This window comes from Urocitellus parryii, chromosome 12 (genome assembly GCF_045843805.1).
Source record: "Urocitellus parryii isolate mUroPar1 chromosome 12, mUroPar1.hap1, whole genome shotgun sequence".
NCBI lineage: Eukaryota > Metazoa > Chordata > Mammalia > Rodentia > Sciuridae > Urocitellus > Urocitellus parryii.
In genome coordinates, this window is record NC_135542.1 from 29,092,148 (window position 1) to 29,164,236 (window position 72,089).

Genomic DNA, 72,089 nt, shown 5'->3' on the forward strand with positions numbered 1-72,089 from the left:
GAACACCAAAAAAAGTAATGCTACCTTGTTGAGGAGAGTCCCAGGACCAAGATAGCAACTGTCATGGCAACGGTCACACTGATTCAGTCAAGGAGAGGACCCTTTGGGGAACCGAAAACAGAACCCAGAGCACATCTGTTGCTTTCGCTCACTCCCATCCTCCCCAGCATGCTGGGCGGTGCACCCCACACCCTTTCAGAAGCTCCCGAGGCCCTGTGCACCTGGGGCCCCTGCACCTGGCCACAGCCATGTCCAGCCTCAGGATGGAAAAACACCAAGCCAACCTTGTTTGACACCACTCCACCTACACCCACCGCCTCACCTCCAGGGCCAGGGCTTTCCCTCTGGACCAGCCCAGGACAGTCAGTGTTCTTAGAGAGGTCCGACCTGGGAACTAGACCCAGAGGCTGACGTGTGAAGAGGTGCTTTCTGGGGCCACAGAGGTCCTGGAGGTACCTGAATAGCAAGGAATAGTTTGCTGAATAGTTTCTCCATTTCAGGGATGAGAGGCAGGGAAGGACAGGGATGAACTCCATCAACATTTCAGAATAGATTTCAGTGAACTTCTAGAGGGCATGACAGAAGTTCCCTCTTCTACCATGCCCCTTCGCATCTATGCATATATCCACCCACACGTCCTGGCACCCATCTGTCAGTCCTTACACAAGCTACAGGGCCATTTGTCTGCCTTTCTACACCAGACAACCCTACAACTATAGGAAAAGCTTATCTGTGTGCTTGTATGTGTGGACGCCCGCCTTCATTCTTTCCATGGACATCCATGAGCATCTCCTATGTGTGGGGAGATGCTCTGAAGATACCCCAGTGGACAAGACAGGAGTCTCAGCCTCACGGTGCTCCTGGCCTAGTGTGGAAACAAGGAGCCAGAAATTGCAACATGGAGCATTCTGGTGGGGGGAGAGGAGGTCTAGACGGCTCAGCACAGGAAGGGCACCTAACACACATACTAGAAGTCAGAAAAGGTGCATCCCATCATCCACCCGTGTGAATGGCCAGCCTGGGGAATCCTTGATACCCTGGGTGACCTCACAGGTAATCACAGCACTCCAGCCCTCTGATTAAGAAGATGGAATACTGAACTCTCATGTGGGAATCCATCATTGTAAATTTATTTACACCCTCTTCATCTTCAGCTCTCTGTCTGCTATAAGACAAGAGCAATGAAACCTCTACCTCGGCATCACTCTGATCAGTAATTGAAATATTGTGCAAAATCCACTCAGTACAGGGCATGGTTCAAACTCAGTCAGTGATCCAGGCCCGTGGCTGAGCCCCGTGGATGTTCCCCCCTGCACTAATTCCATGTGGGTCCTTCCTAAGCTCATCCCAAAACATTTGTTTCTCCCACTATCCAATAATACCTTGCATTCCTTCTGTTCATCCCCTACTATCTAACATGCAAAAGTGAGAAAAAAATATCTTGTAAAGATGAAGAAACTGAGGCACCAGGTGGAGGCACTATTTGCTGATTCTGTACCTCCCCCCAGGCCTAAGGAACAGTTCAATCTGGGGCATTTCCTCCCACTCACTCCAGCTGAGGCCATGATGGACCTTATAAACTGTTGCAGGATTAGTATAAAAGATGCATTTTCCAAAAAAAATCAATATTTTATACAAACACACACACACACATTCTTCAGTCCTCAGCACATAATCTCAAGTGGTCCAACAACCTAGCTGGTCAGGGAGCAAAGGGCCTACAAAGAAGGGGGCTCTGGACTCAAGACATCTTAGACTCTCTCTGGGCCACATGCCACTTAGACCTGCCCTCTGCCCACCTGGTTCATAGGCAGGTAAGTGGTTGTGTTTTACTGAAGTTCTGTGATGGCTGCAATTTTTTTTTTCTTTGCCCTTCACTCTGCAAAGACAAATAGCAAGGGAAAAACTAACATCATGAGAAAATAAAAAACAAAAAACACCTTGGGGAATCAGAACATATTCAACCCAGTCTCCAACAGCTTCTAAGGCCACATGGATACCTGAGTTCTTTCACCCTATGGATATTTATGAGCATATGGCCTGTGAGCCAGAGACAGGGAGGCGGGTGGGAAGGGTACACATGGAACAGGAGGACACGAAAATCCCTGGCCTCATGGAACTACAGCGGACACTCAAATGCTCACTTGCGACTTCCAGAGCCTAAGTCACCTAACAAAAGCTTAGACCTGCTCCCAGGACCTGAGTAAAGTGGGAAAGATGCCCACCTAATGCCACTCGGCTTCCCTGTGCTCCACAGACTCAGAGTCCACATGAGTTCCCCAGAGAGATTTTCTGTTACCCACCAAAGACAATAATCCAGACATAAGAAAACCTTGGATTCAGGATCACCCATCCAAACACATAGTCAATCCCTATTTACATTCTTCTAGATATTCTAATTTTTTTTTTTAACTGGGGATTGAACCCAGGGGCACTTTACCACTGAGCAACATTAACGGTCCCTAGCTCTTCTTATTGTCATTTTGAGTCAAGGTTTTTAATTCTTTTTTTTTTTTAAATAGAAAATATTCTGTGGGTGTGGATATATATATTATACAGCCTTTTATTTAGCAAGTTGTTCATCTTTTAATTCCATAATGTTTACAATTAAATATTTGAAATGATTACAGGGGAATGATAATGATTAGAGCTAGGAAACCGGGTGTGTGGTGCACACCTGTAAGGCTAACTCTCCAAGAGGCTGAGGCAGGAGGATTAAAGTCCAAGACCAGGCAGGGCCACTTAGCAAGACTCTGCTTCTAAATAAAAATGGCTGGGTATGTAGCTCAGTGGCAGAGTAGCCCTGGGTGAATCCCCAGCACCACAACCAAAGGGGGCTGGGGAGAGAGAGAGACAGACAGACATGATGAAGAGAAAGAAGAAAACAGAGATGGAAACACTGGGGAAGCAGGAGGAAAAGCAGAGAAACGGAGACAGTAAGCTCTGAAGACATTTCCAACCACAGGACCCTGTCCAGTGTGGGCTTCTGGAAGTTTCTGTGCATTTAGCCAATCAGCTGCCTGCCCCTCCCGGTGCCAGGGTTCCATTATTAGAGAGGGCAATGGAGATTTGGAGCCTCCACTGACTACTACCAGAGCAGCCCACCTGGACAGGGGAAAATTTCCTGGGACTGCAACATCAAGACAAGAGCCACTCCAGCCAAAGGGCCAGAAGGCTTCCTGTGCCCTCAGGTTAGCTTGTCTATGCTGCCCTCCCCCACCTCCGCCATCCTTGGAAGGCTGTAAATGCTTACAGAAGCAGACAGAATCTCCTGTAGTGATAATAAGATAAAAAAGAAATCAAAGTCCTTGAAACAGGAGAGGTGAAACAGGAGTGTGTGAGAAATGACACAATCCACCCCCATCTCCCCACCCCCAACACAGAGGTTGTCTCTCTTCCCCGCAATCAGCTCTCTCTACCCTCACCCTAAGCTTGGGTTTCAAAAATGAATTGCCCAGAAATACAGTAACGCCTAATTATTATGCAAGAACGAACAGTGAGCGCCCTTCCTAAGGAAGAGCTAATAAGCAGAAAGAGCTGATCAGTGCCATCAACAAGTTTCTAAAATGTGTTTCCAATAAGTCTGTTTGATAGGATAGTTGCACACAACACTGTCACCATGTGGCAGGATTCATGGCACCCTCTGAAATAATGATGTGGAAATGGCTTAACTGTGGTGCCATCAAGGCCACCAACCTCTTAACTCATGAGCAACTCATCTGCAGGTGTGTCTGAACAACAAACTTGGTCTATTTCCACCCGACTTTAAAAAATTCTCTCTCCCCAAAGAGATTGTAGGTGCATAGTGAAAACCCCTCTGACTACGCCAGGAGGTGGCCCCCTGACTCCTCACGTCACTCTAGTCAAGTATTCGAGGCACGTTACCCCCCACATGTGTATTTTGGTTTGTGTAAGATCAGAGTATCTTTGTGTTTATTTCCTATCAAAATATAAGCTCCTAAAATTGTCCATCACATAGAGACTGGCAGGGCTGCCCTTGGGAGCTGCAGGCCACGACAGCACCGAGGGTCAGGGCAGCAGCTTGAGACCTACAGGAAGTCTCTCCCTATTTCCACACTTCCTTTTATGATTCTCCTAGCACTGAGACCTGAACTAGAATTTTTGCACTTTGATTTATATAATTTTACAGATTCGACAGAACTTAGCACAGAGCACAGTACCCTAGTCAAATGAGCATTTGCTGGATTAATGAATGAGTGCATGTATAAAGGAATTGCTGATGGCTGATATGTGTTTGTAGAAGTTACATGAGCTGTTTTTCTCCAAGTGTGGTTATATTTGTTTGTTTGTTGGGTACAATGACTCACAGAGTGTGACACTACTTCCTCAGTTTACATGAAGAAGCAGGACCAGGGAGACGGAGGCTTACCCAAGTGGAGAAGTCACCTCTCAGATACCTGCCCTCTGAGTTCAAAGCTCTCTCTTCTGCAGTCACCCTCCTGGAACAAGGCCAGGGGACCTGATGGCCCAGGCCTCCAGGAAGAGTGCCTCCTGTCACCCACTCTTCACCTGAGCCTCCAGGGACTGCCTGCCTTTGTAGAACAAGAGTTTCTTGTGTTCCTTCTCAGCTAGAAATGTTTTCACTTCTGATGACCCCAGATGATCTAGATTAACTGCATGAACAACCTGTACCCAGGGTTGTAGCTATGCTCTCTGTATACACAATGGGCACTGACAGTGGTCGGCAGGGCCTGTCCACAGGTTGAACAGAGGTGAGAGGTCTTTGAGCTGACCAGGAAAGAACTGCGTCCTGCCCTGAGCAATTCTGAATTGTTTCACAACTGAAAGACTGTGTGTGTGTATGTGTGTGTGTGTGTGTGTGTGTGTGTGTGTGTGTCCAAATTTCTCAAACAACCTCATTTAGTTACAAAGAAAAACAACTGCTTTTGTGAATTTATTGCCTTCATTTATGATAAGAAAAAATACTAGATCTATAAACATTCCAGGATTTATGTAAAACGTTGGTAACTTTTTACTCTTGGGTCATGACTATTTTGTACACATGAGAAAGACTCTAAAGAAAAGATGGAATCACTGGTAAGGGTGGTAGTTTGGACAAGAGCCCCAAGAGAGCAGGGCACAGTGAGGAAACACAGCACCTGGCCGTCACAACACCTGCTCTCCAAGTTCCTAAGAAAGAAACATCCACGCCAAAAAGAAAAGCTTTCTCGGGGGTACCAACAAGCAAAAATTATTACAGAATGAACTGGGCACCAATGCCTCTCAGGGAGCCAACTAAAAGTAACAGAGGAATGGGGATTAGATTAGAATTGATTAAAAAAAATGGGTAAGGTCAATTTATAAACTAGGAGGACAATGGTCAGAAGGACAAGACAACCCCCTCTAATAAGTAGAGAGATGAGCCTTCGAGCAGCTGACAGACTTAACACAGTCCACAGCTGAGGTGGACACAAGACTGGAGGCCAGGCCTTAGGGCTCTGTCCTGTCCTCTCTCCTTTCCATTCTCACACCTTGAGAAGTCAGCTCAGGGCCCAGACTCCCCCGTGGTGGCAGGAAGGACCAGAGTATCCCTGTCTTGTTAATTTCTGATTCAGGGGAAGTGATCTGATCATTAGACGGGCACAGACACCCAGATATTTTTTTCAGCTGTCTTCACAGGACCAGCCTGTGTGGGCCGAGGCAACGTGACTTGATTGAACTGACACTGGGACACACCGAGGGCCACACTTGCTGGTCTTCACACTCTTCCCCTTCGCAGGAACGCAGCTATCCAAGCTGTGGGGGCCCAGCCCTGGGTCTTCATTATACCTCCAGGGCAGTTACCCCATGAAATCAATGTGTTCCCCAAAGCCAAAAAAAAAAAAAAAAGTTCATAAGGAGTTGTTTTGAAATTGAAGGCTCCACCTTCCAAAGGAAAAGGTAAATCCCTCCTGAATTATCCATTTGCTTAAGCTGGCAGTTGTATCCTGCTGTTCTTGAAGGGAGCTGCCCGGGTATTAGGGGGAATGGGGTGTTTTCTAAAGAAGTAGCAGGCCAGTCCCTAATACCAAGGCCTCTCCCTTCCTTTGGATTCAATATTAGTTGTGGGGAATTTGAGAAGGAAAATCCCCAGAAATTCACTTGAAGGAGACAAGATTTCATCCTGTGCAATGGATCTGTTATACTTTTTAAAAAACAAACAAACAAACAAAAATCCAACAATTCAAGATAGAGATCACCATGAATGCCAGAGAGGAAGCCCTGCACCAAAGAAGGATGGGGCCCTTGCCCAGGACAGGGACAGTGTTCAATCCGAGTCATGATTCAATGTGAAGTCATTCAAAATGTCCAGCCTATGTCAGCTATTAAAGGCAAAGGGATAATAAAAGGGATGTTTTTGGAATTCATCCTTAAATCCACAACCCTAATACATCGGTTGTTTTCTCACAGTGTGTGTGTGTGTGTGTGTGTGTGTGTGTGTGAGAGAGAGAGAGAGAGAGAGAGAGAGAGAGAGAGAGAGAGAGACAGAGCTCTGGGCCCAGTACATGCTTGGCACACTCCACCTCTAGGCTATATCCCAGCCCTCACCCATTCTTTTCTAACATTTATCTGTGTGTCTTTATACATGGCCATTGGGTCAGTGGCACCATTGCTGTGGTCAATTTCTGTCACTTACAGGTATTTCATGGCACACCTTCTTCCTACTTAGCGATCACATTTTGAACAACCCATGTCAGTGCCTTACCAGCAGTTCACAATTTCCTTATATTTTCCCCCTAGTGCTGAAAGCCACAGCCTGTGGTCTTGATTTCTTCAGATGAGCAGCCATACTGGCCCTCCACTACCCCTGAAAACAGGACCAGAGTCCAACCCTGGGAGACGTTACCTGCTCTGCTTGGGCACCTTGTGCCCAATATATCAGTTGGTCATTTCCTGAGTTACCTTGATCTCTAATTGAGCAATTGGTATTCATTTTGCTTCATCTAAAAAATTGCTAGTTTATTTGAGATCAGAGGCCCATCGCAAACTTATTTTCCAGCTTTGAGGCCAATCACTAAGCGTGTGTAAATAGACAAGAACTCATGGTTGGACCCTAAGTGTCCTCAGTGCCTAGGACAGCTCCAAAAAGAAGAGCCCCCCTCACAATCTCCACCTAGCCAATGGGGGACTGAGGAGGACTTTTTATTTTTTAATGTTAAGTTTAATTTTTTAATCATTATTTAATTTTTTATGTAGTGCTGAGGATTAAACCCAGTGCCTCACATGCTAGGCAAGTGCTCTACCACTGAGTTCAGCCCCAGCCCATGAGGAGGGTTTACATTGTACTTTGGAAGATGGAGGCTTTGTTTTCAGAACAGCACCACATCTTTTCTCTCATTTAATTCCCCAAGAACCCACAGAGAAGGAACAAGGGCTGCATCTTGAGACTCGCTCTCCCTCCTCATAAAGTAGGAATGATAACACCTTCTCCATGGGTTTCTAGAATTACTACATTTTAATAAATAACAATCCTGTAAAGTCCAATCACTAAGGATTTACAACTTTTGAGAGAAATCTTTTATTCTTAAGCATAAAGGAAGAGCAGTTATCATGGAAACAACCCTCCCAGAGTTTAATACAACCATCTGCCATTTTCCATGATCCTTAGCATGCACATCAGGTCTTGCTGAAGATGTGGAGAGTGTCGACCAGCTTGGGGAGGGTTGCTGATGCGGAGCACCTGGGGTGTCAGGGTGGTGGGCTCCAGCCGTCAAGAATAACGATTTCTCCCTGACCCTGCTGGGATTCACATTGCTGGGTGGATTCCACAACCTGAGCCCTAATTGGAAACATAGACATGGATCTCAAATCCAGAAGGGACCTTCAAATCACCAAGGACATGCTCTGTAGCTTACAAATGGGGAAACTAGAGGGGTCAACTGAAAAAAGAAATGTCCCGGAGAAGTCATAAAATGCCCTGAGGTGGCAGATTTTCATCATCTCTCCAATCTGAATGCAAGGTAGAGGGGCAAGGGGGTTTCCACAGTGCCACATCACTCGGAAAAAGGGTGCTATTTTGAGGCCCCAGCCCTGCACCTGTTCTGTCCAGATGGGCTTGGCAAAAGAAGAAATGAAAACAGGCTTTTCTCGCTACCGAGACATCCAGAGGGTCCAGGCTGCATGCTGCTTACGTGGCAGTAACCCCAGATGTCCGGCCTTTCTGCCTAGGATTCCCGATCCAGGTACCCCAGAACTTGTCCCACACACCAAGGGCTGCCGTGCCCAGGCTCATCTGCAGTCCTGCTGTGTGCTGACCAAGCAGGAGAAGCAGGAGGCCAGAGAAGGAGCAGCTAGCCCCAGGGCACAGGCAGGGGAATTAGAAGTCTGGGCTACCAGCTCAGCTTGTCCAGAGGCAGGAAATGCAGATCTCTTGGGCACATTCTGAAGGAAAGCAGAAAGTCGTTTCACCAAAGTTTCTTTGGTGTTATAACAAGCATTCAATGGGAGATCGTGGGCTACGGAGCCAGGTGCCCTGCCTTACACCCAGCATGGCCACAACTGGGCTGACTGGCCTGGGGCAAGCAGCAGACACCCGCTTCACCTCAGGTTCCCCATTGTGATTTCTAAGATGAGGACAGAGCATACCCTTGAAGGGGAGCCTGGGGACTGTAACATAGGACTGCAGTGAGGGCAGCCTTGGGGCAAGGCAGCTGTTCTTGTTAATCAACCCCCACGTGAATGCTGCTGGACAATTTCCAAAGCTGACTAGATGTTTCCCCACCCTTCTTCACACTGGCACGTGGGCAGTAAGTCCTGTCATCAGGCTGCACTGCTGCCACCAAGGCCATTATGCAGCTCCCTGCTCCTTCCAAGAACCTGCCACTCAAATCTGAAGGATTTGGGAAACTTGAGTCTAAATCATGACGCCAGATTTCCTTGCTCTATCCAAACCTTAAAATCTCTTGTGCAATTATCAAAATCCACAAACCCTTGCCAGGCACAGTGGCACACACCTATAATAATCCCAGTGACTTGGGAGGATGAGGCAGAAAGATTGTGAGTTCAAGATCAACCTCACCAACTTAGCAAGGCCCAAAGCCACTCCCTGAGACCCTATCTCTTAAGTAAAATATTAAAAGGGACTGAGGATGATGTGGTTCAGTGGTTAAGTACCCCTGGGTTCAATTCCTGGTTCAAAAAAAAAAATACAAACATTACTACTACATCTTCAGCAGATGAAATTTAAAAATTCACTTCAGGGTTAGAGAAATTGCCAAATTTTGGTAACTAACCTCAGAAAATTCCATGTTAGCTTCTTTACCTAAGGAATGTTATTGTGGTTAAAAGAAATTAAATAGAGATCATAACCAAAGTGAAATAATCCAGTAATCTGGCTTCCTTTCTTAAATGGTTTTCTTCTTTGAGAATTCAGAAATTGCTTCAGAAGTTAGCCAATCTCAAAAAAACAAATGCCAAATGTCTTCTCTGATGTAAGGGAGGTGACTCAAAATGGGGTAGGAAGGAAGAGCATGAGAAGAAAATTACCTCTAGATAGGGAAGAGAGGTGGGAGGGAAAGGGAGGGAGAATGGGAATTGCATGGAAGAAGGAAGGAGACACTCTTCGTTATACAGAATTCAGGTATGAAGATGTGAGGGGAAAAAAAAAGAAGTGTGTCACATTAGATTGGGTAGAGAGAAGAAATGGGAAGGGAGGGTGGGGAAGGGGGGAATAGAAGGACAGCAGAATAAAATAGACATTATTATTGCTGTGGGTATATACGTGACTGCATGACCAATGTGATTCTGCAACCTGTACACTCAGAAAAATGAGAAATTATATCCCATCTGATTCAAATGTATGATATGTCAAGATCATTGTACTGTCATGTGTAAATAATCAAAACAAATTTTAAAAAAGAAATTGCTTCAGAATCTCACAACAAAATCCCACAGGGGTAAAAAGTTGATGAATTAATACTATTTCACAAGATGCCTAAAAAACCTCATTTTACATATCCAGACTTCTGTGTGTTTAAGATTTTATAAACCATTAAGGGCTCCACTGTCAGGTCCTGTGATCACGATTATTACTTGCCTGTCTCTGAATGAGGATGTATTTTAGTTGCTCTGCCCATTTTTAGAATAAGAGCAGACATCAGATGCCCACAGTGCAGTCATAAAGAGGACACTGGGTCCCTCCTCGGCTACCACTTGCTCACAGTCTTGGGATTTACTGGACCTCAGCGTCCCTGTCTGCATCATGAGGCACTGAACTGGGTGATTGGGATGTTCCCTCCACATCTAAAATGCTATGATCTCTATGTGACTCCTGAAGATTTTTTAAAGCTTTTTCTTTGAGCATGATATGCTTTCTATAATGTGGAAATAATCACCTTCACATAAAAAGAGGATTTGCAGTATTCCTTTATAGCAGATTTCTAAAGTCTCACCAGATTGAAAAAAAAATCAGTAAAAGCAGCACTTCCCTAAGGAAGATAACTGGCCAAAGAAAACTAAACTAAGAGAGCCAGGCAAGGGCCATCACAATGCTTGATCTATGAGTCCTCCCTGTGCCTGGCCGCCTCCAGGGACCTGCGGGAACTTGCTGCCTGAAGCATATGCTCACCTAAATTATGCCAGTTCTGAACATAGTCAGTCGAGGAAAGAGAGCAGGGTTGTTTAATAATTGGTTGGCTCTAGCAATTAGAGAAATGCATATTAAAACTAAACTGAGATTTCATCTCATTGCAGTCAGAATGGCAATTATCAAAGAATGCAAGTAACAATAAATGTTGGCAAGGATGTGGGGGAAAAGGCACACTCATACATTGCTGGTGGGACTGCAAATTAGTGCAACCACCCTGGAAAGCAGTATGGAGATTCCTCAGGAAACTTGAATCGGAACCACCCAGTTATTCAATTCCTTGTCTATACCCAAAGGATTTAAAATCAGCATACCACAGTGATGCAGCCACATGCCACATCAATATTTATAGCAGCTCAATTAACAGTAGCTAAACTATAGAACCAATCTAGGTGCCCTTTAAAACAGATGAATGGATTTTTTAAAATGTGGTATATATGCACAATGGAATATCACTCAGCCATAAAGAGAATGGAGTCGTGGCATTTGCCAGTAAATGGATGAAACGGAGAACATCATGCTAAGTGAAATAAGCCAGTCCCTAAAAACCAAAGGCTGAATGTTCTCTCTGAAATGGGGATGCTAACACACAATAAGAGGTGGGGGAAGAACAAAAGTTCAGTGGATAAGACAGAAGGGAATGAAGGGAAAAGGGTGGGTGAGAACAGGAACGACAGTAGAATGAGTGGAACACCACTTTCCTCTGTTTGTATATGAACACATGAGCAGTGTAACACCACGTCATGTACAACCACAAGAATGAGGAGTTCTACTCCATGTATGTGTGATATGTCAAAATACCCTACCATTATGTACATCTAAAAAGAACAAAAAAATAAACATTATTATCTAAAAAATAATAACAATGATCAATTGGAAGAAAACACACTAATTGTAGAGATCTCTGAGTGTCCTGGCTTGAGTGTCGACACTGCCAGAAATTGCCAAAGCAACTGATCCAGTTTTGCCTTCTTTGTGACCTTAGATAGATATTTTAAAATAATTAAGAGCCTAAAATGGAAATCAAACTTCAAAGAACTACCCTGGAGTGAAAACAGACGTGGGCCCAGGTCTGGTCCTGTCCCTGTGTGAACACTGACCGAGTCACTTACCCAGTCTGTAATGTGTCTTGGCCTAAGCCTGGGGTGAAAACCTCTGCCCAATTCTGACACACTGAGCAGCAGCCCCCCAGATGGTTCTCAGGAAAACTCTCTAAAATCTAAATGTGTGGCCTTCTAATCAGAGGCTCCCAGGGATGGTAGAATTCCTTCATAAAGGGCGCTGGAAGCAGGGTGGAAGGAAACCGTTTCCTCCATGTGTGTGTGGGTCCCACATCTGCTCCCTGCACCAGCCCCTCTCTGGCTGCGTGTCATCAGAGGAGCAGGAACCCTTCCCTGAAGCTCCCCATTTCTGGATAGACACCTGCAGTCACAGAAACAGAGAGTCATAGTTCCCACTTTACTATTCAAGATTGTTTGTGACAAAAAATCTACAGAACTGGGCTTTCAAATAGGAACTCACTCCACGCTTGAGGCCTGGACCTGAACTGGTTATTTTTGTGTTTCTCAGTGAGAGGTTATCTATAGAATTCAGTACCTGAGGCTCAGGCGTTCACAGTAAACACAAACACAGGTGCATGTGTGTTTACTCCTACTTTAACCTCAGGTGGTGTTGTTTTTGCCCGGAGAAGAGAGGTACAGATATGTGAAAATAAACCGCAAAATAATCCTCACATGGTCGGAAAACAACTCTTGCGAGACATTGAACTGGTATTGTAAATCGGTATAATCCTTTTGAAAAGGAATTTGGTTACACATATCAAGAGCTACTAAAATTTTATTCCCTTTAACTCAAGAATTTCAAGAAATCTAAAACTCAAGCATTAGAGGGCTGGAGGTGTGGCTCAGTGGTAAAGCCCTTACCTACCCTGTTCCAGGTCCTGGGCTCAATTATCAGAAATGGGGGAAAAATCCTAAGTAACCAATAAGAGGAGAAATGGCCGAGGAAATACCAAATGTCAACTCCAAGGACAAACTTGCAGCCATGTGAGAAGAAACTTCCAGAGTCTTTGCAACATGGAAAGCTATAAATTCATGAGGCATTTGTCAAGTATGGCACTCTATGCTATTCGATCAAAGCATGCTGATAGTAAAGGTTGTAAAGAGAACAAAGACAAAAATGTGAAGAATACTGCTGTATTCAAGTGGTGCATTTTTGGAAGATCATTGTTACAGAAATATCATATCCAGGAACCAGTAAGGAGTTGGAACAACTCGCCAACATTCACAGCAGCACCAAAACATCAACTTCTATCTCATTTTCAGATTGAAATACAGGCCAGTCCCTCCCGTGCCAGGCCCTGGGTGGGTCTACCACAGCCTGGAGACCCTGCTCCAGTGCCCAAAGCAGAGCACGGTACTCAGCCAGACCAAATGAACAAATGGCACCCACCACTTCTGTTGGATGATCCAAAAGGTAAAATTCACTACTCAACAGAAAGGACATATCAGAATCACAATTGTCAAGTGAGAGTAGACCATAAATTTAGCCATTCTGGATTGAGAGCAGAAAATGTGCTACATTTAGACAACTGTCTAAAATAAATTACAAGGGTCCACCGGGGGACAGGTGCATGTTTGGTTAACTAAGTCACTTGTAATTCCTCACATCTGTCTAGCTCCATGCGCAAAAGTATTCAAAAAGGCAAAATGTGTTAAAAACATTAGAATCAAATATTTTACTGACTTGCTTATGAAAATTTCTCCATTTCATTTTTGGGAAGAAAATAAATACCTGCATTCCAAAAGTACAGAAGAGCAGTTACAATACGGAATTCTCTCTTCCATTCCATATCCCTCAGGCTCAAAACTTTTTAATACAGTATTTTAGCTCTGAAGTAGGACAGGGGTTTTAAAGTATAAACCAAAAACTTGACATGCTAGAAAGACATAACCAAAATTGAATCTTAAGGGTGCAAGTTGTTTAGTTCTCCCTGCAGATCAAAATAATTCTTGAACTACTTCTTTTTGTTTGTTTAATAGCTTTATTATTTATTTATATGTGGTGCTGAACATTGAACCCAGTGCCTCACACATGCAAGGCAAGCACTTTACCACTGAGCCACAACCCTAGCCCGTCTTGAACTACTTCTAAAACCAAGACTTTTAGAATTTAGAATTAGGTTCTAGAATTATTCTTACTTATGAAATTATATTATAAATGTGATGATTATTTGAACTACAGAAAATTATTCAGAAAAATATGTCTAGGAACATAATCTTGTCTGGATTATTACTACCTGCCACTATTCATATTTGGATATTAAGTCAAGGTTAGAAATGATCAGTGGGGCTCCTATGAAAAAGGGGACAGAAAATATTTTGCCCATGAATGGAATGTTTCATGCATGCAATTAAAAACGATCTACAAGATTACTTAGGAAAAGAAGAGTTTCTCTTTTCTCTTCAAAACTTTTAAACACCAGAGGCTCAGGAGGCTGAGACAGGAAGATTTCAAGTTCAATGAAATATAAGAAGGGCTTAGTGGCTTAGTGGTTTAGTGCCCCTGGGTTCAATCCCCAGGACCAAAAAACAAAACAAACATTTTAAACATAAATTTAAACTTGAAATTCACATAAATAATACAGCATTCTATTTTAGGAATAAGAATGCAGTATGATGAATTTTATTGTATACTAAATCATATCTCAATAAATATAAGACTGCATTATGGGCTGGGGATGTGGCTCAAGCGGTAGCGCGCTCGCCTGGCATGCGTGCGGCCTGGGTTCGATCCTCAGCACCACATACAAAGATGTTGTGTCAGCCGAAAACTAAAAATAAATAAATATTAAAAAAAAAAAGACTGCATTAATGGAAACCCAAGAAAATTGTTGTTGAGAGAAAAGGAGCTGAACTTTGGTATCAGCCTGGAGAACACAACTCTCAGCTCTGCCAGGTACCTTAAGCATTTCCAAGATCATCATTAAGCCTCTTCAGTCTGGGATAACACTTATTTAAAACCAATCACCTAAAATACTTGACTTTGATGAGACCATGCTGGTTTTTCACAATTAAAATTGCATTCTGGCCCTTGTTACCCTTCAAAATTATATTTTTAGATACCAACTGAGAGTTGTAAAAATTATATTTCTGCTTTCACAATCCATTTACATTTCACCAAAGCAAGCTTTTCCTTTAGGTGTTTTTCATTCATCTTGCAAAACAGAAAAGCATAAAGTAGTATAGCATTCTATGCTTACGAAGGGGGGAGTCACATGAATAAAAGGAGTGTCTAAGTTGGGGAGTGAGGGGAAGGAAGAGTGCCAAGCATAAAGAATCACATGAAATGGTTCTTCATGTTCTGGACCTCTTAAGAGTCTTCAGCAATTTGCCACCACATGCACACAGAACACACAAGAGGCACACAGCTTGGGTGGAACCGCAGGACACAGGTCCTCCCCGGTTTCTGCACGGGTGGCATGTTGGTGGTGCTCACTGTGGGTGAGTGGCAGCCCAGGGCAGCTCCCCATGGGACAGCAGCTGCCTTCAAGATCTGAGCTTGGTGCATTCTTCCATGTCCACTATTTGTAGTTCTACCCATTCTCCCCCAGGAAAGTTCCCTTGCTCCCTAGAATAACTTCCTCTGACCTCTGAGGACAGGTATGTAAAACCACCTGCCTGAGAAGGCCACAGAGGAGCTTCAGACAGGTGAACTGCAGCCCAGCACACTCCGTCACAGGTGCCTGTGCACCAGAGAGCAAAGATAAGGGCCAGGCAGCCCGCCGAGATGCCAAGCTCTCAAGATAACACATCTTCACAGCACAGAAATGTCCTCTGGCTGCTTCACAACGCAGCTCTCACCAAGCCTGGAGCTCAGCAAGCCCCAAGTCTGGCCTCAAGGCAGTCACTTGGGTAAAACAGCAGACACTTAAAACCACATAGCCTGGCACACAGCAATCTGAGGCTCTTCTGGGGAAAGCCATGGTGGGGGCATTTGCTGCCCTATGTCACCTATGGCTGAGGGCCCCAAGCAGTGCCACTGGCAACTCCATGCAAGTTCCTTGAGGCCGAGTACAATCAGCTCAGTGAGATTCAGGGAACAGTAGACACGTGAACACATGTGTGCCACACACCCCAAAAGGGCATCGACGGCCCCTGGAATTCCAGTGTTAAGACTGGCTTTCTGGGCTGGAGATGTGGCTCAGCGGTAGCGCGCTCGCCTGGCATGCGTGCGGCCCGGGTTCGATCCTCAGCACCACATACCAACAAAGATGTTGTGTCCACCGAAAACTAAAAAATAAATATTGAAAATTCTCTCTCTCTCTCTCTCTCTCTCTCTCTCTCTCTCTCTCTCTCTCTCCTCTCTCACTCTCTCTTTAAAAAAAAAAAAAAAAAAAAAGACTGGCTTTCTCATGGACCATGGCAATAGCTTCCAAAAATGGAATGAAGCATCAGCTGAGATGGAGATGGACAGATCTCTTGGGGGAGGGGCTGGCCAGCAGGGTGACATCTCCCTGAAGCTCCTGTTCTGCCTTGGCCACAGCCTCCTGCAACCCATGGGGGAGGCCTGACTGTGTGGAGCTGGAGCGCCCCCTGCTGAGCATGAGGGAGGACACCCCAGCACTGAGGTTTTCCTTTCCCAGGAGAGCACTTCACAACTGGTGTATAGGCCGCCTGACGGGGACCCTGCCCCGGGCAGGCTGGAGGAGAGGCCAGACTCCCATCCATCACTTTTAAAATATGTCACCTTTAAAATGCTATCTGTTGTCTCCACCACCGGCACATGCCGTTTTCCATTTTAATAATATTATTGAATCTTAGGGATTATAGGAAAATAAGAGCCTCCTCAAAACAAAACCAAGAAGACAGAGGCGGTGAAGGCAGAATCAGACACGAAGTTAACATAGACCAGTAAACAGGTCAGGTGGGATCCAGGAGGCCAATTCCCTGAGGGACTGAAATGCTACTGCCTTCAGAGCCCTTCCTCCACCCTTAACAGATGACCTGCTCCTGCTCCAACCTGTTGCTAAGGTAACCTGTCCCAGCAATGGTCCTTCCCTAAAGGGAGCTATAAAGTTGCTAATTAAAGTGTTGGGGCAGCTCCATTTGGCCCTCCTTCTTCTCACCATCTGGCCACCCCTCCTGAGCATCTCCTGGGCCTAATCACCTAGCAGGAAGGAGAGAGGTAAGGGAAGAGGGCAGGAGAACAAAGGAAGCCTAAAACATATAAAAACGGCAGAACACCTCGCTTCTGGGGATACCAGGATCCAGCTGTGGCCCCTCCTCTCTCCCAGAAGACTGTGACCCCTTTTTAAATAAACCCCTCTTTCTATGCTTGCCTGGTCGCGCTTCTCTGTGTCACCCTTGACGATGTGAGGAAGCAGGACTCATCAGTAACGGGGTATCAAGAGGACAACTTTCACAGCACTTAACATGCATTGTTTCACATATCCAGGTCCCGCTGTGCAGCAGTCACCGTCCACCCACTTTGTTTCATTTCCTGTCCCAGGATCCACTGGCTTGCACCTAGATGTGGCCAAGTGGAGGCACTGGCAAGACTGGAGAGTGGAATGAAGGCAGGAGCCGGGATATTAGACCCCCTCTGCCTTGGGAAGGAATTCCCCAATGCAGCCACTGGGCGCCCAGTTTCTCCAGCACTCGGGGAGGGCCAGGGCCTCCCGTGGCCACTCAAACTAACAAGTGTTCTCTGCTGTCATCACCTGTGAAGAGGTTCTCAAGGTAAATTGCCTTGTAGAAATGCCTAGAGTGGGGCTGGGGATGTGGCTCAAGCGGTAGCGCACTCACCTGGCATGCGTGCGGCCCGGGTTCGATCCTCAGCACCACATACCAACAAAGATGTTGTGTCCGCCGAGAACTACAAAATAAATATTAAAAATTCTCTCTCTCTCTCCCCTCTCTCACTCTCTCTTTTAAAAAAAAAAAAAAAAAAAAAAGAAATGCCTAGAGTGGTTCATTTTTCTGATGGGGTCATGACTGATCCCTGCCATGTATATAGTTTTTGGTTAATTTATAACTAATAATCTATCATTATTATAGCTAATAATCTATCATTTAGTCCATACAGGTTGTCCTGTCTCCTTAGTTCTTTACAAACCTTTATTAGTGGCTGCATAAATCACACCTTGATTGACTCATACCATTCCAGTTTCCAGTTGTTGCTGAACTGTAACTGTAGCACGAATGCCTTTGTGTAAATATTTCTATCCACACTTCTAAGTATACGCACCAGCTGGCTTCCCAGAAGTGGCAGTAAAGGAATGACCCACTTTAAGATTCTTGGTACATACTGCCAAAAAATCTCCAGAAGGCAGGCCAGACCAGTTTACGATCCCACCAGCAGTCTCAGACAGCTTGTCTCTGTAGCTCTGATTAGTCTGTTTATGTAATAGTTAAAAAAAAGAAGTGTGTGTGGGTGGGGGTCCCAGTTGTTGCTGTTCAACGTAGGGGTGTTTTGCTTTTATTGTTGGTGGGGTGGGACATTTCTCAGGTGTTCATTATCCTCTTTGGCAAACTATCTTGTCCTATGCTGTACAGTCCTTAGTGATTCTCTTACTGGCTGGGGTGTCAGGAAGGGTCCTGAGAGACAAACGTCAGAAGCTGGTACTCATGAAGTCAAGCAGAAGGGCTTATTGAAAGGATATCACGCACCTCCAAAGTGAGTGAGAAGGCTGGAAAACTGGGTTCAGGAAATAGGCAGTCACAGAACCGGCAAGCTAGAAATGCAGCCCACACCCAGATCCCACATTTCTGAGCCAGATGCCACCACCGCCATTGCCAGCCTGATGCTGTCCTAGCATCGCTACACCTGCTGCTGCATTCTGGATGCCACCAGCAAATGAGCAAGAAGAGACCCCTGCCTCCTACTCCCTGTGACAACCTGCAGGCTGCAGTAATCCCTTCCCCCGCTGGGAAGTGGAGTCTTTCCCCACGGTGCCAGCGTGGGAGAGGCACTGCAGCCTTGAGGAGCTTGCTGCTTCTGCAGGACACTCCCACCGTGGCCTGGAGGCGTGTCCCCCGAAGGCCCATGCTGAAGGCTCTGTCCAGCCTGGAGCCTCTCTGGAACTGGGGGAGCCTTTAGGAGGTGGGCCTGAGGGAGGAAGCCAGGTAACCAGGGCCAGCCCTGGATGGGGAGATTGGCCCCAGCCCCTCCCTGTGAGGTGAGCTGCTTCCCCAGCAGGTGCTTCTGCCAAGACATCCTGCCCTGCCACAGGCTCAAAGGCGACCATGGACTAAAACCTCTGAAGCCTTGAGCCCAGATAAACCTCTCCTTCCTCCCTGTTGATGATCTCGGGTATGTTGTCACTGTGAGGGAAAACTGACCAGCACAGGTCCTCAGAGTCCTGCGAGGCTACATTATTGACCTTCAGGTCCTCAGCGGTTCCACTCCCACTGCTAGCAGTGGGTAAGTGTCAGGGCTACTGAGTCATCTTTGTGACTCTCTTGGATGACCCATGGAGCATGGGAGGCCCAGAAAGCCCCAGACATTGCAGCCTCGGTCACACCAAGGCAGATGAGCCATGCCCAATCCCTATTCGACCTGCAGGACTGGGAGCAAATGAAAGGAGCTGGCGTTCAAAGCCACAGAGTTTTGAGGTGGCTTGTTATCCACGAGGTGATGCCCTGGGCAGCAACAGCCAACTGAACAGGCTAGGTCTGTGCCCTGACTGCCAGCAAGGAGTGAGGACAGATAGGTCACCTTCAACAGAGAGGCAGCGATGGTTCACAGGAAGTTCCCACAGCAAGGAATCCCCTGGATGGAATAAGGGGATAGGATGCAGGGGAAGACCAGAAGAAGAAAAAAAAAAAAAAAAGAATCCATTGAACTCAGAACCAGTCCTTGTCTTGTCTGTATTAAATTACATGCCTTTTATATATCGATAGTTCTCCGCAAATATTGGCAATGTGTCTCCTGCCCAAGGATTACACTGTGACTTCCACTCCCTGCCTGTGTCTGGGGGACTTCCTACAAAGCGCTCATTTTGATGGAAACACTCCTATTCTCTCAGTGTCTCCCAGGCCCCGTCAGACACCACGCTCCTCGGGGCTACCTGCACCCTCCACATCCTCACTAACCTGTCACTCTGCTATTCCCCTTCCCACTCCACCACTGCCTGCGTGCCTTGTTTGCCTACAGGGAAAAAAATACATTTCAGTGGTATAGAAAAACAATGTACTATTTAAACCAAAAGAAAGCAAAGGAGGAACACAGAAATAACAAGACAAAACAATGAAAATGTGGTCATGCCAAGACTTGTAGCAGATGTCCACAGCAGCACAGCTCCTAAGAGCCTCAGGAAAGAGGCAGAAGGGGCCATCTAGACAGAAGACGGGAACTCATGGTTGCTTCTGGCTGGGGCTGGGGACACTGACTGTTGATGGCCCAGGGACTCTGGAGTGACGAAGGTTCTAGAATCAACTGTGGTGATGCTGTGAATAGACTGAAACCACGGAATTATACTCCAAATAGATGAAAGGTCTAGCATTCGGACTCTATCTCAACAAAGCTGAAAACATTTTAACTAAACATTTTTAGAGATTCAGCTAAACTCTAAGAGGCTTTCTCTGACATCTCTGGGTACTGCACGCACACGTGCACACACACAGCCCCGCATAACTCCAGATGACACTTCACAGGGTTGTGTAAAATGACTAACAATTTCTCTCTCAGCAGCTTCCAGAACAAAGTTGGCAAGACATTTTAATCAACTGTTCTGCATATACCAAAGCAGACAGCAGTGGACTCCACAGCCTGTGGCTCAGCTCATGGTGCACCTGCCAGGCCCACCCCCAGGACATTCAGCAGTCAGTCACTCTGCACATCCCCATGCCCGTCATCCAAGGTCCATAGAGTTCAGGATGGGCAGTCTAAGGTGATATTTAACATTCATGAAAGGCTTCACAAGCAGTAACATTCTAAGCTCTTGGCACAACGTAGCTCATTTAATCTGCCAAACCACCCTAAAATCATGCCCATTTTTACAGTGAGAAAAACCAAGATGTCAAGGTAAATATAATTGGTACAAAAGCTAGGAAGTATACGATGGGATTTCCATCTCAGGTTGCAATCTCCGTCATACTCACTACCCACCTTAGGAAAACAGTATCTCACACCTACCTAAAAATAACCTAACAGAAGCTAAAGCAATGGCATCCTCCTTCTGCAGCTGGGTTGCTGATAAGGTCAAGGAGATCATCTACTTCAGGCTCAATCTCAGTCCCAACCAGGCAGCTCTCCGTGTGATCAGCATGTGATCAGCTCTGGTGCTCGGAAATGGAAGACCAGAGGACTGCGGCTTGTCTGAGACCAGAGGAGCTTTAGAAGAGCTAGCCAGGCGATGCTAGCATCCCCTGCAGTTGACACTTGTATTCTCCAGCACTATGGCCACTCACGTGAGGACACCGAGCACTTGGAATGTGGCTGATCCAAAATGAGATGTGACGTGAAATAGACTGTTGTGAGACCTAGTGAGAATTCTCACCTAGTGAAAATTCACCAAGACAAAGAGAAGCAGCGAAGAGAAATGGAGGAAGATATGCCTTGAAGGTGCAGTGGGGACAAAGATGTCTGCCATGGACTTGGGACCTGGGCTGACATTTGCTTCCAAGTTCACTATTCACCTTTGGGGGCTTTCTGTTAGGAAAGATGATTGAGTGAGAGATGATTGACAGGTTTCTGCGTCTTGCTCGTGATGTCCAGGGCGCACGCACCGAATGTTCATTCCCAGGTTTTCATCAGATGCATGAGATGCAGGCAATACTATGAGGTCTTACGTAGGGGGTTTTCCCTTAGCGGTAACTACAGGGAAAACTTGGGAGCCTCTGCACATGCTCCTCAGGATGGTTAGGCAATCTTCTTAGGAAACAGGATCTTGTGATTTAAGGAAACTAGCCCATTGTTTTAAATGCCAGCAAGCATTGTGTAAGATGCACAAGGAAATGGGGTGAGAGTCAGAGCAAGGGCCCTGATCTAACCTGCCTTACACTTGATACAAAAAAATATAAAACACTGATTGTTAAAATAGTCATATTTTAGATATTTTGGATTAAATAAAACTTTCAGAGGTTAATTTCACCAGTTTCTTTTCAGTGTGGTGACTAGAAAATTTAAAATCACGTTCCTATTGAACAGTGCTACATGAGTGCTCCTCAAGGACTCACAGAGAACAGGAGGCAGTCTGCGGCACAATGGGACAGGGGCCACACCAGCTAAGCTCAGGGGTCAGTGCTCCAGGACCTTCAGGACTCATCAGTGACCAAGGACTGTCTCACCCTACAGTAAGACCAGCTTCTAAAGTAAAATGTAAATGGATTTCCTGTCCTATGTGAACTCTAGTGTGGGTTCCTTGAATGTGGACATCCGGTTAAGATGTAGACCTCTCTGAACCAGATATAGTGGTGCATACCTATAATCCCAGTGACTCAGGAGGCGACTCAGGCAGGAGGATCACAAGTTCAGGATCTTGCAACATAGCAAGACCCTCTCTTAAAAAAAAAAAAAAAAAAAAAAGCTGGGGATGCACCTCAGTGATAAAGTGTCCCTGGCTCCAATCCCCAGCTCCACGGAAGAAAAGTGAGGGTAGAGGAGGGGTAGAAAGAAAACAGGAGATGTAGCTCCTTCTGTCATCAGGGGACACGCGCAGATCTCATTGCCCTGTGTTGAACCTGGCAAGAGATGCCACCATGCAGACCAGAGACAGTGGCTGCCTCCCCCATAGCTGGGGGCTCAACACTGAACTGACTTCATTCATCGGCCTGCTTAACAAGGCCACTGAACCCTGAAGTGCCTCTGGCTTCTGACTCCACTTTACGCTTCCACCTATGGTGCACATTAACCATCATGCTCCACTTCCTCTCGCTGCACCACAGCACCACTGGGTATTTACCTGCAGAGGCCCTGGGACACACCTGGGTGCTGGGCTAGAGGAAGTGTTCTGCAGTGCAACCCAGCTACTAAAACAGCACAGGACTGGACCCTGTCAAACACCATCTATCTGATCACAGCTGAGCACGAAGCGAAGGCTGACACAACTCAACCCTACATCAGTTGTGAGGAACGAGAGGCAGCGACCATTCAGGCATTTAAGGTTGCAAGGAAGTGTCCCCGTACCAATGCAATCTGAGGGCAAGAGCCACACTGGAGGACTCAGAGACCAGGGACCCAACTCACCCAACCCAAGTGCACACGTTAATCAAAAGGGGTGCAGGTCATGCTTATACAATGCTCAGGATCTTCCCTCTGGATCCTGGGAAGACAAGAGCCCCAATAGCTGGGAACTGGTATGGCCCCAGTCAGGACTTGGCCTGGCACCCACAGCCAACCATGGCGTTCTCCTGCTGGACATAAGCAATGCCACAGAACACAGACAAGGCCACTGTGGGATATGGTGAAACCAACCAAGATACCCCCATAATCATGTCAGACAAACAGGAACACCGTTGAGGCCACCAAAAGGACAGACAACTGCTCCTGGGAATCACTGCCAGTTAGGCAGCAGGAAGAAAAGGCCCACTGGCTTTCTTAGAGAAAAGGAAAAAAAAAAAAAGGCTCTAGTGGAAACCAAGATTAAAGAGACTTAATTCAGACCCAAGTGATTTTCTTCCTTTCATATCTCCCAGAAGCTGGGCAGATTCTTGGTTACAAATCTTCCCGAAATTCCAGACTTGCCACTAGTCCTCTGGGCCCTCACATTAAAGGCAGGTTCTGATAAATGGTTCCTTTCACCCAATTTACTTTGAGTACAGTGAATTATTTCATGGCAGAAACTTCAATCAAAATTTACCTCCAGAGCCGACCGCTGTGCATATGCCTAAGGTGTGGTGGGTGATTTGTTTTCAAAAGAAACATCTCACAAACATTGAGACCTGCAGTGTGTCCACAGGGATTGAGCATGAGAAGCCCACAGGAAGTTCACATGTGGGGTGGAGGGTGCAGGTAGTTTGGAAACCCAGTTTAGCTCCATTTATTTTTATTCCCGAATTAAATCCATGCCATGAAACCTTTGGATTACTTGGAAACATTGCTCTATCAAGTTTTCTCAGCTAAGCTCTAGAGCTCATTTTGTGCAAAAAGTGTCACCAATCCAAAATAGTCTTAATGAGGAATAATGTGCTCCCACCCAACTTCTAACAATGGGTGGGACAGCTGTTTCAAAAACTCTCAGAATGAAGAAGCCGTGGTCAGTCCTGGCCCTCATTTATTCTTTAGCCTGACTTCGGAGGAATCTAGATGCACACAAAAATGACAGTTACAGAGCTCAAGCCTCAAAACAGAAAGTAAGCTGAGAAGCAGGCTGCTCAAGCACTGTACAAAGAGTCGGCACCAGGGAAAGCAGGTCGATGGGCAGGAAGACAGCAGGACAGATACCCTCCAGGCCCATGGAGAATCGTCACCAAACTGGCTGCAGCCTTTTCCCACCTGTGAGTTGGCCTCTTCACTGCTGATTAGGCAGCAGGGGAAATAAAGGGAAAATCCAGACTCCCCGTCCTGATGCTTTTCGCCTCTGGGACTGAGGAAGGTTTCACCAGCAGAACACCTGGGTACGAGCACAACTCTGCTCAGCTGTGTCGCCCTCCTGGCATGACACAGAAGGGCTTTAAGTGGACAAGGACCATGGGATAAACATTTCCTTGGTTGTCAAGCTCTATCAGAATTAAGAGGAAGCATTTACCAAGTCTTTGGCTCAAGATTTCTTGAGTGAATCCCACCCCTTATCTGATACAAATTGAGTGAGAAAATTCCCATTTGTTACAAATTTAATAGTCAAGACCAAGAGTCAAAATGGCACCACACTGGTTTATTTCAACCTTCAAATAACAGAAGAGGTGACAACTTCTGACACAAAACCATGCAAGTAATAAGAGACATTAAAAATATCAACAAAAAGAAAATTTAAAAAAAAACCAAGTGCTTCACATTTCACAGCAGTGCGTGGGCAACACTGGCACGTGTTTCTGGCCCAGTGCTTCAACAGCAGGGGCTCAGGCAAGCCTCCTTTCACAGCTCTCACTCCTGGTGGCCACACGTCACACTGCTCCACTAATACACTGCGGTAGCCCTGATTACAATGTCACTGGGTATTGTGCGTGATCACCATGAAAACTACCTACAAACCAGACAGTAGCAGGGAGTAAACAGAGTTTCCCATAAGGCATCAGGTCGCTGCTGGCTGGCCCTTCATCTCACAGCGGAAAGGAAAGTTCGGATTTTATTGCTCAGCAAACCCAATACTCAGAAGCTTAACCAGCAGGCTCAAGTCAAAGGTTTCAAAGACAACCCCACGTCTCTCTTTTTTTTTCTTTTTTCGTAAATATGTGATATAAAACATGAAATTAAGTTCTACTTTATTTTTAAAAATGAACATTTTTAATAGTAAAAATATATATGTTTAAATTTCTCTTTTTAAAAAGACATATAATAACAATACTTAAGAAGACTGGATTTAACTGCCCCCACCTCCGCACGGCCAGCCGTCCACCCTGGCAGGTACATTAAGGCAAAGGCTCCAGGAGAGACATGTCCACCCTGGCATGGGCTGGACACGGGTGAGCACACTGCTCCTGCAGTGTCAGCAGAAAGGCTTCTCCCTCACGCTCACTGAGCCGTCCTGCATCCCGAAGTAGACTCTCTCAGCCATGTTAATGAACAGCCCTGTGTCCACCACGCCTGCAGGACAATGGACAGAAAAAAACACTAAGGACTGTGTGTGCTCACAATATCCCAGGCAAGAAGGCAAGAACAGCCCCGGGGACAGAAGGGCACAGAAAGCAAACACCACAAGCAGAGTGGAGAAGGATATTAGACTGCCCTCCTCTCCAGGGAGACAGTGAGAAAACTCTGACCCTTCTCCCCTCCACTGTGGCTTCTTTCTGTGCCCAAATGTGCCCTGGGCCTTTGCTCACGCTGCTCCTCTGCCTGGCTGGTCATTCCTGGTGCTTCCAGGGGCTGCTGCTCTGTGTTCTTCAGATACTGCAGATGCAGGTCCTCCTCTAGAGAAACCCTCCAGACCACCTAAGCAGCCACACCGACTACCAGCACCGTAAGATCTCCTCAGAGTGGGAAGTGACAGCTGCCTGACAAAAGAACCATGTCAAGTTAAGCTGGAAGAAAAGGAAAAGAGGCAACCAAGTGCTGATGGTCTAGGGACACACACTGTTCCAATGGCTAGTCTCTTTATGCCACCTCCTAAGTTAAAACAAAGCTCTGACCTTCTCCAGGAAGCAGCTTCTACATATTTAGGAAGGCAAAGACGGAGAAAATGTCCTCACAATGGACACCTGCAAGTCTCACTAAGCCAAGTAAAGGCCGGAGCAAAACAAGAGCGCACCCTAGTGGGCACGGCAAGAAGTCCACCTGCAGAGGAACAGCAGGCGCTAGGAGCTCTTTCCTGCTGTGTCCCCTGGTTTGTCTGCATCCTTAGGGACGAGTTCTCCTGGTTAGCACCAGTGGCCTAACATCATTCTTTCCTCCTGCCTTCTTGGCTCTTAAGTTCTTTTGCTAAAGAGAGAACACAAGGCAGGAGGATGAGTATAATTCAACTCAACTTTCTGACTTAAAAAACCCAGCCAACAGAAGATGCTGACCGACCACGTGTAATTGGAAGAATCAGCTTCTTCATTACACAGCGGACGTTCACACCACTTCTGCTTCCAAGGGGCAGGTCTAGTGCATTACTAATGGTGGAGCTAGCACACTTTCTCCCTAGGAACTTGTTCTCCCAACAAATACTTCCTTGGGTGCTCTTCCAATCCATTTAAACCTCCCTCCTAACAACCCCACAAGCTAGGTACCAGAGGAAGGAACTGAGGCACAGGTGTAGTAAGCAGTGCCAGGTTCACACTGCTGGAGCATGGCTGGTGCAGACCCTCGCCCAGACACTCTGCTCTAGAACCCACTCTCTGCTAAACTGACCCTTCCTGCCTTGAATGCCACGACATGGCATATCCCAGTTACTCTTGGTCTCTCAACATCATAAGAGACTGCCTTTTCTCCAATCTGCCTCCTCTTAATCTCTCACACAACCTCAGTACTTCACCAAGCCTGGACAAGAACTCTAGTCTGATAACTCATCTCTACATGGCTCACTGGCCTTCACCTAGGGCCCCACTTGACTCCTACACCATCAATTCCTGGTACAAGCTACATGTTCCTGTCACACAGCCTCTCAGCCTGGCCCTAAATAAGTGAGGATCAAAGTTCAGGGTCTAGAGCAGATGACCCAGGGTTCCTAGCTTGATGCTGTAGCTTCTGGTGAACTGCTTATCTCTTCTGTCCCACATCCTCTCTGTAACTATCTCATCCAATGGGGACTGATGAGACTTTTCAACACTTGGCACAGTATTTAGATTACACCTGGATGATAAGGCTCAGGCACAGCCTGAAGCAGCAGCACCCTTTGCACCCACTGGACCTGCTCTTCCTCTAGCTGAACCAGGACATGCCATCCCAGCATGCTTCCACACAGCTCTGCCAGGTTTACCACAGTTCCCCTGGAGGACTCCACATCCCACAGCATGCTGCCTGTGGGATGAGGCAGATGAATATGGGTAAACTGAGTCATTACCCCAACCGCTTAGAGACCACAAAAGCTGAGGAGGATGCAGGCATGATCCTGGAGGGAAAGGCTCCAGAGATGAGGTCTTGTTTCCAAGCAGCCCGGACCTCATCAGCTGCAAGCCTTCCCCAGCTCCAGCAGACAGTGGAATGCACACAGGAGCTGCTGGGTAAGCAACCACTACTCCTGCGGGAGGCAGAAGAGCTCACACTAAAATCCCCACAGGCCGTACCCTAAGGTTTTCCTCCCTAGATGTCTCGCAAAGCTCACACCAGCATGCCTCAGGTGGCCAGGAGTAGAGGACAGGTAGGGCGGCACAGGAGGCCATGGAGGGGACAGATCAGAAGGGGACAGGTGGCCATGAAGAGGGCAGGTAGGAAGGGCTAAGGTACAGGGCACAGATTACATGATGGGAATGGGTTGGAAGAGCATAGGTAACCACAGAGGAGACAGGTTGGAAGGGAACGTGGCCAGGGAGGGGACAGGTAGGAAGGGGAGAGGGAGGAAGGGCACAGGTGGCTAGGGTGGGGACAGGTGGGAAGGGCACAGGAGGCATGGAGGAGACAGGGAGGATACAGGTGGCCATGGAAGGACAGGTAGGGAGGGCACAAGAGACCGGAGGGCGGAGGTAGGACAGAAGGGCTTATGTTCAGTGAATGCCTCGAAGGGTACCTGGGATCATTTTGATAGCTGTGTTCACTTCACTCCATTTGTGCACCTGGTCAAACTTCCAGTCCAGGATAAAATTACCATTATCCGTCACCACGGGACCCTAAAAGATAAGTGCCACACAGACCAAGAATGAGGACACAAGTAGGAAAGAAGGAGAGCAAGTAAAGGTGACGGCCACAGACGTCTGCCAGGGGGCGCCATCGCCCGCTCCATGCCCTCGGAGGCAGTGCTAAGGCACAGTAGTGAGCAGGAGCTCTGCAGGTAACACCAGGCTGTCGTAATGCCAGGAGGGCGCAGAACCCAGGGAGCAGCCAAGGCTCGAGTGTCTGGAGTGTGCAGAAGGCAGCTTCCGTGTGCATGCAATGCGTGGGCACCTACCACATACCAGCTCAGCAAGCCCCAGCTGCCCTGACAGTGAAAACCCAGAGAGCAGGGCCAGCTGAGCCCTAAGCACCAGCAGTAATGAAATAAGACGCTACTTCAGCCTCACGACCGGACCCCACCCCATCAAGAAGCCCCAGGGAAAGACCAGGAGCAGAGACAAGGTCGGAGGTGAGATAGCAGGGAGTACTTTTAGTTAATTAGCCCAGAATTCCTTCATAGCCTCAACACTAGGACAGCAAGAGTATGTCTAGGACACAGATGTTGATAGCAGGTCATAGGAAGGAGTCCAGGATTGACTCCCCTATAGACTGTAGGAGGGCCGGAGCTCAGCTGGGAGCAACGAAGGAGGCTGGGCTTCGAGAGCACCTATGCGCTCTTCCCAGCGTCTCAGCTTCTGAGTGCCCATGGCCAAAGAGCCTGGACAACCATGGTGATAAGAATGGTTTTTACAAAGCCAAAACTATCAAAATAAAAATGCATCAGGGTAGGGTTGCAGATCGTTTCTCTACCTTCCAGACTTCCTACATGGTTGTACACATACCTATTGCTAATTCTTTAAAAAAAAAAAAAAAAAAAAAAGTTCTTGGCAATCTATTTCAGAAGATGGAGAAAAACCTCTGGACTGAAGTGCCTAGAGTGCACTCCTGAGGGGTGGGGTGTTGCCGTCACCCAAGAAAGTCCACCTTTTGTCCCACTTGTAATGCAGACAAGAGAAGAGAGGAAATGTATACCATGGAGCCTGGAAAACAGGCTGCACCCTGGGGAGGAGGGCTTCCCGAAGGCCATGTGTGGCATCTGTTCACCAGGGTGATCCAGGCCTCAGGTACCCAGATCAGAGCACTGAGGGATGTCAGACCCAGGGGCACCGAGAGAACCACTGCCCTCTGTACAGGGACATACACAGCAGTAAGTTCCGTGTTCACCTACATGAGACTATGTAGAAACTAACAAGGCCAAATCCTGAAAACCGGCTGATTATTAAAGATAAAGCTCCAAGGGGCTGGGCTGGGGCTCAGGGGCAGAGCACCTGCCCAGCATGTATGAGGCACTGGGTTCAACTCTCAGCACCAACATAGAAATAAACAAAGGTTTTTAAATAGATAAATAAATAAAGCACGAAGCCAGGCACAGTGTTGCATGCCTATCATCCCAGTGGCTCAGGAGGCTGAGACAAGAAGATTGCAAGTTCAAATCCAGCCTCACCAAAAGCAAGGTGTAAGCAACTCAGTGAGCCCCTGTCTCTAAATAAAATACAAAATAGGGCTGGAATGTGGCTCAGTGGTAGAGTGCCCCTGAGTTCAATCCCGATACCAAAAAATAAAAAATGAAGCTCCAGGCCCAAGTGGAGGGAAAAGAATAGTGCCCAGAGGCTGGAGTCCTCCAGGAGCCTCCCTGGCCACCTACCGCCTTGTTGACAGCCATCCGAAGTTCAATGGCACCGCCAAACTTCCGGGTCACAGCTCGGCTGACAGGAACATAGGCCATGGGGATGACTTCAATAGGAATTCCCTTGTGCCACTGTTCCCCAAGGTTCTTTGAATCTTTCCTGGGAAGGAAGAGCCAAAAAAAGCACAATAAAAATAAGTAAGCTCAACAGTACAAACCCAAAATTCAGGAATCCATGATGGAAGGACAAAAAAGTAACCAGGGACAGTACGGTACACACAAGGCTTCAAAGGCACTAGCAGTCCTACTGTTTAATAAGAGATGTCTGAATTCAGTGTGACAGAAGGAAGGTTAATGTGATATAACTGGCTTGTTGACTACAAGTATCTACTCTTAGGTGTTCATTACAAGAGCAGGTGTCCATCACTGACGTCCTCCTACGACTACAGTACCTCTACAGTACCTCGTAAGTAAAAGCATAGTTCTTATTAACATGCTACACAAGTGTCTCCTCCCAGACTCCCAGATGGAGCGTCTGAGAGCCTGGCCAAAGAAGGCACAGCATGAGTCACATATGTCAGCCCTGACCCCAGAGGGAATGCTGACTCAAGGCAATGGGCAGGGCTCGCCTCGTCCCTGAAGCTCCCTGTGAGGACGAGCTATGACAGCAACTGGGAACACATGCTCCCTTTGCCCACCCAAGCACTGGAAATGGCACTGGAGATCCTAGCTCAGTTAAGAACGTGTGGCAGGTCAGCTACATCCACCTCTGCACACAGGCAGGACACACACCCTCTGGGATGGTGCCTCAAGTCCTGGCGTAGCTCAGAATTCTGCATGCTGTACCTGAAGTCAGCGACCACGATGAAGCGCCTGGCATAGCCAGCCACAATCTTCTCCTGCGTCAGGCAGCCCCTGCAGGTGGGAAGGGAGGAGGGGAGCAAGTGAGCGGGGCAAGGCAGCGCTCAACCTGGGGAACTAAGGTCAGGCATAGGAACCCCGGATCCCCCAGTCCTGGCACATCAAAAGAAATCCCACTTTTAACCTTTAAAGAGCTGTCCTCAATCCCATCAGGCTGCTGCTAGCAATGGGATCACAAAAATGTTAGCCTGTGTCTGGGAGAAACCCAGAGTGGATACCCTTCCAAGTTCGGGCCAGGCAGAATTCCACCAAGAGGCACCTGAGAGGAAGCACTGCTTTTAGGGAGTTGTTGTCTGCACCTTGCCTAAGAAAGGTGAGCTCTGAGCAACCTGCCCTGTGGACCATCTGACAGGGAGACGGACTCTGAAGATCTGGGCCCAGCCCATCTCTACAGCTCACCAGCCTAGTCCTGCAATCGCTTGAGTAACTATTAAGTAAGAACAAGCAGAACAGATGTCACCTGTGCCACTCACATTCCCACTCCTCAAATCAGCACTTCAGAAAAACCCTATAAATGTTTTCCAAATAAGGAACAGCATTCCTAGCTGTTCTCATACATGTAAGGGCAGCTCTAAAGCAAAGTCCACACACTGATGTCCGCAGACCTAACAGTATAAATCAATAATATGCTAGTTTGGCCTGACAGTTATCAAAGTCTGAATCAGAGAACACAGATACACAGAGAACCCACGATGATGGGGTCATCTCACTGAAGAGGCTCAGGTTCCAGCCACCAAGTGGACGCTAATGACCAGAAACGCCAGGCTGGCTTGAAGGTCCTATGGCATCCAGGCCAGGTCTTGGTAGAGAGACAGGCTCGCACACATCACAGTAACAACTGATCTCTGTACTCCATCTGGCATTGCTGAGAACCAACTGGCAAGTAGTCTTTAGCAAGGAAGTCCCCATAACACTCACCCACCACCCTTGATGAGGTTGAGATCAGCATCCACTTCATCAGCTCCATCAATGGCAAGGTCAATCTGTGGTGGGCAGAGGGAGACACAACGACCACTAAGAGCCCCAGGGGCTGGCACAGAGGTGCTGCGCCAAGGCTGACCCTGTAACAACAGCCCAGTAGCCAGGCCCAGCGTTCCCAAGTAGTCTACCAAGAAACTGAGGCTCCAAGGTCAATGAGCCACTTCACTGGGGTCACAGGCCTGGGACACAAACCATGGTCCATCATCTCTCACCCATGACATTACACTTGCTTTTCTGGTGGACGGGCCTCTATGGACAACAAGGAATTATGCATAATGTGCACTCTGGTGAAGGTAATGTCACTCCCACCAAAGGAATGATGGCTGGGATGAGGGGGCACAGGCAAAGAAATCTGATATTAAAATTTTGGGCCTTCCAAAGCGCACAAGCACATGAACAGATACACAGAATATCTGTAGTACTACATTCCATGGGGGGAGTCAATTATGAAAACCAGAGTTGAGAAAAGCTGGGTCAGAAGTTGGTACCAAGTCTGGGGATGTGGCTCAAGCGGTAACATGCTCTCCTGGCATGCACGGGGCGCTGGGTTCGATCCTCAGCACCACATAAAAATAAAAAAAATATGTTGTATCCACCGAAAACTGAAAAATAAATATTAAAAAATTCTCTCTTCTCTCTTTAAAAAAAAAATGGTACCAATGTGGGCAAAACAAAAAAGTCCAGTGGACAAGATGAAATGAAGGGAGCTGTGGAAGTCGCCAAAATTCACCACGCTCAAGAAACGACCTGAGGCATTCCCACTAGGCCCCAAGCCAAGGCCAAGCCAGCCCCGACCAACTCAGGCTGTCTGAGTCAAACAGATTCACTCAAACACCAAACACCAAAACCACACAGCAGCACACAAGGACACATTTTATTTGTGCTGCAGTTGCTTGCTGTGGTTTTGAGGCCAGGCTTAACACACCAAGTGTCCTGCAGGGCACCATGTTCCCATCCTTCCACATCTGTCTGCAGCTGCAACTTACGCTGCTGCCCCACCATGCACCAGTGCTGAGGCTGCGCGGTGGCAACTCTTCTCTGCCTGGATTTGGACCCACCTTTGGCCCAAAGCCTTCCCCTCACAGCTGTTTAACAGCTGGCTCTGCCTGGGCCCCACTCTGCCTGCAGAAACTCCCAACGAGCCATTCCCACATTATTAGTAACCCGAGGCCCTTGCGTACCATGGTGAGATGGACGGCCAGATCACATTAAGTCCCCATCCACTTGCCCTGCGATGTACCCATGTGTTTCATTTTTTCTGTCCAAACCACCCCAGAAAGTCTGGGCTTTGTCCACCTGTGCCTACATGCCCATGGTTCCTGCCTACCCTTCAGGGAGGGCCTACTCTGTCCCTACCACAGAATCTTTCCAGCTCAGCTCAAACTCTCCCCCCCAGAACTCTTGTAACACTGTTGATCCAGTGGCAAACACCTGTAATCCCAGCGACTTGGGAGGTTGAGGTAGGAGGACCATCAAGTTCAAAGTCAGCCTCAGCAACTTAGTGAAGCCCTAAGAAACTTAGTAAGATCCAGTCTCAAAATAATAAATAAAAAGGGCTGGGGATGTGGCTCAGTCATTAAGCACCCCTGAGTTCAATCCCTGGCACCAACCACCCACACTCCCCCCCCACCCCAAAAGAAGCTCTTCTAATTCTAACAGTTTTAGAGCCTAATGTGCCTGAGCTCTGGCTTTGCCACCTTCTGTATACCTTAAGCATACTTGAGCTTTCCTCTCTACTTTTTCACATCCATAAAGTGTACTCTAGAGTTCTAACACAGAAACAGCACCTGGCACACAGCTGGTACATGTTCAGACAGTGCCAGCCAGGAAGACAAGTGAGCTGCCTACTCCCAACTTCAGTCTCCTCTCTGGCGCTGTGTTGGTCAGTCTTCACCACAACACTTCACTTGGTGAGTTTTCAAATGTCTGTGGCTGCCACAGATAGGACATCCCTCACTTAAGGGGTAAGGTGCACTCTTGGAAGAGCCTCTGTACGAGAAAGGACTCTCAGAAAGCCCTGATGAAGCCCTGGGCTCGTCCCACTCCCCTCCACTGCACTCATGGGGAGCCCTCAGGGTAACTGCAGGGGAAGTAGCCTGCACTATACCAGTACTGGACACTAACCACCTCTCCACTTATCACCCTACCCAGGATTAACATTCAAATCCCAGGAGAAAAGTCAGCATGACTAACTAACCCAAGTCACCTGGAGCCCATGAATAAGCAATCACAAAGGAGACCCACTCTCTTACCTCTGGATGCCGGTCCAAATCACTGAGGGTTAGGCCATACTGCAAGATGAGCTGCCGGGCCTGGGAAGATAGAAGATAGCACCCTAATCATTTTCTTAGAGTCTCAGGAGTCTTGGATATAGTGTTAAAGAGTGAGGCCTGACCCAGTATCTCTCTCAAATCCCAACCTCCCACCAAGAGGCAGGAGAGCAGCCCACGAATGGCAAAGTAAGTGCCGATGCATCCTGGGAGCTGGAAAAGGGCGATGAGGAAGGCGTGGCTCCAGCAGAGCTAGGGGCTCCTCCTCACCAACTGGCTCCAAGAAATGAAACCACAGCCTCCTAAAACTTCTGGCAGGGCAGCTCATAAACAAATCCCGATGATAGGATCCAAATCCACAAAATACTAAAAAAGGTTTTAGAACAATCCAATGTATGAAAAATGAAGATTACCATGACTTGACAAGAGTGACCACCAGGCCAAAGTGTCGAGTAAAACCAGGCAAGATGCACCCACTCAGAAGAGCTCAGAGAGGTGAGGCTTCACGAATGGCCAAGGGAGGGGCTTGGCAACAGAGCACCAGAGGAGAGATTTGAGATGTCTGTGAAAAAGTACCTGCTTTAAAGGCTTCCCTCACAGGTAACCTTTTAAAAGGCCAGCACAAGAGGAGAGCAGTGGTCACTGAGCTGAGCAGGATGCCTAGCTAAAATAAGGTGTTGTGAAGCTTCCCAATCAGCCACCCAGGACCAGGATGAGGTTTTGTTCACCTAACTTCTTACAAAACAGAGAAACCAAGGACGGAAACTTCCCCAAAGGTGTCCCTTTAAAATATTCTCTACTTAAAGTGGAAAGCACCTAGCGTTCAGCTGCAAAGAAGGGGTCTTCTAAGCCAGTTAGTACAGCGGCTGTGAACACCGCATGCAGGTTCCTCCAGACAAAACTGTTGCAATGAACCCAGTCAGGGTCACTCCAGGTAAACTGGGCTGCACGAAATAATCCCACAGAGACAGAGAAATACCTTTTCCTTTGGGTTCTGTGATGGCACCTCTGACCCAGCTCCCACAAAGCAGGCAAGGTAGGCAAGTGGAAGAGCATGCCTCAAACCCGGATTTAATGGGGAGGCCATTCAAATGAGGCAAGGGGTCAGGTTTCGCGGGGTTGTTTATCTTCCTGATGTCTCACAGGTCAGCAGGTTGACTGACATCTAGGAAGGCCACGCATATCTCATGTGCTGTGTGATGATCAAAGGCAAAGCCAGCAAAAGGGATACCTACGTGCACAGCCCAGACAGAGCTGCGTCCTCAGGCCAGTCCACTCTGTGCGCTCAAATTACTCACAGCTCACACACTCAGCCCACGGCTGGCTGGCTCGCCACATCTTCACATTCCCATTTTTCAAAGCTACAGGGCACTCAGCTCCTACCTGGCAGCTCCTGACACTTAACACAGAACGACTACATGACCAGCGATCCCCATCCAGGTCTGTCCCCACCAGTGGAGTCACACAAGACACCCCTACATTCCCATGCTCACACGACACAGAATCACCTGCAAGTCTGACCACAAACAAAGCCGTGAAGAGAATGTGGTTAGGAATATCATTTGGCAAAAAAAAAGGGGAAGGAAATTCTGTCTATTATGGCAACATAGATGGAACTGGAGGACAAGATGTTAAGTGAAATAGCCAGGCAATTTCAGGACAAACGTCACAAGTTCTCACTCACGTGAAGCTAAAACAGCTGGTTTCAGATGGATTCTCGGCTGAATCTCAGCTAAACCTTTAAAGAACTAATGCCAATACTTCTCAAATTATTCCATGAAATAGAAAGGGATGGAACACTTCTGAATTTGTTTTATAAAACAAATCACATCACACTCACACCAAAACAGATAAAATACATCAAGGAAATGATAGACGAATATCCTGATGAACTTAGATGCAAAAAACACCTAACATTAGCAAATTGCATTCAACAACATATTAATATTACTACACAACAACCAAGCTGGTTTTATTCCAGAGATGCAAGGATGGTTTAACATGAAAAACAATAAATATAATTAATCACATAAACAGAATTAAGGACAAAAACCACTTGGATCATCTTAATACATGCAGAGAAGACCTCTGACAAAATACACTACCCACTCATGAGAAAAAAAATAATAAATAAAAACCACTGAGGAAACTAGGGATAAACAGAACCTATTTCAACAGCATAGAGGCTACATATGAAAGACTCAAAGTCAACCTCAGAGGAAAGGGGGAGAAACTTAAAATTCTTGGTCTTAGTGGCTATTGGTGAATTCTAGGTGTTCTTCCAACATGACTTGTAGAGCCTCATCAGGGAATTCTGACATCTGTCACATCAGTACCCCGTTTGTTAACTGCCTCATTAAAGTTGACGTTTTCCTAGTTCTTGGTGTGATGAGAGATTCTCAGTTGAAATCTGGACACTTGGAGTCTCTTGAGACTCTGGGCTTATTTAAACCTATGTCAGTGTGCTTCCTCTTACCAGGCTCTGGAAGAAGTCAGGGTACCATCCAGTCACCACCAGGTAGGGACAGGAGACCAGGTGCATAGCACGCCTCCTGGAGATGGGAGGCTCCTCGTTAGGGTGGGGCAGAGGTGGCCATCAGGTTTCTATGAGACCTCTACTGGCCTCCACATGGAAAAGGCAGGAGTGCATTGCTACTTCCTGTGGGGCTGCCAAGGTAAAATGGTCCCCTGGCCAGTGGACAGGGCACTGAACCTCCCTCCAGGCTTCCTGTGTCATCAGCCCTGCAGAGAGGGGCACCCTGTGTCAGGTTGTGGAGGTCCAGGCCACTGACATGGTCCCCGAGTCTGCAGGGCACAGGGACAGGACAGAGGCCTCCTCACAGCCCAGGGACGACAAAGCCCTGGCTACCACTCACCATCCCTCTGCCAGCCCACAGAAGGATCAGCTCTTGATCACAGCCTGGGCTCCCCATCATGGGCATCCATGGGGTTTGACTGACACAGTCCCCGTCTAAAAGCTTTCCAGCTTCCCAGGCTGCCTGTCTGTGTCCTCTAGGCAGAGCGAGCCACTGACATTGGGCTTTTTGCCTGTGCCCGAGGTGTTTCTGGGACACCAGCTTCTCCAGCATCAAGTCTGGGATACACAGAGTAAAAAGAAACCTTCACCCCTGCATGGTTCCCTGTGTCCCCACTTCTCAGAGCCTCTTGCTTTCTGCATAATGTTCACTGTGGGAGGAGTGGGCAGCTACTGAAGACCAGGAACTAGCCTGGCCTTTAGGGGGAAGGTCACACTTTTAAGTGAGGTTAACCAGTGAGGTCATCAAAGTAGTCAGGGGTTTTCACAAGCTGGTATTTCTCTTTAATCACAGCAAAAGCTAATAGTGTCTTATATGTATTAAGCAACCATTTTGTGCCAGAAAGCAGAACTCCCTTCCCAGGAACCCAGCCCCTGGCCACTAGGGGGCAGAGTCTAGAAACAGCAGCCCTGCCTGGGCCACCTGGTGGACAGGATCCTCCTGGGGAGCAACAGGCGGCATTGGGTGACCCCGAGCTGCTATTTCTCCATGCAGCATCATTTTTTCTTTTTTTTAACCTTTATTTATTTATGTATATATGGTGCTGAGGATTGAACCCAGGGCCTTGCACATGCTAGGTGTGTGCTCTACCACCAAGCCACAACCCCAGTCCCAGCATCAGTTTCTTAATAATTAAATATTCTGCTGCAAGCATTGCTGTGATCCCCAAAGCTTGGCCTTGTGCCCAATGCCACTCCCATAGCTAGGACAGGTTTGGAGAAGAAGCAAGAGGTCTTAATAATTTGCTAGCAAAGGAGAAACGTAGGTTGAGCAATGGCAGGTTTGAGGACGGGTGCGCTCTGCACCAGTTCCTCAACTCATGACTTAAAAAGCCGGCAAACTGCTCCTAGGCAAGGTGGTGACTATGAGAAATCACTGGAGTCAACACTGGGAAGCAAAATAATCATGGAGACAAAAAGTCAGAAACTCTGATCATAATATTAGAAATAATGGCATCAGTGCCACCAGCCCACTGCTGAGGGGAGGGGAGCACAGGCAGAGAGAGGGGAAAGCAGGTGAATAAAACTCGCTTGGAGTCAGGTGTGATGGCACACACCTGTAATCCCAGAGGCTCAGGATGCTGAGGCAGGAGGATCACATGTTCAAGGCCAGCCTCAGCAACTTATCGAGGTCCTAAGCAACTTAGAGAGAACCTGGGGATGTGGCTCAGTGGTTGAGGGCCCCTGGGTTCCATCCCTGCTACAATAAATAAATAATAAAGCCTGGCTTAGAGGAACCTCTGGAACAGAGAGGGACCCAGAAATGGCAGTGGAAGCTGTTGTCTGAAAGGTAATGAAAATCATTTGGCTGGTAGCGCCAGCTGCAGAAATCCCCTGACACCTGACCTTCCAGCACAGATTGGCCCTCCCCAGCAACAGAGGGTGTGGGTCAAATCTCACCCACCAAACCATCCCAACATCAGCCAAGTCAAACCCCAGCACTGGAACTTCAGTAGACTTCTGCACCAGCCCCCCAGGGAGCACCCACCAGATCAGGCACCGCCCAGCAGGTGTGTGCCAGGGCACCCAGCCGCCAGCCTCCCTATCCTGCCCTGGAGACAGGAAGCTGGGAGCTACTACCACCAGCACTGGCTCCTGGCCACAATGGGGAGGCACCAAAGATGCTGGACTTGGCAACCCCAGTCCTTGACCAAGGGTTACAGGGCCCCAAACTCAATACAGAGAATTAAACTCCACCCTCGCCAACAGTTCTGATCACCTCCATGGAAACAAGCCCTGTGTTTCTCATTGAGGACTCTTTCCCAATTCTCTTTTCTTTTCTTTTTTTATTATATTTTTAAATTTTCTGTTCTTTTTTAAAATTTTTGTTTGTTTGGGTTTTTTTTTTCCATTCTGTACAATTGTATGTGTGTACCCACAAGTCTGTGCATGGGGGCACTCTCACTGTGTGGATAGGTTAGACTATATATACATGCATGCGTGTACACACATACACACATACACATACACACACACACACACACACACACATATAAACACACACAGATTATTTTTTTTCATATTAATTGCTCTCTTCTTCACTCACTTATTATTTTGCCTTTGTTGATTTTGGTGGGCTAAAAATTCAGCAAAGTAGTAGGGTATAATATCAACACCAATAAATCCATAGCTTTCCTATACTCCAACAGTGAGGCCACTGAGGAAGAAATCAGGAAAACCATCCCATTCACAATAACCTCAAAAAATAAAATACTTGTGAACAGTCTAACCAAGGAGGTGAAAGATCTATACAATGAAAACTACAGAATAGTGAAGAAAAATATTAAAGGGACCTTAGAAGACAGAAAGACCTCCCATGTCCTGGGGGATAGGCAGATTCAAAGCAATCCCCATCAAAATACTCATGACAATCTTCACAGAACTAGAAAAAAATGTCCCAAAATTCTAAAACAAACTCCCAAAACTAAGAATAAAATACGCTGGAGTTCACTTATTGTTCTTCATCTTTTTTCAAGACTGAAATTTTCCAAAATAAAAAGATAAAATGAAATGATGGCTATAAAACCAGCCTTTTGCTTTGTTAAATATATAATTACAGGGGAAAATGACAAAAATGACGGTTACTACTGGATTATCTCTCAGTTTCTCCAGGTGTCCCAAAGCAGTGCAGGAGCCATCCCAATGCCAGTTCACAACCTAGTATTAGAGCCTTCGGTCAGTCTCCTCTCCTGTCACACAGGGTCTGTGTGACCAAGGGCAAATGGGGTGACACTTCTGGGATTAGTATTATGAACAACACAGCCGGGCAGAGTAGCAAGGGGGGTGGCACCCACACACACACACACACTCACTCTCGTGTCTCACGTATCTTGTATCTTAAACCCGATGATTAACACACACATCATATTGTACCAAAGTATATACACAAATACCATGTGCCAATCATAAAAACTGGAACAGTAAGGAAAAAAAGCAACAAATTTAAAAGTCTTAATTAGCTTCATTTGTAATTCTAGAAATCAGGCAACACTTCATTCCACCAAATAAAATGAGTGTTTCAATGAGCTGAGCAAGGAGGTTGGTTTTTGTGGATGAATCAAGACTAAAGAAAGCAGAAACAACACAGGCAGATTAAATTGGTCATTTCAAGGTTCCTTTCCTTGTCAGTTAGCACAAAAGAAAACAGCAGCAGAGGAGCAGCTGCTGGGCTTCAAGATAATGGCTTGTCTAAAACAGAACAAACTTCATCGGCACGCCTTACCACCACATCTGCTGTAGACCCGGCTGTTACTTGTCTCCCAACTTCTCGGAAGCTTGGCTAACTCCGTTTCAGTTTGGTGATATGGAATATTAGCATTAGAAACTTCATTCTGATTCTCAGCCTGATCTACTGGGGCACTGTGAAGAGTTCACCAGGGCCTTCCATAATTTTTATGTAACAACTGAAACCTGGCCCTTGTACATGGACTTCAAGATCTCACGGAGCCAGGACACTTCAGTCCTCTCCCATCGGCGGGTCCCCCAACTCCCTTCTCCCCACCTTTGACCTGATTCCCCACAAGAGCAAGTTTTGCCGTGACAATACATGGCACAAGCCTCATCCTTCCTGAATGTTAACAGCTGAACTGTTTCCTCCAACACACATTGGTTGGGTCCCAACCCCAGGACCTCAGAATGTGACATTTTGCAGGGAAGGGTCTTTACAGAGGTTATCAAATTAAAACAAGGTTAGGAGAGTGAGCCCTCGTCCTTGGAGAAAGGAGAGATTCTGACAGAAACCGACATGGAGGAAGAACAGCCCAGGAGCATGAAGGCAGGGATCACGGTGAGAGACCCACAAGCCAAGGAACACAAAAGGCAGCCAACAACCTCCCAAAAAGCTGAGAGAAGGCAGAGAACCCTCAACCTTCACAGCCTCAGAAGGAAACCCTACCAACATCTTTCTAAAATTTCTTTATAACTATAATAAAGAATTTTTTCTTTAAGGAATAAATCTCACAGAAGAGAGAAAAAAAACACCTTTCAAAAGTTGGGTCACTATGATGGTTAATTCTGACTGTCAACCTGACTTCTTTGAGGACAAGAAAACTGATAAAACACACATGGGGTGTGTCTGTGAGTGTGTTTGCAGAGATGGCTGGCGTTTAGGTCTGAAAACTGAGTGGGGAAGAGCTGCCTGGAGCCATCCTGCAGCTGGGGGCCAGAAGTGGTGGAGGGGAAGCTCGGTACACACACACTATCTACCCTCTTGACATGTGTTTTCAGGCCACTGTTGTCACCTGAAGACAGACTCTGGGAATGTGGACTTGCACCCGTGGCTCCCCAACAGACCTCAGGCCCTCGTCCTAGGACTAGCCTGCACCGTGGCTTCACTTGCTCTGAGGTTCCCGCTGACTAGACTGACCAGCCACTGCACTCCCTGGTTCTCCAGGCTGCAGACGGCCGTGGTGAGAGTACTGCCTATGCCTGTGCAATCCATCTAACAAATCTCTCTTGTAATTGTACACTGTCTACAGTCCTGCTCCTCAGGGACCCTAACGCAGCCACTGACGGACAATGGCAAATGTTAGACATCAGAAAAAATACTAGGTCAGTACTGGAGACAGCTCCAAGGCAAGAAACTCAACACTAGAGGAGGATTTCCACAAACTCAGAAGCAGAGTCACCAGGAACAAGAAAGTGGATTCAATGGTTGGGTGAAAAGGGAAGGTTATCTAAAAAGCTATTTAAGGGCCTGTAACTCTATAACCTCTTTTCCCACTCCCAAAGCAGTGTGCCAAAGAAGGAAAACAGCTGGTCTTGGGACCAGGCACAACCTGGACAGGAGCACTTCATCAGCGAGCCGACTACAGAGCAGCTGCCCCCAAACTCAGTTTATCATGATTCTGTGGACTGACTGGGCTGGCTCATGTGAGCCAGCCCCATCCACTGGTCACATAGGACCTCTCATCCCCCAGGAATCTAGGCTTGGCTACTTCACATGGTAGCAGAATGGTTCCAACAACAAGAGGGGCCAAGCCCCAGTGCAAAAGACTTTCAGATCCTTGCTGCCTCTCATGAACCATGTCCCATTAGCAAACAAGCCACATGATCACACCAGGTTCAAGTAGATACTGCACAATGTTACACTTTCTCCCATCTATCACAGATACCATACCAAAAACCAGAGAATCAAAAACATGGTCACATCCAGAATCCTGCCAGGTGTCTACTAGTCCACCCTGCCTACCTGGCTGCCAGGACACAGCAAGACAACCCTGTCCCTCCCCAAATGGCACTGGGCTGCCTTCGCAGGGAAATCATCCAGCAAGAGGAAAAATGGACAAGAAGAAAGCCACCCTCATCCCATGCTGCCTAATCAGCTTCCAAGCCCATCTGTCTTTAAGATGAGCAGAAAACTAAGAAAGACCAACATAATTTTAAAAGACCAAAATAATAATAATATTTTGATTGTGTTCATTATTAAAAGATTATGTTTCATGCACATAATATTTAAAGCATTAATCTCTAGGATATATAAAGAACTCAAAAACTTAACAGCAAAAATAAATAAATAAATAACCCAATCAATATATAGGCTAAGGAACTGAACAGACACTTCACAGAAGAAATACAACTGATCAACAAATATACGAAAAAGTGTTCAACATCTCTAGCAATTAGAGAAATGCAAGTCAAAATTACTCTAAGATTTCACCACACTCCTGTCAGAATGGCAATTATCAAGAATACAATCAACAATAAATGTTGGCGAGGATGTGGGGGAAAAGGTACATTTATACATTGCTGGAGGGATTGCAAAGTGGTGCAACCACTATGGAAAGCAGTATAGAGATTCCTCAGAGGGGCTGGGGATGTGGCTCAAGCGGTAGCGCGCTCGCCTGGCATGCGTGCGGCCCGGGTTCGATCCTCAGCACCACATACCAACAAAGATGTTGTGTCCGCCGAAAACTAAAAAATAAATATTAAAAAAAAAAAAAAGAGATTCCTCAGAAAATTGGGAATGGAACTACCATTTGACCCAGCTATCCCACTCCTTGATTTATACACAAAGGATTAAAAATAAGCATACTACAGTAATGTAGCCACATCAATGTTTATAGCAGCTCAATTCACAATAATTAAACTATAGAACCAAACTAAGTGTCCTTCAATAAATGAATAAAGAAAATGTGGAATATTACTCAGCTTTAAAGGAGAGTGGAATTATGACATTTGCCAGTAAATGGCTGGAGTTGGAGAATATCATGCTAAGCAAAATAAGCCAATCCCACAAACCAAAGACCGAATGTTTTCTCTAATATGTGGATGCTAATTCACAATAAGGCAAGGGCACTAGAGAAGAATAGCGTATCTTAGATTAGGTAGAGGGAAGTGATGGGAGGGAAGGGGAAGGGAGGGTATATGGGGATAGAAAAGAGAGAAGAAGGAAACAGACATTATTACTGTATGTATACATGTGACCAATGTGATTCTGCAACATGTACACTCAGAAAAATGAGAAATTATATCCCATCTATGTATGACATATCAAAGTGCATAAATGCATTCTACTGTCATGTATAATTAAAACAAAATTTAAAAAATTTTAAAAAAGATTATGTGTTTGTCAAATTCAAATATATAATATAAAAGGCGAATTTTACTGTATGTAACTTTTACCTCCCACAAATTGGGGAAAATAATTAAGGAAAATACTCCTTACAAGAAGAATTATTTTAAAATATATATATATATATATATATATATAAAATTAATATTTATAATATTAGTAATATTATAATAATATAATAATAAAATAATAAATATTATATATATGTATATATATATATATATATATATAAAATTAACATCTTCAGAGAAACTGGGGAAAAAAAGACAACTTGAAGAAAACAAGAGTCCTCAGAAATTAAACATGAGAACTTCTTGAAAGACTCGTAAGAGAGTTTGGGAAAGACAAGGCTAAAAGTAGGACAATATAAGCCAGTCCACAATCACCAAGCCCCAGGAAGGGTCCCAGGCAGAAAGGCCAGAACAACAGGAAAGGCAAATCTAAGAACAGGAACAGTCTCCGGCACTTGAAGTGTGAGTCTGCGGAACCATGTGCTCCAGCAAGTGCCCGGCAGGACGAGGCCCACAGCAGGCACATCATGGCTCAGAGCTCTAGGGGAAGGACAAGATCCACAGAAGGCACACGGTTCTGAGGGAAGTACAAATACATTTCAAACGAAGGCTCAGGCATCCGAATGGTAGGGAGCTTCTCAGTATCAAATTAAAAACTAAAAGAAATGCTTCAAAATTCCTAAGGAATCACTTACCACAACCTCTCGGTGGAACTGAGCAAGCAGCTGTGAGAGGCCCTGTCCCCCACCCACTGTCCTAAGTCTGCTCCCTCTCATCTTTCCCTATCTTTAACCTGCTGCTCTGCTTCCTCCTCCAGCTCCCTCTATTTCGTGATGAAAGCACCTTAGACATGAAACCAAAATACTGTACTTGCATTATTAATGCTTAATTCCTTTAGGATTTGGTTTTCCTCATCTATAAATGGGCATAAGATTCCCTGAAAACAGAGACCACACGTTCATCTCCTCATTGCGCCTGACTCAAGCCACCTGAAATACCGTTGGGGCAAATGAATCATCTAAAACCACAGGGCAAAGAGCAACCCTGGGTCAATCAACTCCTCTCCTGAAGCAGAACCAGCCTGACGGGTGACAGAGCCACAGGTCCACATCTTAGGGAGTCAAAGACTGAGCAGCGGCTGCCCAGATGCAAGTGGAAAGCAGGACATACCTGGAATGAAGTAGGAATACAGATGAGGCTCAGACTCTCCTGCTTCACTCGCTCAGCTGTGGAGACAAAAGCCATATTGGGGTTTCCCACTCTCCTCACTTTATTTTTCTGGTTATATGTGCATTTGCTCAAATCCCACAGAAAGGGAAAGACCTGTCTGCCACCAAGAACTGCCTTCTATTCTGTGACCCTGTCCTTGGTTAGAATGCTGGTGGACCTTGCTTCATGCATCAACAGACAGGGACCCCAGGACCAGGGAGGTGAGTGCTAACACAGAGGGAGTGACAGACACCTGCTGTTCTTATGAGCATAGCAATGCACTAGGGACTTTGCAGAACAAGCTCTATGATCCCTACAGCCCAGAAGGTACGTTACAGTTGTTACCACTACTTTACAGATGAGGAAAATGAGGCATGCTGAGGCAAAGTAACTTGATAGTTCACCACTCATCAGGAAAAAGTCAGAACTTCCCTTTGCATTTAATAAAAAATACAATCATCTGCAGGCCCCATTTATTTTATTCATTTTAAATTTTCAGGGGAGTTGTTTTTTTTTTTTATAAAAGTCTTAAGGAAAAAAAGTCTTTTTAAAATTTCAAGTATTTTTAATCAAGTCCATATTTTCTGTGCCCTAAAATTCTCACAGGTTTGGCTAAGACAGAAAGGCACACAGCACTACACCTCCTGATTGACCAGTAAGAAGGCCCTATGAAGACACCACATCAATATTACAATACACCCCTCCACCTTTTCAATATTTTTTAGTTGTTGATGGACCTTTATTTATATGTGGTTCTGAGAATCAAACCCAGTGCCTCACACATGCTAGGCAAGCACTCCTCCACTGAGCCCCAGCCCCAGCCCCCTTACAGCCACTTCTTACTGACAAAATGAACTAGATTTTGCTTTCTTGGCCCTGCCTCTTGGCACCGAGGAGATCAGCATTCAGGTACCTCCTGGACTTTGTTCTAAAACAGAGAGCAGGGTCGAAGAACCTGTTGAGCAGTCACAGAGACTTATCATTCCTGAGGCTCTCCTAAGTAAGGACATAACCCAATCGGAGTGAAGTCAGCACTTACAGCAATTTGCCACCATCTATAAGAGCCTCATGTTCACTCCTGAGTCATGGACAGGGCAAAGGTATTGACCAAAAGCATGACCTCCACACGTTTGCCTAAGGAACTCACAGGCTTCAGAGGAGGCCTGACAACACACAAAGGACCCTGATGGGCTGATAGGCATGCATCATCAAGTGATGAACCTGCTGGGGGCCTCACCTAGTCAACTCCTCCCCTCCAGCTGAGCTCTGCAAGGCAAAGGGACCCCAGAGCTGCCTAACGAGGTCCAACAATCCCTCTCTCCAGAGTGGGACAGAAACACTCAGCTGACCTCAGGCAAGCAGTGCCCTCTCCCCAGATCTGCACTGCTGGAGCCAAGATGGACAAGAGCCCAACCTGTCTAACCTGCTCAGCTCCCTTCCCTCCTCCACCTCCCTCTCTCCCATCACCACACACAAGGCATCAGCAGGCAGTCTGAGAACATACCTATTCGCTGCACAGCATGGACAATTGTAGAGCCACTTCCAATTCCCAGCACTTGATTATTCTGCCAAGAACAGGGAGAGAAAACAAAATACATTAATAGTGTACTTTACTCCTCCTTCAACCTACTTTCTAAAGGTAGGAAATCATTATGACCAGTGATTCATCAACACAGGTGCAAGGCAGGTGCCACGCCTCCTCTACAGACATGGACCACTGCAAGGCAAAGCTGTACTTTAGCCTAGCACCCAGGGACAACTATCAGCAGAAGCCTCCTTTCATTGCTGACCCCAGCCACATAACCACGCCTTCCCTGCATTTTTCTAGACTAAACAAATGGCTCATCACTTACACCACAAGCAACTTTAGAGCAACTGAAATTGGCCTCACAGAAATGGCCTACAGATAAACACAGCAAGATTCTTGGCCAAGCTCAGGGAGCTAATCAGAAAGAAAAGGTCTGGGGGTTGGGTAGGGAGAGAGGGTCTTAGAGAGCAAGCTTTTGTGGCTCTTCCCACAAGCTTCACATCTGGAAGGCAAGGGACTGACCACAGGCATTTTCAGGTTGGCAGCAGGAAACCTCAAAGACACATCAGGCCCGCCAGCCAGCAGGACAGTAAATTAAGGGGCCCCCGTTTTGCATGAGTCTGCCTCAGAAAAAATGGGAAGAGTGAAAGCTCAGAAAGAACATGAGAAACTGTCTCCATCGGCAACAGGAAGTATGTGTAACAGACAAAGAGCATAAACAGTCTCCACCTTCAGAAAGGGCAAAGGTGCCTATCAGCAGACCAGTCAGACCACAAAGAACAAGACAAGGCCAGGGACTAGAAGCAGCCAGGAACTAATACAGGTCAGTTCTTAAGCAACTTCCTGGGATCAACCTCCTGCCAGGCTACAGCAAAACAACCAAAACCATTTAGGAGGTACCTACCAAGACATAAATGTTAACAAAGGTCAAATCTCAGCCATCCCAATAACCCAGAGACCTCTCATCCCACTTCAGAGATTAATTCAACACTGTAAGGAAAAAAATTAAGACTCTGAAGTTACCAACAGCTTACTAGATAGCCTTTCAATGGAATGCTGGAACCTGACTAGGTGTGTACCATGTGACAGCTTTGTACAGACAAACTTGTTAAGGAAAGCAAACAATCCTTACCCTTAGAAATGCAAATTAAATGTGTTCTGTGAGATGCAACCTATTATCATCCTATAGCTATAATTCAATCAATTCTTATAAACTCATGTTAACATTTCTTGACTGCATATGAATTTAAGGTTCTGGAATTTCTCCTGTTGCTATGGTATGAATGATCATCCCCTCTAAAATTCTTGTTGAAATTCAAGTGCCATTTTAACAGTGCAGATGCTCCTTATCTTATGATGGGGTTATGTCCCAATAAACTAAACGTAAGTTGAAAATATCCTAAGTCAGATTTACCACTCCTAACCTACCAAACATGCCAGCCTAGCAACACAGCACACTGTGGAGTGCCGGCTGTTTCCCCTCATGATCACAGGCCTGACTGGAAACCAATGCTCACTGCCGCTGCCAATCATCTTAGATGAGTACCATGCTATACATCACTCACTAGCCAGGGAAAACATCAAAATTCAAAATTCAAAAAATGTCTTCTACTGAATGCATATCCCTTTTGCACCATCAAAAAATCCTGTGTCAAACCACTTCAAGTCAGGGACTGCCTGCAGTAAGAGGTGGGACTTTTCAGAGTTAGGCCACAAGGGCTCCACTCTCACAGTGGGACTGGTGCCCATTCACACCACTAACACCCCAGATCTTTCCCTCTCTCTCCTGCCACATGTCAGCACCTGGACGCTGAATTTTCCAGTCTCCAAAACTATGACTTAATAAATCTGTTTATTACAACTAACCCACTCTCAGGTATTGTTATTGCAGCAAAATGGACTAACACACAGGCAAACAGGTTCTAACACCTCTTCCAGTTCCCTCATCAATTTAATAATTTTAAAAAAATCTTAACACACATTCATTTGTATGATAATCTTAAAAAATCATCTTTTAATAGTATCAACACCCCCCACACACACACCCTCACTTTAAATAAGCAACTTCAGGAAGTTCAATGTGCCAAAACAACATTGCATTTCAAATTTCTTTGAGTTCCAACAAATGACTAACAACACATTGGGCAAGGGAGAGCTGATTGTGAAACCTTTGCAGGAAGAAGAAAAATCCTAGAAGCCTCTCAGGACAAACTGAGGGCCACAGCTAGAACCTCTCACTCCCAACAAGACAAAAGCCACAGGAATACCCAAGGCTAAGCCCCTGGGTCCCACACTTGATATGGTTGGTCCTTCTCAAAATAAGACCACATCTGAAACTAAAAAAGATTACAAAGAATGACCAACAGGTAAAGAGAATGGGGGGGATAACCCTCTCAAATCAAATATTATGACAACCACACACCTGTACACTAAAAATGCTTCTAGCTGGTCCTGTCCTACCCAGAGCAGAATTCATCCCACAACTTGTGGGTTGTGGTAGAAATTACCTTTACATCACCAAATGCACTAAGGGGCTTGGGTCATCAGAATCACTTTGCGGAGCCCACCTGTGATGGTACCTCAAGAAGACAATGCAGCTGCTGGGCACAGTGGCACACGCCTGTAATCCCAGAGGCTCGGGAGGCTGAGGCAGGGGACTGTGAGTTCAAAATCAGCCTCAGCAAAAAGCAAGGCACTTAGCAACTCAGTGAGACCCTGTTTCTAAATAAAGTACAAAATGGGCTGGGGACATGGCTCAGTGGTCAAGTGTCCCTGAGTTCAATCCCCAGTACCCCAAAAAACAAAAATACAGCCAATAAACCATTCAGCGCTTGGGCAAAACTCAAAAGCAAGGACTCAAGAAGAGTAAATGAATATCACAGCGTCCCTACAAGATGTCACAACACAGAAACATTCAAAATGGCTAAATACCAACATGTAGAAATCTTCAAGTAATGAAAAAAATGTCTTCACTTCCCAGCATTTGACAGGCCTAATCTGAACTTCATGCTTAACCTGTAGGCAAGAACTCTAGATGGCACAAGGAGAAACCTGGGTCTATCAGAAAGTTATGTACAAGGCATCAGGAAGAGGACAGGAATTGCAGGGGTTTGCCAAACTCAAAAGTTCTTAAACCATGTGTTCCTGCTATCTTGGACTCAAATGACTGGCCGAGAACCAATGCAAAGGCCAACCAGACGCAGCCCAACAGCAGAAGGTCCTTCTAAAGGTAAACACTACACCACATGTCACATGAACAATATCAGAACTCCATGCACCTCATCCAACAGGGTGAGCCCATAAATGCTGCTTTTGCTGACCAATGGAAACCACTGCCCATTAGCTTCTTCAAGCTAGCCTAATCAAAAAGCAAAGCTCAGGCTGCAGAGATCAAGGGGATGATACTACAGACCTTCAGGAGAGTACAGTCCTGTCCTGGGTTACTCCACCCAGGATCAGGCTTCAGCTAAGAATTATCTAAAAACCCAGAAGTGAAAACGGTTACCACAATGGAATGCTAACGAAATAAGGGGACTAAAGACCACCAATAACCCCACAACCTCCATATCTGTGTGCTCATTCAACCCAATTCAACTAACATTTACTAGCAGGCCTCATGGTGGCCAACGCTGAATACAGATAAGCTAACTCTTCTCCAGGAGCTTCCCTTTTAGGGGATTAGGAGGGACAATCACAGAGAAGACTAGTAGTTAAACCACCACCAACTTAAAGCACCTATGAGATTAAAAATTTTGTGTACAGCAGAGAAAGCTTCCTCTCCTTAGGAAGCTAAGGAAAAAAAAAAAACTGAAATAGGAAATGGCCTTTGAAATAACTGAAGTCTACAACATGATTTTTTTTTTTTAAAGAGAGAGTGAGTGAGAGAGAGAGAGAGAGAGAGAGAGAGAGAGAGAGAGAATTTTTTTTTAATATTTATTTTTCAGTTCTCGGGGGACACAACATCTTTGTTGGTATGTGGTGCTGAGGATCGAACCTGGGCCGCACGCATGCCAGGCGAGCGCGCTACCGCTTGAGCCACATCCCCAGCCCTACAACATGATTTTAACAGGTGCTTCCAAAACGCCCAGGGAGAGCTCCCCAGGACTGCCTAGTAACTTCATTAAATGATGTGGTTGCAATCCATGGTTTGGAGCTCTAATCTGATAATGAGGGCTTGCAGATTTTTATTAGCCAAATAATGTAACCATAAAACAAAGGTCAGGGAGAAACCTGTAACCAAATATTAATGTAAATACATTAACAGATAATAGGACTTGTCTAAGTGCGTGGATTTCATTTCCCCATCAACAATTCACTTTATGTGGGTATTTTGAAATTTCAGCTTAATGTCCCAATTTTACAGCTGTGGCACTGTGACCTCTGGCTGTAAAGGTTGGACCAAATTACACATTTTACGTTCTCTCATTTCCTATAGAAATGCTATTCCTAACCAGACTTGCAATAAGTTACATCAAGACAGGGCAGCTTGGAACCAGCTGAAGGACCCTTAACAGGAGTGGCGTGGTTTGGCCATTTGTTGCACAGAACAGGCCAAGCCACAAGTTGCCATAATGCCCCTCCCATTTAACCAGGCTGTAGTGAAGCTCAAAGGACTTGGTCCTCTTTATAGAAAAGAATTCATAAGTATAAAGAACTCCCATCTGAGGAGAAAGGGACTCTGATACCGAAGGGTGGGAAACAGACAAAAAGCTAACAAGGCCAGGAAAGTGCTATAATTTAGGTATAATTTGCTGACTGATGACAGCAAACCTACTTGAACTGAAAGACTGCACTGACAGCAGCACACCCGCCACCGAACAAGAGGGGCCACGACCTCGCTGAGTGACTAACTGCTCAACATCCAGCAGCCCCGCCTTAAAGAGCAGCACCCCCAGACCCGAGCGTCCCCTGGCCAGCGGAAGGGAGGAAGCCAGGGCCCGGCTAGCTCGGCCCGGCCTCTCCTTCCTCCCGCGAGCGCAGGCGGGGCGGGCGAGCGCGCACCAAGGGAGGATTTGCACACCAGCTGCCCACCGGCCTCCCGAGACGGTGAAAGGGTAGCCCTCCCTTCGCCCCAGCTGTTGATAAGCAGGTGTCTGCAACCTCCACCTCGATATCAGACACCACAAGGCGCCACCGTGCACGGGGCTCGCGGAAAGCGGGCCGGTCAGGCACTCGCCCGCGCGCGTCGCCGGGAGGGGTCCGCACTCACTCGAGCCACCAGCCCCGCCTCGGAGGCGCCCCTCCGCGCCGCTCACCCTCACGTGGTCCTCCACCGCCGCGCGGCCCGCCACCCTCTTGGCCTCCTCAGTCTTGGACATGGTGGAGGTGGCGGGGCAGACGCCGTCCGAGTCCCGGCCGTTGGCGCCACGGGCTCCGGGCAGTGCGCGCCCCGGCGGCTGCACGTGCGAGCCCGGGAGGGCCCAGCTGCTCCCGCCCCCGCCGGAGGCCGCGCCCCCGGCCCGCCCGGGCAGCGGGGCCAGGACCCGCCCGTAGAGGGTGCTGAAGGGCCCGGGGCGCTGCATCCCGACGCTGCGCTGCAGCCTCTGCCGCGGCCCCGCCCCCGCTCCTCCGGAAGTCCGGTCGCCGGAACGCAAAGCCCGCGCGGTGCAGGGCGGGGCTTGCTGGGAACTGTGGCTCCGCGGCGTTTGCGGCCGGGTTGGCGCGGCGCGGGAACCGCGGCCCACAATACCCCGCGACGACTTCCGGTCGGGTGGAGTCCGCGGACTACCCGGAGGTACCCCCCTGCCCCGAGGCGGTGTTCGCAAGCCACCGGCGAAGGAGTCCCCGCGGCTCTCCGGAACCCGAGCGGGGCGCGCACTGCAGCGCCTGCGGACACCCGCGGCCTCCGACACCTTCTCGTTTCTTCCCGGCCGTCCATCTCTGCCATGTGCAGCGGCGCCTCGAGCCCAGCTTTTCCGCCCCCGCCCCGCAAGTCCCCGGTGGAGGTGGCCGAACTCGTACCCCCGTCTGCTGTCACCCCCTCAGACTTGCCCCGGCCTTTGTCTTCTGCATGCAAACCCCAGTGAGGGCCGCTGTTACTGTCCTGCATTACCGAAGTGGTTTCCGTTTGCCTAACTGCTGCCCCCCCCCCCCGGGGCTGCCCCCTAGCTCCTCTCAGCCTGTAGAAGGAGACGTTTGAGGTCATATTTGAATCCTTGTTTTAGATCAAATTCAGAAATATGTGCAAAGTTCTGGCTAAGATGCAGGATAGACAACCCGGACTCTGGTTCATATTAGTCTACAAAGTTAAAGACCACCCTGAGTAAATCTGTGACCTTTTCTGTATCTCCTTAGGCAGTCTTTCCTTATTCAGGCTTCTTAGCATCCACTAAAAGAAGGTCATGGAGCAAGTGTTGGCTAATCTCTGCTTCACACATGGAGCAAGTGTTGGCTAATCGGCTTTACATACACCCATGCAAGCCCGAGCACACCTGAGGATCTTTGAACCCCTTAGCTGCTCTGCCAGCTGCATCTTATCATCTGAATGCCACTCCAGAGAACTCTGACCATCCTATCTAAACTGTTATCCCACCCATCCTTTATCACTTCACCCATGGTTTGTTTCATCACAGATCTTTCTTTAGTCACTTGTTTACTTAGTTTTATGCTTATGGTGTATTCTCTGTTGGAAATATTTCTGAGGACTTTTGGGGTTTTTTCCTACAGAATCCATCATTCTTAAAACAGCACCTGACATAGATGGTCTCTAATAAAACATCACCGAGTAACAAATACATCGCATGCCTCAACCCCACATTCCACCTTCAGCTGTACCGAATTTTAGCCCTGTCACAGACACTCTTAGCCCTGTGATTTTGCATACATTGTGTCCTTGAACTCTTCAAATGTTCTTGTTGCTTTGCAATCCTGAGCCCCACTCCTGATTGGTTGGCTGCTCCGCTATGCTCCCAATCACCTGTACCTCTGTGTCCTAGTCCACACCCAAAAGATTAAAAACCCCTTCCTGGCAGAGTATTTTAAAATGCAGATCACCTGGCTTGGTGCTTGGGAGTGAAAGGTATTCTATGAAGTACCACCCCTCTGCACCTCTTTGTTTCTATCTTGTGTTCATTTCTCTAATCCTGCCCCATGTTTAATTCTTTGTCTTAAGACTGCCAGTGATGCCCAGTGATTCCCCTGCCTTCTGAAATACCACAGGTGGGTTTTGAGGCTGAAGACTGCTAATCCTTGGAATAGTTTGCAAATCATGTTCCTGTTCTTGCCTCTTGCCGAAAGCCCAGTCTTTGCGGGATGTCAATCCAATAACAAGGACATGATTTTGAGAAAAAGAAAAAATCAGGTTTATTGCGTTGCTAGCAAAGGAGAAACAAGGAACTCCTGTCCCAAAGTCCGTGATTGTGCCTATCAGCAGGAACAGGGAATTTTGTTTTGTTTTTAAAGATGTTGATGGGCCTTTATTTTATTCATTTATTTATCTGCAGTGCTGAGAATAGAACCTAGTGTCTCACACATGCTAGGCAACCCCGGGCTTTTAAGGAGGTGATTGAAAGGCTGCATTCCAAGTGTTCTCTGTTGGAGTTGTAATTCACTCATTAATTTGGAAAATAGTCATTTCTGAGATCTTCTGGTACCATCCCCAAAGTCTGGTGTGAGGATGCCCTTAGGCCTGAGCCTAAGCAACTCCATTTTAAAAACTCCGCTATGAAACCTGTAGTCTCACCAGGCACACCCACAGAGCCCTCCAGTGTGGCCTCAAACAAGTTACTTCCCCTTACCCTGATAAACAGAGTGAAGCCCCTGGCAGGCTGTCCTTGCCCAAAGAAAAGGAAAGGTGAGAAGATCAGGGGAGACCACCAGAGCAGATGTTTCTGACCCCATGGTAAATGATGTCATGGAGAAATCCATTTGTAGCTGATAAGGATTGAAAGGGGGGTAAAAAAAAAACCCAAATTTTGTATAAATAATAGAGCAAATTAACAGGAATTCCACCAGTTGGAACAAGAGATGGAGAGCCTGATGAGGACCTGACATCTCATTACTTGTCATCATTTCCTGAGCCTCTGCATGATCCTCACTCCACCACTCTCAAACTCTACCACCTCGATTAGACCTTGGTGAGAGCCATAACTTCTCCCTATGACCCTCTCCTCAACTGGTTGTCCACTCCATGCCAGGAAAAGGCTGCCTTGGTTCTGGACCTGATTACCGAGGTCTGAAGTGAGTGTGCATCTGCTGATCATAAAGCCTAAGGCTTAAGACTTTTGAATTTAGCATGCAGAGGAAATGTATGTCATTAGCCTGTCATGATTAAGTGTGTTTTGCAGTTCTTAGAATTAATCTAGAATTGTTTGCTGTGAATTGATTATGTCTATTGCAGACAATCTTAGCATTAAGGATTGTCATTTTCTTGATTAAGAACCTATACAATGAAATTGTATTGAGCAATTTAAGTGAATAAAGCATTGAAAGAGGCAGAAGTTCGTGGACATTCTTTATTTCTCCCCTAGACTGCATACTTCACAATTTTGCCCCTCACAACTTCTGGATTACTTGGTTTCTATGGTGGGTGTGGACTCAGGGATAGATAACTCTGCCAGGGATGGGGAAGAAAGGTAAACCTGTTCCCACTGTGATTAGGGAGGGGAGAGGAAGAGAAAGGAACATGCTTCTTTTTTTTTTTTTTAGTTCCCCCCCCCCACACACACACACACAACATCTTTGTTTGTATGTGGTGCTGACGATCAAACCTGGGCTGCAAGCATGCCAAGCGAGCACGCTACCACTTGAGCCACATCCCCAGCCCAAGAAATAATAATAATTTGCAACACTGGGGATGCTGAGAGCCATTGCCAAGTAGGAATGACGCATGGCATGACCCAGGCCATTTGCAGTGACACTGCATGTAAGGTGACCTTGCTCAAGGACCAGGGCTGATCCGAGTTTAGGGTGGATCAGGGTTTAGGGCGCTCCTTGGGTTTAGGCGGTTCCAGGTTTAAGGTGTATCCTGCTGGGAATAGGGCGTATCCTGCTGCCTCAGGAGTGCCAGCTCCTTGAGTTCCCGTTGAGTTCTCCTGGGATTCAGAGAGTGTTTTGGGATACAGAGCCCAGTGGAGGTGTGGATTTCCCCAGAACTTGTTTGTAGAGTGCCAGTGACAGTTCGAGAAAAAAGAGTTGCTGTTTGAATCTACAAGGTGTGGTGGCTCATGATTTTGTGCCCAGCCAGACTACGGCATGGGGATTTAACTCAGTTGGTGGAGTGCTTTCCTCACATGCACAATGCCCTGGATTCAATCCCCAGCACCCCCCCCCCAAAAAAAAAAACAATAAGTTGCAGGGGCAGAGCAGCAAGGGCTAAATTCAAAGCATAAAGTGGACACTGCTAGAATGTGAACCTTCAGATACTCCAGAACCAAAACTTGATGAATAGAATCACTCAATGGGTATTTACTATTCAACCCCACCCAAGTATAGCCCTGACCTTTTCTCTTTGTCACAAGTAACAGCAATGAATTTGAAGACAACATGTAAAGGTAAAATTTCTAAGCTGATTCCAAGCTGCAAAAGTCTGAGTTAAAGTGTAAAAGACCGGGCATTGTAAAGCTTCTAAATGGCAAGGCCTGGGCTAAAAAGTAAAGACTAGGTATTGTTAAAATTCTTCTGCTATCCCCGGAACCTGTAATCTCTGTAAAGTTGTTAGGACAATGCTGGAACTGCCTAGTAAATATCTCCATTGATTCCCTGGTTGTTTAATAGCTAAGGGCTCTAGGTAGCATGGCACGTAGGCATTGCAGGACCTAAACCAATCAGTTTGAATGTGTACCCCACTTAGGAGCACCAATCACCCCTGTCCAATCTGTTCCCGCCAATGTATGCACTAATCCTAACTCAGGGTTGTTGTTCAATTTTCCCGCCCCTCATGATGATTTGTTCTGATGTATGCAAAGCCCCCCCACCCTCTCCAAAAAGTGTACTTAAGCTCCACCTGACCTCTGCTCTGGGCTCTGGGCTGCTCTCCCTTCTTGAGTGAGCACAGAGTCCCAGCGCGCTGGAATGGATCCTCAATAAATCCCCTTTTGCCAATTGCATGGAGTCAGTCTCTTGGGTGGTCTCTCCCTCCGACGTTTCACCGGACCCCCCCCTTACAAACATAGTTAAGGGAAAGAAAAAACTATAAAGGAGGAAGTGCACAGGTTTGGACGCTGGACCACTTTCAAGGTCTCTCAAGGGTGAGATCAAACCTATTTTATAATCTTAATATCAACTAAAAGGACCCCCTTCCCATTGACTTGAGGAAGAACCATACAGGGCCCATTCTTCCTAATGAAAAAGTCTTACAGATCAGAAAGCGGGGTCCTAGTAACTGATAGACCCAACCTTTCTTAAAATTGGGCATCTCGCCATAAAACCATGAAAAGATAATTTCGGCTTTACTATAAATTACTGCAAATTCTGAACCTACTTGGAATGCCTGCCCGTGCCCTGAACTCACCCAGGTCCGGTTTTCCCTGACCAGATAACAACCCTTTCCTAAACCTTAGTGACGCCTCATAAATTCTGGCCTTCCCTGGCCGGACAATGACCCTCTCTGAGTCTCTAAGATCTCCATAAATTCTGATGCCAGGGCCAGCAAAAATGTAAACTACCATTAGTGTGATGCTTGCAGGGTTCTGTTATCTGTAACCCCCCCTTTGTGTAACTTTTTGGGCTATAAAACTGGGCCACAAAGAAGCCTCGCTGCTGTCTTGTTCCCGCCGTTTTGGGAGGGAAAGGCAGTCCGGCCGGTCGAAATAATAAGCTTGCTTTAATTTGATTTTAATTGGAGTCAGTGGTCTTTTCTTGCGTCCTGGACTAACAGTAACCAGGCCCACCATCCTGCACTGTGAGTGCTGGTGAAGGGGTCCTGGACCTGCAAGGGCTTTTAACATCTGGCCCTGATAGCTCCACTGTGGGCCAGTAGGAGAAGAAACAAAGGCAAGGGGGTGCCTGGCACTTCCCTTAAAGCCAGGATGCAGGCGCCGTAAAGAAATACACAGCCACCATATGTGTTCCTTAGCTTTTGTGAAGCAGGAAAAACTCGCCCCACTTTCCCACATTTGTGACTTCTTTCTTCTCTGTCTTGTTTTCTCCAAAGTGTGATCAGTTTGAAAGTAATTCCCAGGAAAGAGTGCAGAGCTACAGACCAGATCCTGCAGTGGATTTGAGAATCCTGCTGGAGATAGAAGTGATGCTGGCTCAGATACACCTAGGGCTAGGGTTTGGATCATCCATTTTATTCTACCACTGTTTAGAAACAGCTACTCAACCTTGTATGCTCTTCCACTCTCACACTCTTAGAATGGTTTTCAGAGCTTGAACTGCAGCCTTTTCACAAAGGGGAATGTGGCTGGCATCCAGTAGGCAGAGGCCAGGGTGATAGACCCAACCTGATCTTTTCTTAAAATTGGGCATCTCGCCATAAAACCATGAAAAGATAATTTTGGCTTTACTATAAATTACTGCAAATTCTGAACCTGCTTGGAATGCCTGCCCGTGTCTTGAACTCACCCATGCCTGGCTCTCTGACCAGATAGCAGCCCTCTCTGAAACTTTAGTGACACCTCATAAATATTGGCCTTCCCTGGCCAGACAACGATCCTCTCTGAGGCTCTAATGGTCCTCATAAATTCTGATGCCGGGGCCAGCAAAAATGTAAACTTGTGTTATGCTCCTCAGGGTGTTGTTATCTGTAACCCCCTTTGTGTAACTTTTTGGGCTATAAAACTGGGCCACAAAGAAGCCTTGGGGCTGTCTTGTTCCCGCCGTTTTGGGAGGGAGAGGCAGCCCGGCCGGTCGAAATAATAAGCTTGCTTTAATTTGATTTTAATTGGAGTCAGTGGTCTTTTCTTGCGTCCTGGTCTAACAAGCCTAAGTTCCCAGGTACCAAATCCTAAAAAAGGAATGGATTAATGTCCCATTTCAAGAAGGGATTGAGAGGAAGTAAATAAGCAGTTCTACCATTTATGTAAATGAATTTCCCAGAGAAATCAAAAGGCATTTTCTAAAACTGGATCACACATTTTAACCATGGACCTTCCCAAGGCTGACTTCATGCGCCATTCTGGTCTCTTCCCCTCAGAGGTCATTCCTGATTTATTAATAAAGTGCCCCTGACTTCCCCAATCCTCGTGCTCCAATCTCCCCTCTCACTTCTATTAGACCCTCTATTGTGCTGTCATCTTTTTCTTTATGGCCTGTACTTTCCCCTTTAAAGTCAACTTGGCATTCTTGGTCATTTCTGGATCCCTGATTGCAGAATGAATAATACAGGGCAACAGCCCTCAGCTCCTCCTTTCTCTCATCCTCTGCCTCCCACATTCTCCCTTACTCTACCTTGGTCAAGGTATGAAGTATCAGTACCTTTTTTTTATTACCTCACATACAGTTTAAAGCATTTAATAATTTTACCAAGAAACTTGATTAAAAAAAATCGTGAATCAAGGCCACTCCATTCCACATGTTTCTCTTGCAACTCTGGAGGGGTTCATTGTGTAGGAAGCACATAGTACCATAGACTCTGTACAGTGGTCTGTGTCTTACAGGAGCTATTGCCTTTCTGGTCTCCCTGACAGCAGATGCTGCCAGACTTGGGAGGGGAGGGACCCGGGTAGAGGCCACAGGGTCACCCATGGGTGCAGTTCAAGCAGGAGAGGAACAGATCTGAGATCAGCCACCTTTGTTTCCTCCACCTGGAAAGCATACCACTTAGGTAGGGCCTGACATTAAGCACTGTTAATGAAAAGGATGCTTCAGGAAATGAATATTGTTTTTATTATTGCAGGGAGGATAAAAGCAAAACAAGTTGTTGGCTTTTTCAGGATGATGCTCTTCAGCTGTTTAGGAAATGCAGGCCCTCACAGGCCAATTTAGATATCCACCCCCACCATTGCTTTGCAGACTTTCAATGACAGAAGGATCAACAACTTTGTGAGAGAAAAGCCTGTGAGGTTTAATGCTGTTAAGAAAGCTTCATGACACTTGTTAAGGATAGTGAGGCAAACTATTCAGGGCTGAGTGTGGTAATCACAGGGTCTTGCAGTCGGGGGAAAGACTGGGCTTGATTTTGACTCAGCATGGACAAATAGGAATTGAAAACCAAGGGGCAGGGCCAGAGGTAATAAATGGAGAAGTACTGAAAGGGTAAAGTTTCTAAGCTGGAAAGCTTGAATGTAAAAGATTAGGTATTATTAAATTCCTCTGTTACACCCAGATTCCTGAGATAGTTAAGACAACACCCTACTGGCCATTTAGCCTAGGGCCCTGTGCAGTTCCTCACAGGGCCTGAACCAATCAGTTTGAATGTGTAACCCGCTTACGAATGACCAATCACCCTCGCCCGACCTGTTCCCGCCAATCACGTCTCAGAGTTGTTGTTCAATTTCCCTGCACCTCATGATGATTTGTTCTAATGTATGCAAAGCCCACCGCCCTCTCCAAAAAGTGTACTTAAGCTCCACCTGACCTCCGTTCTGGGCTCTGGGCTGCTCTCCCTTCTTGAGTAAGCACAGAGCCCCAGCGCGCTGGAATGGATCCCCAATAAATCCCCTTTTGCCAATTGCATGGAGTAAGTCTCTTGTGTGGTCTCTCCCTCTGACGCTCCGCCGGACCCCCCCTTACAGTACCAAGAGGACTCATCAAGGATAAGGGGTTTGGGCTAAACTGACTTGATAGTGAAAGGGTAAAGTTTCTAAGCTGGAAAGCTTGAATGTAAAAGATTAGGTATTATTAAATTCCTCTGTTACACCCAGATTCCTTAGATAGTTAAGACAACACCCTACTGGCCATTTAGCCTAGGGCCCTGTGCAGTTCCTCACAGGGCCTGGACCAATCAGTTTGAATGTGTAACCCGCTTACGAATGACCAATCACCGCCGCCCGGCCGGTTCCCGCCAATGAATGTACCAATCACATCTCAGAGTTGTTGTTCAATTTCCCCGCGCCTCATGATGATTTGTTCTGATGTATGCAAAGCCCACCGCCCTCTCCAAAAAGTGTACTTAAGCTCTGCTTGACCTTTGCTCTGGGCTCTGAGCTGAGCTCCCTTCTTGAGTGGGCACAGAGTCAGTGCGCTGGAATGGATCCCCAATAAATCCCCTTTTGCCAATTGCATGGAGTAAGTCTCTTGTGTATGGTCTCTCCCTCTGACGCTCCGCCGGACCCCTCTTACATTTGGTGCGTTGGCCGGGAACAGCCCATCGCCGGACAGGGAGACCCTAACAACGGACTACTTCGAGGGGTAAGTAAGGCGCCTTATCTTCTTCTTCTTCTCCTCCTCCTTCTTCTCCTTCTTGTTTTTCCTTTGCGATCGCTCAGCGTCTGGTCTGGTTTTGGAGCCTTCTGGTTTTGGGCTGGAGAGCGTGAGCTCTCAGAGCCTTCTGGTTTTGGGCTGGAGAGCGTGAGCTCTCAGAGCCTTCTGGTTTTGGGCTGGAGAGCGTGAGCTCTCAGAGCCTTCTGGTTTTGGGCTGGAGAGCGTGAGCTCTCAGAGCCTTCTGGTTTTGGGCTGGAGAGCGTGAGCTCTCAGAGCCTTCTGGTGCTCAATGGCGGGCGTGAGCCCCCAGAGGGCGTGAGCCCTCAGAGCCTTTCTGGTTTTGGGTTGGTAGCGTATGGTTCCCAGTGGAAAACGTGAGTTTTCCCTGGCTGTGGCTGGCTGTGGCGGACAGACGTGTCTTTAGCCAGCCACGTTCCCCAGAGGGACGCCCTGGGGAACTCGGGGGAGGGACGAAGGTCCCTCATCAGGGGGGGCGAAAATGCCCCCGTCGGTGCTGCCAACCCGTCTGGTTTTGCTGGCTACTCTTTGTCTACTGTCTGGGTTGAGTTTATTGTCTGTCTTTAGTCTTTGCCTCTGAACTCATGTTAAACGTTTATTGTATGTGTATCAGTTGTCTCCTCTCCCTGCTCAGTCCAGGCCGCGGGCGCCGAGTGGCGGTCTGAGCGGTTCCTTCTGTGGCACGGGCTTCGCTTTGCCCGGTCTGGGTCGGCCGCCGGGACTTCTGTCTTTTTCTCCGCTTCATTCTGTGTTTGTGTCACGTTTGTATTGTCTCTCTGCGCTTCAGAGCAGAGTGGCCCACCCTCGGAGTTGAATGGCCCCCAGGAGAGTCCCTCCATCTCTCTCTCTAATCTGCAAAGTCAGAGATATTGTCTTTCAGTCGGGGCCGCATGGCCATCCAGATCATGGCTTCTAACCTTTCAGGACCTCTGCGAATCTCTTCCTGCATGGGTGGGGTCTGCGAAGTTTGCTGGGAGGATTCCACCGGATGGTAGGGCGGATCTGTACTGTCCTTGTTCCTCCTGGCCCCTCCACCCACCTGTCCTTTCCGCCCCTTCACTGTTTCCCCTCCCCGGAAGTGGGGGGGTGCTCCAGCGGGCGGGGTCGGAGGTAAGGTTGGCAGGGGACCACCCCTCCCCCTCCTCTGCCTGGGACCGGTTGCCATCAGACGCATTTCCACCACAGTGGGGCGGGCGGGTCAGAGATGGGAGTCGGCGAGGGACTGCCCCCTCCCTCCGACCACCTGGCGAGCGGGGGAAGGTGGCTAGGGGCACCCTGCCCTTTCCCTCCCTCGTGGAGGCAGAAGGGACCAGGTCCCCAGAGTCTGAGTCTTGCTTGGGAATGCAGCCCCAAAGCGGGTGGTAAACTTTGCTCCCCTTTGTTAAACAAAATTAGGAAAACAATGTTTTCTTTCCCTCCCTTAGTTGGCTTGAGTGCAAATAGAGATGCCTGCTGATTAAATTGGTGTTAATTGGCTTTGGGGGATGGGAACCAAATTTTCAGTCACAAATTTTGACATTCCCAAGGGGGCTTTTAAGAAATCCCCACTTTGCTTTCTTGGGGAAGCCTAGCACTCAAAATAACTGCAAGCAGAGGATGAGCATATTGGGAGCTGGCTACTAAAGTTAGAAAAAAAAAATAAAATAAATATATATATATATATATATATATATATATATATATATATATATACCTAGTGCCTAGTGTCAAACCAAACTGGAGGAGCTGATCCTGCGGGTGAGAGATAAGATTAAGGGACTCCCAGCAGCTGCCAGAGCCATTTAGCTCTGGGGAGTGTCCTCAGTTCTTATCTACATCTTAAGGATTAAGCCACCTCTGTTTACTTAAAAAGAAGGGACACTGAATGCAGTAAGTCAGTCACACTGAGAATTTGCTGTGACCTTGCATGTGTGTTTGAGAAAGGTGACCCTGCTCAATGACCAGGGTGGATCCAGGATTAGGGTGTATCCTGCAGGTTTTAGGAAGTATCTGGGTTTAAGATAATTTGAGTTTAGGGCGTTCCTGGTTTACAATGGGGGTTTTAGGGAAGTTGGAAGTTGAAGATTATTGCTGCGGGATTAGAGTGCTCCTGCTGCTTGTTCCCGTTGAGTTCTCGTGAGATTAAAATGGGATCGGAAAAAAGCCTCATGGAGTAGGTGAGTTGGCGGCAGAACTTGGATTTCCCCAGAACCTGTTTGTGTAGAGGCCAGTGTGAGTTCGGGAATAAAGGATTGCTGTTTGAATCTACAAGGTGTGTGGTGGCTCGTGATTCTGTGCCAAGCCGAGACATTGGCAGCCCCTACGTGAGGACATCTTGTCCACTCATGGGAAATCTAAGGTGCCACTGATAGGAGTCATAATTAAATGGAAGTTCAAACCCTGGAGAGATTTTTTTTTCTTATCTGGTCTGTTTTAAAGGTTATTATAGATTGTTTCTTAACATCTGGTATCTAGATGAGTTTGAAGCATTGTATAATCTTGCAGTTAAAAGTTAGGGTTAGGTAATTGTTTAGTTTGTGGTTTCAGACAATTCATGCCAGAGAACTTAGATACTTAGGATAGAAAATTAAAAGAACTCTACTTCCAAGTTGGCAAGTAACTCCCAATCATTCAGTTTTATTTTATCAATTTTTGAACTGGGTAGCCTAAGGAGATTTCACTAGGTATACAGTGCATTGATTTGGGCAAGGATAGTAAATTACGATTTGGTATCTGTTTCTCTCAGTGTGTAAGATTTAGCAAAAAGTGTTGAATTAAAACGTTGGTCTGGTTTATTGAAATGACATGAATTAGCAACAGTCTTGGGAATTTTCAAAGCTTAATTTTGGATATACATGGTAGTGTGTGGTTCTCTTTTAAAATTTTTCAGGCAATTTAGTACTACTTTAGGAACTTCAGAACAAAGAAAGTGGCTTAATGATCTTGAAGGTACTTCTTCTGATGGTGGCTTTTATATTATCAAGAAGGATCCTATTTTCAGTTTTGTGTGAGCAAGTTTTTCTAGTGTAGGAAGATATAAAGATGAAATTTTGTAAATTGTATCTTAAACTTTAAAAAAAAAATGTGACTTATGGTTAAAATGCCTTAGGCATAAAGTTTCTGTTCAGAATTCTGGTTTTCCCAGGTCCTTCCAGAATTCAGCCAGGACTTGAGTTGATATGCAAATAGAAGAAGCCTGAGGCTCAATAGGAGACAGATCTGAGGCCCAAGGAAAAAAAAAAAGGAGTAAAGATGTCTTACCTGAACTCAAACTAGATTAAACCAAAAAGTAAATTGAATGGCATTTACTAATTACTGGCTGGTTAATTTTTTAGGACTTTTGCTTTTTTCTTAGATTCTGTATCTTTATTTTTGAGCTCATGATTTTGTTCCTACAGACAAGTTAATGTTTTTCTGATAAGTTCTATTTTTGATCAACTGGAGTTTTTTTTTTTTTTTTGAAACATTGCAATGGAGATTTCATCTGCAAAAAGCTACAAGGCCTTCACTATTATGTGTGCACACTCCTGTTATGTGTTGTATGTCGGTATGTCTGTATGTGTGTATGTCCATATATCCTGCAGTGATATGACAAATGACAGATGAGGAGCGCTCATGAAAAATTAAAAATGGATCCAAATATCTTTAATTCACGTGATTCAAATGGTTCAATTTAAATTGGGTAAACAGATAAAAATAAAGATGTCTTTAAAATTAAGTTTATAAGTTTTTCTAGGTGTTCAAAAAGGCCCTAATAAAATGTTGATGTCTATGAAATAATCTGCTTAGATTCAAAGGTTTGCAGGTATTGTTTCAAAATGTGAACAGAAGGAGGTTAACAGATAAAAAAAAAAGAGAGAAACTAGAAGGTTTTAGGTATGGACTTAATAGAGGGAAAGTGTGTTTCTGGATAAGAGTTTAAGTAATTAAGAGGGTTTAAGTAAGTGATAAAGGTCTGTGTACGTTGGTTATAAGTGTAAGTTTTTGAACAAGTAATCTTAAAGAAATTAAACAGCTGGTTAAACGAGTGCTGTTGTTTTAGAGAATTGTGCTATGTTATTTCTTTAAAAGCCCAAACTTGGTTAGCATAAAATCATCAATGCAATTGTGATGTTACTAATGTGTTCATATCTTCCAGGTATACAAGTCTGTAAGGTAGAAGCTTTACAAGCTGGTGTTCTAAAGTTGTATGGTAATTTTAGGCTCAAAGAGAAAAACATGCTGGAAATTTATTTATCATGTGTGTTCTGTAACTGGACTTGTTATCAGTGAGATATGTAAAGTTCTATGTTGCTTTCTACACTGAGACACAATTTAAATGTATTTTTAAGTTAATGAGAGCCTAATCTGGGTAAAGGTTTTATTGTAAAACACAAAAGTACTTTGCTACTTTCCTACAAGAGGTTAAAAGTTTTCAGCCTTTCTTTATGTTTTAGATGTGATATTATATTGTGTTAGCTAATATTCATATAAGATTGAGCAACAATTTATGTAGACTTTGTAAAATGATGTCTGAAAAGCAAAGATCAGCTTCAGAACTATAGTATTTAAGACTTATGATGAGCCCCGCCTTACTTGAGATAAGGCTCTATGTCCCATCTCATGTGAAAGTGACTATGAAAGAAGTAGGCCAGATTCCAGTGCATTTAAGGTTGTGTCCAAAAGTTGGTTTTGTCACGATTGCCAGGACCTCAAACAGGGGATTATAATGTATAACTCAGCCAGAATTCAAGGTAGCTATTACATAAACTAAATATGTTTTTATCCTAGTTAGTTTTGTTTGTAGTTTACTTTTAGATGGTCTAAGGACTGCCTGTTAATGTTTTAAAGAAGTACTGCTTTAAGAACTCACAACCTGGGTTAACTTAAGATAAGGAGTTATCACCTACAGGATAGAGAGATAGGTACTAAAGCCCAGTACTTAGTATAAGGCTGTTGAAGTTTATTTGCTAGATGTTTAAGATTAAGTTTTAAAATTAAAGTTAAAGGGCCGAGAAAACCAATATTTGGCTCTTGCTCTCTGAGTCAGTCTGAATCAGGGATAGGGGACTTCTCCAAAAGGCTTTGCAACTCTAAGCCACATAACCTCCTGATTAGGGAGATTAATGAGACCAGTGGAGGACAGAAAGCCAATCAGTGCATTTGCTGTGAAGAGGAGGGTCATCAGAAAAGGGAGACATCCCTGATGCTTCTGAGGGAAGCCACATGGTCAAGCAAGGCCTGGACCCATCTTTGCGAAAATGGCACTAGCAGAACTGAGAAGCTGCTGTGAAGTTCCCAAGGACTCCCAGGAGGCTCAGCTGACTGTTAACAAAAGGTAGAAACAGAAGTCAGTTTGACTTGCTTCATCTTAAACACTTAGCAAAGACAGTCAAAGCCAAAGCACAGCTGTTCCTGGACATCTTAAATGATAATAATAGTTAAATGTAACCTCCAACAATAAGTAAACTGGAGGCTGCAAAAGAGATTTTTAGACAGAAATGCCTGATAACTGTCAAAGGGACTGTTAGAGTAGTTTTAGTTTAAGGCCTTTATTTCTAACTAACGCAGGTAGGCTTGATGTTTGCTAGTATGGTTATCCAGCCCTGAGTAGCAGAATTAAAGATTTCTCTATTAAATACAGAGGTCATACTAGTAAAAGGATTTTTCAGGATCAGATGGCATTAAATTATTAGACTATATCTTAAGGGAAGAGACATCTGTAACCCTAAATGTTAGTTGTTGTGTTGACATCCCTGACATTTCTGACAATGTGACAAACATCCTTAAAGATTTGCATGCTCAGATAGAAGCCATGTCCTCAGCAGCATTGTCATGGAAACAGTATCTTAACTCCTAGTTCCTGGTATTGCCTGATAGGAAACATTGTTGATCTTTGTCTTGGCCATTATACTCATTGGCATATTTCTGTGCTGTGGCATTTCTTGCTGCATCAGTCTGGTTCCAGTACTAATGAATTCTTGTTTCTCTTATAGACCACCTATCACTCGAATGGCCCTCCAGCCTATTACTTCTCAATTGGACTTTTAGCATGGACCACTCGATAGACCCGATATTTTTTAAGGGGGACTCCAAACTGCTTGCCCCACACCGTCCCTTTTCAACCTGAAGAAGCCAGAAAGATCATCTTCGTCTCCCTTCCTCACAGCAGTAAGGAGTTCCCAAATTAGAGGGGGGAATGAAGCCAGATTTAAAGTTAGGTAGTCAGTGTAGTTAGATAAATCGGGGTCTAATACCGAGTGAAATCTAAAATGGAGGCCATGCTAAAAATGATTCCAGGAAACACAGGACAACTCGGGGTAATCGGAAGGCAGTATGCTCCACTGACAGAGATGAAAAACGAGACTACCCAATAATTATGATTCATTACTTTTAAGATTAAAAGTAGTCAGAAAAAGGAGTGGGGAATGAAAGGGTAAAGTTTCTAAACTGGAAAGCTTGAATGTAAAAGATTAGGTATTATTAAATTCCTCTGTTACACCCAGATTCCTTAGATAGTTAAGACAACACCCTACTGGCCGTTTAGCCTAGGGCCCTGTGCAGTTCCTCACAGGGCCTGGACCAATCAGTTTGAATGTGTAACCCGCTTACGAATGACCAATCACCCCCGCCCGGCCGGTTCCCACCAATGAATGTACCAATCACATCTCAGAGTTGTTGTTCAATTTCCCCGCGCCTCATGATGATTTGTTCTGATGTATGCAAAGCCCACCGCCCTCTCCAAAAAGTGTACTTAAGCTCTGCTTGACCTTTGCTCGGGGCTCTGAGCTGCGCTCCCTTCTTGAGTGGGCACAGAGTCCCAGCGTGCTGGAATGGATCCCCAATAAATCCCCTTTTGCCAATTGCATGGAGTAAGTCTCTTGTGTATGGTCTCTCCCTCCGACGCTCCGCCGGACCCCTCTTACAATAGGACAGGCAAGGACAGCCTGTTTATCAGGGTGAGGGGTGTGCCTGGTGAGACTGGAGTTTCAAACTGGAGTTTTTAAAATGGAGTTACTTAGGCTCAGGCCTAAGGCCATTTTTACTGTCCACCTCCTTAATGCACAATGTCCATGCTCAGGGGGTGCCCAAGTTGGGTGTCACAAATCAATACAGAGACATCACCCATTCTGGTGGCCAAAGGCTAGACTCCACATATGTCCAAATGTCACTTCTCATTGTGGTTTGTTGTATTGTTCCATAACCACCAATAGTGACCATAGTCCAATTACATCTGGTTGAGACCCAAGTGGCGGCAATGTACCGAGGGATTGTAATTATTTTTTTTTTTTAGAGAGAGAGAGAATTTTTAATATTTATTTATTTTTTTTTAGTTTTCCGCGGACACAACATCTTTGTTTGTATGTGGTGCTGAGGATCGAACCCGGGCCGCACGCATACCAGGCAAGCTCGCTACTGCTTGAGCCACATCCCCAGCCCAAGGGATTGTAATTATAATATAATAAAATTCAGATGGTATGATAGGATTGAGACATTTATAAGTTTGTCTTGCATGTAAGTCCCAATGGAATAATTCTGTTACATTATCCAGTTGATCCTAATAGTCACTACAAGGTTGTCAAATGCTCTGAGACATACTGATTCTAAATATTAACTAAAATAAAAGAATGAGGGTGGTTCCTCTGGTTGTACATAAATAGGCATTGCAATCCCAACTTCCATCTCTTTGTATTCATAATAATACAAACTTCCATCTTGGAAAACAGAGCCTAGCTTTTCCTGAATCTATCCTGGTTCTACCCATTTCTTTAGATCAAAATTCTTATGGAGCTCCCTGAGATCTGGGTCAATGTATTGCCATAGGTTTGCACATGCATATATTGGGGAGTAAGAGAAATAATCCTTAAAGGATTGTATTCTAATTTTATTTTCCTGGTTTGTTCCAATATCATGTCCTTTTTAAACTTGTCTGTAAGATGTGGAAATTGACCTGGGTATGGTGATATGGGCTTTGGTCCTGCTACTGATATCAGTATTGCAGCCTGTTTAGGTATTATGCCCTATAGTATTTCTTCTGAATAATATGCTTTATTCATAAAATGTACATATCTGAAAGAGTTGCAATTTGGAATCTTGTATCTAATGAGAAGGGATGAGTCTATGTTATTAGTTCAGGGAGACACAGGACAGCTAAATTGTGGATAAGATTATAAAAGGAATATGGCTCAACCTTAAACTTTTGGAGAGCAATGTCAGCAGTGGCAAACCTATTATGTTCTAATAGCACTATATTATCTATATTTCCTATATTTTGACAAGATTCTATATTAAAGTGGAAGTCATAGAAATGAATAGATGGGTTATTTGACTTTTGAAAGCATCCCAAATGGGTGGTGGTTTATATGGGTATACCTCCCCCTACCCCTTTCATCCCCCCCCTCCCGCCAGCATGGACACTGTTAATCAAGGGGGTGGACAATGAAAATGGCCTTAGGCCTGAGCCTAAGCAACTCCATTCAAAAAACTCCAGTTGAAACTCCATTCTCACCAGGCACACCTAACAGATCCCTCTATGGCCTCAGACAAGTCACTTCCCCACACCCTGATAAACAGGCTGTCCTTGCCTGTCCTATCAAGTCAGTTTAGTCCAAACTCCTTATCCTTGATGAGTCCTCTTGGTACTTCTCCATTCATTACCTCTGGCCCTGCCCCTTGGTTATCAATTCCTACTTGTCCATGCTGAGTCATTATCAAGCCCAATCTCCACTCCCCCACACTGCAAGACCCTGTGGTGGCCACAGTCAGCCCTGAATAGTTTGCCATACTATCTTTAACAAGTGTCCTGCCCCTCACCCTGATATAGAGTGAAGCCCCTGAAAGGCTGTCCACACCTGATAAGAGGTAAACACTAGAAGATCAGGGTGGAGACCACCAGACCAGATGTTTCTGACCCCCAGGTAAATGATGTCATGAAGAAATCCAGTGGTAGTTGATAAGAATTGAAAGGGGGATCAAAAGCCCCATAATTTAGTATAAATAATAGAGCAAGTGGACAGGGATTCAGCCAGTCAGCACAAGAATGCACTTAAGCTGGATGAGGACCTGGACTGACATCCCATCACTTGTCACCATTTTCCTAATCCTCTGCATAATCCTCACTACTCTCAAACTCTACCACCTCATCTGGACCCTGGTGAGAGCCTCAACTTGTCCATACAACTTTCTCCTCAACTGGTCCTCAACACACCTTCTAATTCCTGGGCTGGGACAATGCCCAAGTCATCACAAAATGTAGTGATCATCAGAGCCTCTTGCTTCAGGATGGAAGGCTTGGGTCATTCAGAGTGGCTCTCCACAGTGAGGATTCTGTCAACTGCCCATGCATCCATCACCACAGTGGCCCCTGGGATGTGCCAGATAGCCCATCACACTGCGTGAAGTCTCACAAGCAAGCCCCAGAAGCAGCTGGTCTCTTCCTTAGAAAAAATTTTAGTCACATAGTGGAAAGAACTCAAATACAGTCACAATGTTGTTATCAAACTGAAAATAGGCAAGGATAATTCCTTAGTATCAAATATCCAATCAACTTGCAGACTTCTCCAATCATTTCAAGTCAGGCTTCAACTGTGAAATTTCCCAGTCTGTTTTTGTTTTATTTAGTTATTTTTTTGTTTCTTCTTGCTGTGCCTGGAATCAAACCCAGGACCCCACATGCTGCACACCACTCTTCCACTGAGTTGTACCCACCTGCGTTTCCTCTTTTATCAGAAATGCTGTATTTACACCTGAGCCATATTTGAGTCTTGCTACATCAAGTTCTCAATACTGTTCAAGTACTTTAACACTAAAAAAATTGAGCCATTAAAACATGAATAAAACCAATTGATGAGGTAGCATTAGCCCTTTGTAGCCTCAGAATCTGGGACCCCAGAGCCTTCCCTGCATCACCCTCCTATTCTAGGGGTGTATCTCAGAATTTCTCCTAAATTCACAAAAAAAAGTGCTTCAGCATGCTGTGGTAATGAGTGGCAGAACTTCAGTTACAATCCCTGTGAAAACATTTCCTGAGACAGTCAAGGAAATGGCCAGCTTCCTTGTGAGTCCACAGTTCACAGATCTTTCTCCTCCTTCTTCCTTGCCTTTGCTTCAGGCTGACCTCAGTCCTGAACCCCAACAGTGTCTGCAGAGACAGGGGCCAATGAAAAATTCTCCTATATGAGAACCTTAGGAGTGGGGTATTGCTGATGCAGACCCGGTGCCCCCACACACCATAGTTGCAATATATAAGCTTCTCCAGGGACTTCCCCCACTATAATTAGGCTTATTGTCAGTAAGATTTTAGAGTGTCAACAGGATCTCACAGGAGTTCTGTAGAGAGCTCAATGTGGTTTGAAGCTTCCTCTTTCTTTTAAATGCCAAGTTTGCATACAAAAGTTGTGATAGGCTCTGTTTGAAGCTTGTTACTGTGCAAAAAGTTACTACCTCTGTTTGTCTCAGTAAAAACTTGTGAAGCCTCTGTCTAGCCTAAGAATATGGGACAAAGAGTAATAGTCATTTACCCACCCACTGTCATGTAACTGACCACCGAGTATACATCTACAAGAATTTCCAGACTCAGGGCCCAGAGATTTTAGGTACTGGCCCTTCTGGACTGCTACAGCATAAATAAAACTGCTTTCTTAAAATTCCTTGGGTGTCCAGACTCATCTGTCCTACATCAATAAGAATGAAATGTGTAACAGAACATTTCTGATCTGTCACCAAGATTCAGTGGTTCTGAACCTGAATGGTAGGGGAGGAAACTGCACAGAAGTAAGCAGGTCCTCTGCAGGCTGCTTGGAGACATGGAATCAGAAAGTGCTACTTCCCATTTTGACATGCTCCTCATGTGTGAGATCACAGGGGCCCACAGCAGCAGTCCAAGGAAGGGGTTCTCATGTCCTGTGGGGAGGGTACCCACATGAGCCCACCAAGTGCTACCTACCACTCAGACCTGCTTTGTTGGTGTGTTCTGCAGAAACCTTGGCCTCACAGACATTGTTAGCATTGTGGGGATTGGAGCCCCACCTGGAAATACAGTCTACTGTTTTTGGAAGAGGTTTGTTTTTCATGGATTTGGTCCTGTGTGTATGAAATGTCTTCTCATCTATTATTTCTTGACCACTTTTTTTTTTAATCTTAGGAGATTTCTAGAGTATCTTTCTCTTACTTTGCCCAGAAGCATATTTTTCTTGATTTTTTTTAGAAAGAGAGAGAGAATTTTTAATATTTATTTTTTAGTTTTCGGCGGACACAATATCTTTGTTTGTATGTGGTGCTGAGGATCGAACCCGAGCCGCAAGCATGCCAGCGAGCACGCTACCACTTGAGCCACATCCCCAGCCCTTGATTTTTATATTAGCATGATATTTTCAAAAAGTTTTTTGCCAATTATTCATATTTTAAACAAGATTTAAAGTCTTCTGACTTTACTCAATGAAAAATATTTTTAAATTGGTCAGTCAATTTGTAATTATCTAGAATGTTGAAAATAACTTTACATAATGTATTAGTTGTAATACTTTCAATGAAATTACATAACTAGCAAAATCACCATTCCTTAATGTAACACAACTTAAAAACTGTCTGTAATTTCTTTGGAGCTGTGAAAAGCCAACCTAGGGAAACAGGAAGTGTAGCAAATACAATTTGAGCAGAGAGAAGTTAATTGGAAAGTGTTTTCAAATAAAACCAAAATGAAAGGAGAAGTTCCAGAAACGGAAAAAAGCAAAGATCCTTTT

The 72,089-nt window shown here is 46.0% G+C and overlaps 1 protein-coding gene across 1 annotated transcript; it reads right to left on the minus strand.

Annotated features, from left to right (window-relative positions):
• Positions 1 to 24,383: 24,383 nt before the first annotated feature.
• Positions 24,384 to 51,650, minus strand: Rpia (ribose 5-phosphate isomerase A). The gene is made up of 9 exons (XM_026414124.2): positions 51,384 to 51,650; positions 46,105 to 46,165; positions 44,562 to 44,617; positions 33,755 to 33,814; positions 31,440 to 31,504; positions 30,447 to 30,515; positions 29,619 to 29,760; positions 27,831 to 27,930; positions 24,384 to 25,270 (listed from the first exon to the last, which is right to left on the minus strand). Exons 1-9 carry the CDS (start codon positions 51,648 to 51,650, stop codon positions 25,173 to 25,175), a joined length of 918 nt encoding a protein of 305 aa, XP_026269909.2. The 3' UTR covers positions 24,384 to 25,172.
• Between the last annotated feature and the right edge of the window lie 20,439 nt (positions 51,651 to 72,089).

Excerpts from the sequence above, each read along its gene's own strand:
- Rpia (XM_026414124.2), bottom strand. The coding sequence starts at position 51,650 with ATGCAGCGCCCCGGGCCCTTCAGCACCCTCTACGGGCGGGTCCTGGCC. Across the intron at positions 31,505-33,754 it reads ATTTGGACCGGCATCCAGAG|ATTGACCTTGCCATTGATGG; the intron begins GTAAGAGAGTGG and ends TGCCCACCACAG. Across the intron at positions 27,931-29,618 it reads GGATGGCTGTCAACAAGGCG|GGTCCCGTGGTGACGGATAA; the intron begins GTAGGTGGCCAG and ends CTTATCTTTTAG.